Raw genomic sequence first — 72,089 nt, 5'->3', positions numbered from 1 at the left:
TCATTATCATCTTTGCATTCATCATCTGATGCATCTTCATCTGTGTAGGAGCCTGAGAGTTTGTTCATGTTGTTTTCCAAGATTGTCATGAAGCATAGATTTGTTATCTCTTCGTGTTCTGAATGGTCTTCATAACTCCAGCTTCCAAATGTTTTGTTTTTTTTGAATCCTCTAGAAACCTTTCTTTTAAAATCTGGGCATTCAACTTGAACATGCCCATATCTTCCACACTCATAGCATTTTCCGTCATTCTTGTCTTGTTCATTATTGCCTGGTTTGCCTGGGTGTTACCCTACCTCTTCTTGTATTTATGTATCTCCTCATCAAACCATACATGTTCCTTGAAACCATGGCAATCTCTTCTTCAAGAGCTTCAGGGGCGTCATCAATATCATTTTTTGTCCTTTCGGTTGTAGCCTGTTTCGACTGTCCTTTCGAATAGCAATCCATGTTCCTTGCCTGGTTCAACTGTTTTCTTCTTCTCTTCCTGGCTTGTTTTCTTGAGGTGAATTTTCTCGAATGCTATAAGATCTCCTCGAAGCTCATCATAAGAAAGTTTATTTAGATCTTGTGATTCGAGTGCAACTACTTTTATCTGCCATGTGGTAGGTAAACTCCTCAAAATTTTCCGAACTTGATCACCATTTGAGTATGGTTTACCAAAAGCTTTAGATCGCTAATGATTTTGCTGAACCTCGCAAACATTTCTTCAATGGATTCTCCTTCCTTCATCTGAAAAGGTTCGTAGTCATAAACCAACTTGTTGATGTGAGTTTCTTTTACTTTGCGTGTTCCTTCATAAGTAACTTCTAGTTTATCCCACATTTCTTGGGTTGTATCACAACTAGAAATTTTTTTATATTCCTCTCCACTTATAGCATTATAGAGTAGGTTTCTTTCTTTAGCATTGACTTGAACAATTGTCATTTGCTCGTATGTGTATTCATATATATCTTCTGGATTAGCAGGTGGTTGAGCAATTGTTGGTAGTGGATAGTTTTCTTTTTTGATAACTCGCCAAACTTTAACATCATAGGATTTTGCATATATTTACATACGCACTTTCCAATGAGAAAAGTGTTATCCATTGAAATATGGTGGCCTAACTTGCGATGTCCCTTCTTGAAAAAGTGCTCCAATAATAACTTGATTTGCCATGATCTTTTCTCATAAGTTGTTAAGCAAAAAGTGTGAGACTAGCTCTGATACTAATTGAAAGTACAAGAGGAGGGGTGAATTGCTTATTTAAAAAAAGCTTTTATTAGTTGACTAGTTTGCCAATTAGTCGACTAAAAATAAAAATAGAATAATAGTAAATGCAGAAATAAAATGCAGGAAATAAAGATACCAGAATTTTTATACTGGTTCGGATTCAATGTGAATCTTAGTCCAGTCCCCTTAGGTTGCAAGGGTGTTCTCTTTCAGTGATCGATATTTCTTGAGTATAGAATGAATAATGTAGCTTTACAACAACAGCTTTATGTCTCTTTTCTTTTCTTGATATAATATCTCACCAGTGTTTATCTCTTTTTCTTCTCTCACTAATTACACAGCAGATCTAACAGAAACTACAATGCTTGTTTGGAGTAGAACAAAAAGAGTGAAGATGATTCGTTCAAAGTACGTCCTTTTCAGGTTCGGAACATCTGTATATATACTTTCCATGAGGCCTTCGAGAATCTTGAGAGATTGAAAACCCAAGGGAATTGATCCTTGAAAGGCATCATGAATTGATTCTTTCTAAGAATAAGGTCAAATTCCCATTGATCTTCCTTGATTTATGATCTTGACAAGCTTTCCATCCGCTAGACATATCTTTGTGTTACTTGAGGCGTATCCGCTGGATTCCTTGATTTCTGGCTTCATTGGTTTTCAGTGATATCGTTCCCCTTTGATTTTGGGCCTTCCAGTAATAGTTTCCGTCAATCTCTGATTGATTATTCTTGCCGGATCTCCGCTGCTTTTTCCTTTTTCGTTATTGATCATTGATTCTTTTTCTTATTTTCTTTTGGACCCTCCGTTAATAGATTATTTCTTTGATTTATTTCTGATTGGTATTGCTTCTTGAATCCTTATTCCTTGTGATCCTACACCAAATGAAATATATTATTTTCATCATTGAAACTTATAATTAACATCAATGTCCATTTCTTATCAGCAAAACAGCAGAGATAGAAACTTCAGCTGTAGTAATCTATTTGTTTAGTAAATTATTAGCAAAACGATGTTGTTAAGATTTAAGTCACGCACCAATTTTCTTATAATCGAGAAAAGTGAAAGTGAAAGAGAGAACAGAAAAGAAGACATATAATCGTGTAAGCTTCCATCATCGCAAGAAACAATGGGACAGGCGGAATAAATGTTGATGCAATATATATGTCTATAATTCTGTTTCTTCATTTGTTAACACTTGCTCAGTTCTACGTTAATTATTCACAGTTGGTGAAGGTCAAATTGCAAAATTTGACCATAATATTACTTTCATTTTACTTTGTCTTAAGAACCAAAATCTAATTATTTCATAGCGTATCATATTTTTTGATTCAAGAAATCCTGCTTTTCTTTCTTTCGAAATTTAAGAATTTAGTCAAATTTCTTGGCGTAACTGGTAAAGTTGATGTCATGTGATCACGAGGTCACGGGTTCGAGCCGTAGAAACAGCCTCTTATAGAAATGCAGGGTAAAGTTGCGTACAATAAATCCTTGTGGCCTGACCCTTCCCTGGACCCCGCACATAGCGGAAACTTAATACATTGGGCTGCCCTTTTAGTCAAAATATCACCCTCAAAATTGTTTAAATTGATATTTATAGTCAATTTAGAATCGCTAAAGTGGGGTGGACGGAGAAAGACTTTTTCATAGGAGCGACTTATATCATATGTCGAATGAAATTATTAAGCCTGATATCATGAGTACTGTATACGGTCAAAACCGGTTTCGACCTTCATATGATTAGTCAAGGTTGGAATATAATGGACCAAAGGTCATCTTCATAATATCAGGTATGAGATCTGAAGCCAGGTTACCGAGCTATAACTTCTAGGAATGATCAAATACCGAACTCGAAGTCATTACCGAGCTCGAATCCAAAATCAAGCTATGATGCGAAGCGGCGTCTTCGAGCTTGAGAGCCAGAGACCGAGTCAATATCGAGCCCAAGTTAATATTGGGCCCCGAGTCAATATCGAGCCCGAGTCAATATCGCACTCTAAGTCTGGAAACCAACCATTGCCGAGTCCGATCAAGATCGAGCCAAGGGACAAGAGTCGTTACAGTCGCACTAAGGAGAGAGATTCTCGGCGGGTATTAGGGAAAAACTATTTTATCATGGGATCCCCACTATGTATTTTTAATTATATCTAAAGTAGGATTCCTCCACTATAAGAGGGATAACTACTATTTCTGTAAAGGGCAGAACATTAAGGCATACATAAACTCTTATATTGAGATATCACTACTGACAGAGATATACAGTAGAGATTATCTTCTTGTAAGCTTTTTACATTAATTCACCTTGCTAGTTCATAAAATCGCTTTCTAGTTCAATATTGGTTCATATTTCATTCTTTACCGGTCAAAATTCGAATATATTTCTACTTACTTTTCAATTTGTGCCAAGTTATACTACGTATCCTTAGAACTACATATAAATTCAACTCTATCATTTTTTCGGGTAAACAAGTACATTAATAGGTTGGTTCATAATATATCTGTTAAAGGATATATAAATGAAAAGATAAATAAGCTCTTAATGCCATATACTCATGGACTATTGTTTCTTTCTTAAATATATTAAAGACGGTATTATAAAATTAAAGAATTAAGGCCTTTCACTATTTCTTGGAAAACAACAAGCAAAGAATACATATTGGGATCGATGGATTTCAATCATACAACATAGCTATCGGGTATTACCTGAAGTTGGTCGAGGTGTGATATGTCCTTAAGAGAAAGTGACCCCAAGAAAGTGTCCTACTAGCTAGTGTTTTAAAAGGTATTTTCTAGACGAGCCACCGCGTTAGCCACAGGGTGAGGCATACTAAAAATTGTTCAAAGATAGCATGTGCAACTCACGTGTATTAGTTGGTTAGGAAAGTTTATTACAGCTGTTAGGCGGTTAATGACAGATATTAGTGAGTTGTGTTAGTTGGATAAGTTAAGTAGCGTTAGTTAGTGGTTAGTATATATGTACATTGTTAATTACTGAATGAACAAAATGGAACAGTTGTCATTTGCAAATGCTCTGCTTCTCTCTCTCTCTTCTAACTCCATTGACGAGTAGATGAAAGCTCAAATCCTTGTATTTTAGCATGGTATCAGAGCAGAAGTAATTAATTTCACATATCGCATCTTCATTAAGGCTGAAATAGACAGAAGTTCTTTTCAATTTGATCAATTGTTGTTCGATTATTTTGAAAATGGGAGAAACTTCGATCGACCACACACATCCTTTATACCTAGGTCCTTCAGACACTCCAAGCTCAGTTTTAATACCAGTGAAACTCACTAGATCAGACAATTACGAGCTATAGAGTAGGTCGATGAGGATCGCACTTTTGGGGAAAAAGAAGTTAGGGTTCGATACTGGCACATGTAAGAAGGATCTTCATAAAACAGCTGAATTGCAGGAACAATAGGAGACTTATAATGCAGTGGTTTTGTCATGGATCATGAACAATGTGTGCAGAGCTCCTAGGTGGTATCGTCAATGCATCAGATGCACATCTTATTTGGGATACAAGAGAGGTTTGACAAGGTCAATTGAGTGAGGATTTTCAGTTGCATCGTGAAATTGCAATATTATCACAAGGAACTAGCTCAGTCTCGATCTACTTCTCGAAATTGAAAGAGCTCAGGCATGAATATGATGTATTAGCCCCATTCTCTAACTGTGGATGCCCAAAATCAAAGGAGAATGTGGAAATGATGCACCAACAGCTAGTTATGCAATTCCTAAGTGGCTTGAATGATTCGTATGATCAAGCGCGCAGGCAAATCCTGATGAAAACCACTGCATCAAATCTCAATCAAGCATATATTATGATTGTATAAGATGGGAGTCAACAAATAGTTGATGCTAATATTGTGACTGATAAGGTTGATGCTCTAGCTATGCAAGCAGGAATAACTACAGGCTATCGAGGAAGGAATCAATTTAAGCAATGTGAGCATTGTCATATGAGGAACCACGCCAAAGAAAATTGCTACAAACTCATTAGCTACCCATCTGATTTTGATCAAAGGAAGAAAATTGGTGTTGGAACTCAGAGTTATGGTCGAGGAAAATCAGACAACTGAAAAAGGGAGTCACTTGTTGTTGTGAATCATGCAGATGCAGGCTCATTACTTGAACAATATAACCAAATACTCAGCCTTCTCAACAAAGACTCTTGGGAGTATCAAGCAAATACAGCAGCTAAAGTCATTAGTCTAATGTCTAAATTTGATCAGAAGGAAAAAGATCGGATTGTTGACTCAGGGGCAACCTATCATATTGCTTCTAGTTTAGAATTTCTTGAAAATACCAAGGGCACAGATAGGTTCATCAGAGACAAGGTACACTTACCTATAGGGGAGAAAGTTGATATCACTCACATTGGTAATGCTGGACTATTTGACAATGAAGTAATCAAAAATGTACTTTATGTACCTAATTTTAGGTTCAACCTATAATCAGTTTCTAAGCTAACCAAGGAACTATCTTGCAATATCAATTTCTTCTCTGACTTCTGTGTATTTCAAGATCTTTGGAATGGCAAGGCGAAGGGTATTGGTAAAGAAAATTGAGGATTGTATGTGCTCAAAGGTGGTAGATTGACTAACAGAATAAAAGCAATATATGCGGTGAGCAGAGTGGTTGAAGGAGATAGCAGTTTGTAGTATAAGAGGCTAGGCCATCCTTCACTGTCTGTTATGAAGAATATGAGAGCCCTGCATATTAGTACTAGTAGCTTAGCACAGAATACATGTTTTGTATGCCCATTGGCAAAGTAGACAAGATTAAAGTTTCCCCTTAGTGACTCTAGAGCTGATGTTTTATTTCACCTTATACATGTGGACTTATGAGGACCTTAAAAATTCCAACTTTTGATAGAAAACACTATTTTCTTATAATTTTGGATGATCACTCTAGGTATCCATGGATATATCTTCTACAACTGAAATCTGAGGTCATAGTTGTAATGAAATAGTTCCTAAACATGATTCAGAACTAGTTTGGAGCTTCAGTCAAGATGATTATAACAGATAATGGATTGAGTTTTTAATACTCAGTGTGCAGAATTACTAAATATTCTTGGCACAATTCATCAAAGCAGTTGTGCATATACCTCTCAACAAAATGATATAGTTGAGAGGAAACATAGGTATATTTTGGACACTGCTAGAGCATTAAAGTTTCAAGGATCAATGCTTATCAAGTATTGGGGTATTTATGTGAAAAATGCAGTATACTTGATCAACAGAATGCCTTCTAGTGTTCTAGGGGTCAAGACACCTTTTGAGCTATTGAGAGTACTGAGATATTTGTGCTTTGCAACAGTCTTGCCCATGGGAGACAAGTTTGCAGAAAGGGCAAGAGTGTATGTTTTCATGGGGTATTGAGATACACAAAAGGGGTATATATTCTTGGACTTGAAAACCAAACAATTATTCACATGCAGAGATGTCATATTCAGAGAGTCAATGTTTCCTTTTGCTTATGGAAATAATGGTACTTGGGCACAGGTTGGGGATACTCATCAGGAGTTGAACTTTCAGATGTGTTCTCCCTTACACATTGAGACTGTGGAGATAAGAACCATATATGAATCTCAAAATATGTAAACTGAATGGAAGACTCAATCCATCATGAAGAAGTAGTTCAAACTGATCTGTAGGCTCATGAGTTGCAAGACACAGCAGTGAATGAGGAAGAAACACAAGCTAGACTTGAAACTGAAGTTCCACCTACAGCTCAAGAAGGTAAAGAAGATCAAGAAAGTCCATAGCAAACTACAAGTGTAAAAAAAGGTTCTGGAAAATGATAATGCAAATGGAGAACCACAATGTGGTAGAAAGTCCATTAGACAGTCCAAGGAGCCTATTTGGATGAAAGATTATGTCATCAATAAGAAGTCCAATACCTGCAGTTATGTACTCTCCAACTATTTGACCTATGACAAGACTACTCCAAGCTATCAATACTATCTATCAAAGTTCTCTCAACTAGTGAAGCCACAAACATTCAAGGAAGCAGTACATGATAATAGATGTACGGAAGCAATGAAACAGGAGGTCAAACCTTTGGAAGATAATAAAACATATAGCATAGTTGACTTACCAAAAGGAAAGAATACAGTGTGCTAAAAATGGTTGTATAAAATTAAGTACAAATCAAATGGTGAAGTTGAGAGATTCAAGGCTAGGTTAGTTGCTAAATGATATAGCCAAAGAGAGGGGTTGGACTACCTTGACACCTTCTCACCAGTGGCCAAAATTATCGCTGTAAGATCTGTGATAGAATTAGCAGCTTCAAGGGGCTGGAATTTATTTCAAATGGACGTATACAATGCCTTTCTACAAGGTGACTTATTTGAGGAAGTATACATGGAGTTACCAGAAGGTTTCAGGCAGCATGGTGAGAGAAAATTTTAAAATTTGTTAAAGTCTTTATATGGACTAAAACATGCCTCAAGGTAGTGGAATATCAAACTAACTAAGGCATTACTGAGTGCAGGCTTTGTTCAGAGCCATCATGATTATTCATTATTATTATTAAGGAAGCAGGATAAGCTTGTGATTGTATTAGTATATGTAAATGATCTTCTAATTGTAGGAAATAGTGCAGAGTTAGTTGAACATGCCAAAGCTATTCTGCATCAACAATTCAGAGTCAAGGACTTAGGGGGACTTAAATATTTCTTAGGCATTGAAGTGTTGAGATCCAAGGCTAGAATTCTACTAAATCAAAGAAAGTACATACTGGAGTAATCTCAGAGTTGGGGCTAAGTGGAGCTAAGCCATCCTCTACACCTCTTGAGGAAAATGTCAAACTAACAACGACTGAATATGACCAAGCAAATGGTGTTAGAGGTGATAAGTTACTAGAAGACATTAGCTCATATCAGAGATCAGTGGGCAAGCTTTTATATGTCACTATTACTAGGCCTGATATCAACTATGCAGTGCAAATATTAAGCCAATTTATGCAAAGGACTAAGAAGTCTCACTGGGAATCAGTAATGAGAATTGTAAGATACATGAAAGGTGCACCTAGGCAAGGAATTTTGATGAGCTATGGAAATGCAAAAGACTCACATGTTGGTGTGATTCAGATTGGGCTGCATGTCCCAATACCAGGAGGTCTATCACTAGCTATATTGTAAAGTTTGGAGACAGCATGGTGTCATAGAAATCAAAGAAGCAACAAACTGTGCCAAGAAGTTCAGTTGAGGCTGAGTATAAGACTATGGTTGTAGCAGTATCAGATATAACATGGCTATTGGGGTTGTTTAAGGAGTTGGGAGTTCAGGTTAAATGACAGTAAATCAGCCATACAGATTGCAGAGAATCTAATCCTACATGAGAGAACAAAGCAATCGAGATTGATTGCCACTTCATTCGAGACAAAATTAAGGAATGAGTTATCAAGGCAGTTCATGTGAACACAAAAGATCAATAAGCAGACTTACTAACAAAGGGGCTAGGAACTGCACAACGCATGCATCTACTTGGCAAGTTCTTGCATCCTCCAGCTTGAGGGGGCATTTTAAAATAGAGCATGTGTAGCTCACGTGTATTAGTTGGTTAGGAAAGTTAGTTACAGCTGTTAGGTAGTTAATGACAGCTATTAGTGAGTTGTGTTAGTTGGATAAGTTAATTAGCGTTAGTTAGTGGTTAGTATATATGTAAAGTGTTAATTACTGAATGAACAAAATGGAACAGTTATCATTTGCAAATGCTCTGCTTCTCTCTCTCTCTCTCTCTCTCTCTCTCTCTCTCTCTCTCTCTCTCTCTCTCTCTCTCTCTCTCTCTCTCTCTTCTAACTCCATTGACGAGCAAGGTGAAAGCTTCAATGCATCGAGATGTACTAATGGGCATAAGCTTCAATGTTCCGGGCATTTGTCTACGTGTAAGTCCCAACGTTTTGGGCATTCATTGGGGGCATAAGCCCCGATACTTTTGCAAATTTGAGACAAAATTTGTTAATAAATTATTTTTAACTTAAATATCTAAAAGTTAGCACATGTTTTTTTTAGTCAACAAATGAAGCTTATATTATATTAAATATGAGTACTAGTACAAGAAGTATGTTGCCTAATTGGTATTTGGTCACAAAAAGAAGTAGCAACGAGGCCATTTGGATGGCACCTATGAAAAAACTATGCTATTACATCCATTAGTATGGTCACCAAGACAAAAAGAAGTTGGAGCTAATGTTTCAAGCACTTTTTTTTTCCGTAAGTAGACAGTGCATGTTTGGTCTGCAATCAGATCATTTGACAAAAAGTTGGTGGTTGGAGGAGAATATGTAATGACCCAGCCGGTCGCTTCGAGAGTTGTAGCCCCGTTTTCTCATTTTCTGCTCCTTTTGTGTCCTACAGCTTTTATATGACTTACCGAGTTAGTTGGTTCGGGTCCGAAGAGATTTCAGGGTGAATTGAGACACATAGTCTCTTAATTGAAAGCTTAAGTTGGAAAAGTTGACTAGCTGTCGACTTATGTGCAAACGACCCCGGATTTGAAACTTGATGGTTCTGTTTGCTCCGATAGGTGATTTTGGACTCAGGAGTGCGCCCGGATTGTGATTTGGAGGGCCGTAGTAGAATTAGGCTAGAAATGGTGAAAGTTGGAATTTTGAAAAGTTTGACCGGGAGTGAACTTTTTGATATCGGGGTCGGATCGAATTTTTGGAAGTAGTAGTAGGTTTGTGGTGTCATTTATGACTTGTGTGCAAATTTTGAGGTCAATCGGACGCGATTTGATAGGTTTCGACGTTGTTTGTAGAATTTAAAATTTTTAAAGTTTATTAGGCTTGAATCCATGTGGAATTTGTATTTTTGATGTTGTTTGAGGTAATTTTAGGGTCCGACTAAGTTCGTATTGGGTTATAAGACTTATTGATATTTTTGGTTGAGGTCCCGGGGGGACTCGGGTTGAATTCGGGTGGTTAACAGACTTAGAAGTAAGTTGAAAAAGCAGTTGAAGCTTTGCTGATGCTGGTGTAATCGCACTTGCGAAGTGGAAAATGCAGGTGCGAACCCGCAGAATCAGGGAGGGAGCCACAAAAGCAGCCAGGAAGGATTTGGGCAGGGGCCGCAGATGTGGACTTTTGGGCGCAGAAGCGGGAGGACGGGCGCAGGTGCGGGCAGGCGCGCAGGTGCGATAGAATTTGCCGCACCTGCAAAGGTACAGATGCGGTCCAAGGCTCGCAGAAGCGGAGGCAGTTGGGCTAAGTGACTTCCGCAGATGCGGAGTTTTCACCGCATATGTGGAAATATGGCCGCAGGTGCAAAAGGGTCTCGGCAAAATAATTTTAAAATGAGAGTTTCGCAATTTTGGCTTCATTTCAACATTTTGAGCTCAGATTTTGGAGATTTTGAGAGGGCATTTCAAGGGAATTCTTGAGGTAACATTCTTGTGTCCATTTTTCTTCAATGATTACATTTCCCCACTGAATTTACACCTTGTTGGCGAGTTTTTGAGGTGAAATTTGGGGATTTCATGCTAGGGATTTGGAGAGTTAATTTTGGGGAATTAAATGGCCATTTGATGTCGGATTTTGATAAATTTGGTATGGTTATACTCATGAGTGAATGGGCTTTCGGTGTGACTTTTGTCAGATTTTGAGAAGCGGGCCTGGGGGCGGGTTTGAGCCAATTTCGGATTTTGGCTTATAGTTCGTATTTTTCTTATGAAATTAATTCCTTTAGCCCGTATTGATTGTATTGTATTGCCTGCGGCTATTTGAAGGCCGATTCGCGAGGCAATGGCATTTTGAAGTAGAATTTTGCTCGGATTGATTTAAGTAACAGTTTTAAATCTGGTCTTGAGGGTATAAAACACCGGATTTTATTGTTATATGATTGTTTTATAGGTGATGCACATGCTAGGTGAAGGGCGTGTGGGCGTGCACCGTAGGAATTGTGACTTGGTCCATTACGTGGAACTTCAAAGTTGAATAGCTTGTTGTTAGCTATATGCTCTCCCTGTATTATAAAAATTTGACTGCAAATCATGTTAGGAATTATGCTTAGGCTATGTGATTACACTGTTGGGACCCGCAGAGGTCGTGTACTTATTGAATTATTTACTAATTATTGTTTTGTATTCAGTCACGGTTTACTTGCGTATCATATCTCAGTCTCTTCTTGTTTCATGTTGATAAATTATATTATCCTTGTTTAGGCTGATTATTTTGATTTTGGAGAGCCCGAGAGACTAGAGAGGTTGGTGACTAAGTTAGGGCCTGAGGGTTGTATGTTTATGGATCGGGTTGCACGCCGTAACGAGCCTTAGGGCTGTATATATATATGGATTGGGTTGCATACCGCAATGAGCCTTATGGCTATTTATATGGGATCGGGCTGCATGTCGCAGCGATATAGCGCTTGGGCTGAAGGAGTCCCTCCGGAGTCTGTACACCCCCAGTGAGCGCAGGTACCTATTGAGTGTGAGTGTTAAGGGCTGAGAGTTGAGTGATGAGCTATTGAGAAAGACTGAGTGATTGTTGCCCTGAGAGGCTGTATTTGCTTTCATTGTTGTTGCACATAGCTGCTATATGTCATTGTTTTGAAACTTTTGAGAGATACTATATCCGGATTTTACTTGAACTTGACATGTGTACACTGATTTGACTTAAATTGCCGGATTTGGAAGCATGTCTACTTTCTTGTTGAGATCACTGGAAATGAACTATAATTGTGTAACTCGTCACTCTTTCAGTTCCTTATTTATTATTGTTACTTACTGAATTGGTTGTACTTACTCTACACCATGCACTTCGTGTGCGTATCTAGGTGTTCACGATCATAGCGGGTGTTAATATTTGAGCAGCTGATTCGGGAGACTATCGAGGTAGCTGCATAGCGTTCTCAGGCCTTGGCTCACCTTCATTATCTTTATTGTATTCTAGTTCTTATTCCTTAGACATTGTAGTAAACTGTTCCCAGTATAGATGCTCATGTACTCGATGACACCCCAATTTTGGGATAGATTGTATTGTGTTGCGGGTTTATTTCTATTTCAAAAAGGTTTTTTCTCTTAAATATTAATTGATTCCGTCTATAATTTCAAAGCTTTTACTGTGTTAAAATAGTTGAGTAGTGGCTAGCCTAGTTCCACGATAGGCACCATCACGACAGTTGGTTTTGGGTCGTAACAAGTTGGTATAAAAGCCTAGGTTACATAGGTCTCACGATTCATGAGAAGGTTTAGTAGAGTTTTGCAGATCGATATGGAGATGTCTGTACTTATCTTCGAGAGGTTGTCGAACCCTTAGGAAACTTCACATTCTTGAATTCTTGTCGTGCGAATCTGTTGATTCTGGTAACTAAACTTCTGTTGTTCTATTCTCTCACATATGGTAAGGACACGTACTACTGGGCAGGGTAGACATCCACCACTACCACCAGTCAGGGCCGCGAGCTGAGGTCACGGTAGAGGCCGCGGTAGAGGCAGAGGTGCAGCTGGCACCGCAGCTAGGGCAGCACCTGCAGATACACCAGTTGCCCCAGTTCAGGAGCAAGCTCCAGTTGTGGATGAGTCTGTGGGACCAGCTCAGGCACCACCTGTTCCCATTGTGATTACAGGCCTTCAGGAGGCTTTAACACAGATATTGACAGTTTGCACTGGTCTTGCTCAGGTGGTTTCGGCTCAGGTTGCGCCTGCCACTTCTCAGGTCGGGGGAGGTACTCATACCCCTATTTTCTGTACTCCAGATCAGGTAGTACAGGGACTTCAGATACCGGGGGCACTACCAGCCCAGCCGGTTGTAGCTGCTCAAGCCCATATAGTTCCTCTTATGTCTGATGATGAGCAGCAGCGATTGGAGAGGTATGGGAGACTTCAACCTCCATCTTTCAGTAGTACAGAGGCGGTGGATTCCCAGGGTTCCTTGGACAAGTGTCAAAGGATTCTCCATATATCAGGTATTCTGGAGACTAGTGGGGTTTAGTTCACTACTTTTTAGTTCTCTGGGGCTGCCTTCAGTTGGTGGGAGGCATATGAGAGGCGTAGGACGGTCGACGTAGCACCCCTTACATGGCAGGAGTTCTCCGTTCTCCTCTTGGAGAAGTTTGTGCCTCAGTCCCGCAGAGAGGAGCTGCACAGGCAGTTCAAGCAACTTCGTCAGCGTGATATATCTGTGATGCAGTACGAGATGAGGTTTTCTGAGTTGGTCTGTCATGAAATCTGGTTGGTTCCCACATATAGGGAGAGGATCAGGAGGTTCATTGATGGTCTCACATTTCAGCTGCTGTTGCTTATGACTAGAGAGAGTATGCCTGGTGCTACTTTTGATGAGGATGTCGACATTGCCCGTCAGATAGATATGGTCCGTAGTCAGGAGCGGGTTGAGAGGGAGGCCAAGAGGCCTCGTGGACAGGATGGATTCGGCGGTGTTCCTTCTGGGGGTTAGTTTTACCACGGCAGGGGTCGTCCTTATAGGCATGCTCAGATGGTTCACCCAGTCCACCGTGGTGCATCATCTGACATAGTTCACACAGTTATCACTAGGGTCACTCATCTCTCAGTGCCCTTCCATCTCAGAGTTCCTCCCGTGCTCCATCGGTTCAGGGCTCATCTATGCTTGGTCCTTCTACCAGTTATCCCGGTGCTCGGGGCTTCCTCCGGTCCCCCACCACCAGCACCGGGGAGTTGCTATGAGTGTGGAGAGTTTGGCTATATCAAGAGATATTGTCCCCGCCTTACGGGAGGTCCGACTCAACAGAGGAGTCAGACTTCGGTTTTAACACCAGTTACTTCACCACCCGCTCAACCAACTCGGGGTGGGGCCCAGTCAGTTAGAGGTTGTCCTAGAGGGAGAGGCCGATCAGGTGGCAGTCAGGCCCGATTCTATGCTCTTCCTGCCCGACCAGATGCTATTGCTTTAGATGCAGTGATCACAGGTATTGTCTCGGTTTGCCACAGGGATGCCTCTGTATTATTTGACCCTGGTTCCACTTATTCATATATGTCATCGTACTTTGCTCATTATCTGGATATGCCCTGTGAGTCTCTAGTTTCATCTATTCATGTATCTACGCCGGTGGGTGATACTATCATTGTGGATCTTGCATATCGGTCGTGTGTGGTGACTTTTGAGAGATTGGAAACTAGATTGGTTCTTTTGTTGCTTAGTATGGTGGACTTTGACGTGATTTTGGTTATGGATTGGTTATCTCTATGTCATGTTGTTCTAGATTGTCACGCTAAGACCGTGACGTTGGCGATGTTAGGGCTGCCAAGGATTAAGTGGAGACGTTCTTTAGACTATGTTCCCAGCAGAGTGATTTCATATTTGAAGGCCCGGCGGATGGTTGGGAAGGGTTGTTTATCTTATTTGGCCTTTGTGAGGGATGTTAGTGCTGATGCTCCCACTATTGATTCTGTTTCGGTGGTGTGAGAGTTTCCGAATGTGTTTCCTACAGACCTGTTGGGCATGCTGCCCGTTAGGGGTATTGATTTCGGTATTGACTTGGTGTCGGGCACTCAGCCCATTTCTATTCCTCTATACCATATGGAACCGGCTAAGTTGAATGAGTTAAAGGAGCAGCTTCAGGAACTCCTTGATAAGGGGTTTATTAGGCCTAGTGTGTCACCTTGGGGTGCACCTATTCTATTTATGAAGAAGAATGATGGTACTATGAGAATATGCATTGATTATAGGCAGTTGAACAAGGTCACAATCAAGAACAAGTATCCTTTGTCGTGCATTGATGACCTATTTGACCAGCTTCAGGGAGCGAGGGTGATCTCCAAGATTGATTTGAGGTCTAGGTATCACCAGTTGAAGATTTGGGACTCAGATATTCTTAAAACAGCTTTCAGGGCCCGTTATGGTCATTATGAGTTCCTTGTAATGTCTTTTGGGCTGACCAACATCCCAGCAGCGTTTATTCATCTGATGAACAGTGTATTACAGCCTTATCTTGACTCAGTTTTTATAGTATTCATTGATGATATCCTAGTGTACTCTCGTAGCCAGGAGGAGCATGCCCAGCATTTGAGGGTTGTATTGCAGCGGTTGAGGGAGGAGAAGCTTTATGACAAGTTCTCTAAGTGTGAGTTTTGGCTTAGTTCAGTGGCATTCTTGGGGCACGTGTTGTCCAGTGAAGGTATTCAGGTGGATCCGAAGAAGATAGAGGTGATTCAGAGTTGGCCCAGACCATCCTCAGCTACGGAGATTCGGAGCTTTCTTGGCTTTGATGGTTATTACTATCGCTTCGTGCAGGGATTTTTGTCTATTACATCGCCCTTGACAAAATTGACCCAAAAGGGTGCTCCTTTCAGGTGGTCGAGGGAGTGCGAGGAGAGCTTTCAGAAACTCAAGACTGTTTTGACCACAACTCCAGTTCTAGTTCTACCATCAGCTTCTGGTTCTTATACAATGTATTGCGATGCTTCTCGGATCGGTATTGAATGTGTTTTGATGCAGGAGGGTAGAGTGATTACTTATGATTCGCGCCAGTTGAAGCCTCATGAGAAGAACTACCATGTTCATGATTTAGAGTTGGTTGCTATTATTCATGTGCTGAAGATTTGGAGGCACTATCTCTATGGTGTGTCTTGTGAGATATTTACAAATCATCGGTGCCTCCAGCACTTGTTCAAACAAAAGGATATCAATTTGAGGTAGCGGAGATGGTTGGATCCACTAAAGGACTATGATATCACTATTCTGTATCATCTAGGGAAGGCCAATGTGGCCGCCGATGCCTTGAGTAGGAAGGTGGTGAGTATGGGTAGTCTTGTTTTTCTTATCGTTGGAGAGAGACCTCTTGTAGTTGATGTTCAAGCTTTGGCCAACTGGTTCGTGCAATTGGATATTTTAGAGCCCAGTCGGGTTCTTGCTTATGTGGTTTCTCGGTCTTCCTTATTCGATCGCATCATAGAGCGCCAGTATGACGATCCTCATTTGCTTGTCCTTAAGGACATGGTTTAGCATAGTGATGTCAGGGATGCGACTATTGGGGATGATGGGGTATTGAGGATGTAGGGCCGAATTTGTGTGCCCAATGTGGATGGGCTACGTAAGTTAATTCTTGAGGAGGCCCACAGTTCGCTGTAATCCATTCATCCGGGTGCCGCAAAGATGTATTAGGACTTGAGAAAGCACTATTAGTGGAGGAGGATGAAGAAGGACATAGTGGGGTTTGTAGCTCGGTGCCTTAACTGTCAGCAGGTGAAGTATGAGCATCAGATATCAGGTGGCTTGCTTCAGAGGATAGAGATTCCAGAGTGGAAGTGGGAGCGGATCACTATGGATTTTGTAGTTGGGCTCCCACTGACTTCGAGGAAGTTCGATGCTATTTGGGTGATTGTGGATTGGCTGACCAAGTCCGTGCACTTCATTCCAGTCGATACTACTTATTCTTCAGAGCGGTTGGCTGAGATTTACATTCGAGAGATTGTGCGCCTTCACGGTGTGTCAGGTTCTATCATTTCAGATAGAGTCACATAGTTTACATCGCAGTTTTGGAGGGCCGTACAGTGAGAGTTGGGCACTCAGGTAGAGTTGAGCACAGCATTTCACCCTCAGACGGACGGACAGTCCGAGCGCACTATTTAGATATTGGAGGACATGCTACACGTTTGTGCCATTGTCTTTTGGGGCTCTTGGGATCAGTTTTTACCACTCGTAGAGTTTGCCTACAACAACAGTTATCAGTCGAGCATCCAGATAGCCCCATATGAGGCTTTGTATGGGAGGCGGTGTATATCTCTGGTGGGTTAGTTTGAGCCCGGTGAGGCTAGATTGTTGGGTACAGACTTGGTTCAAGATGCATTGGACAAGGTTAAATTGATTCAGGAGCGGCTTCGCACGGCGCAGTCTAGGCAGAAGAGCTATACTGACAGGAAGGTCCGTGATGTGTCTTACATGGTTGGGGAGAAGGTTTTGCTTAAGGTTTCACCCATGAAGGGTGTTATGCGGTTCGGGAATAAGGGCAAGTTGAGTCGTCGGTTCATTGGGTCGTTTGAGATACTTCAGAGGATTGGGGAGGTGGCTTACAAGCTTGCCTTACCACCTAGCTTGTCGAGTGTGCATCCAGTATTTCATGTTTCTCTGCTCTGAAAGTATGTTGGCAACCCGTCTCATGTTTTGAATTTTAGTACGGTTCAGTTCGATGGTGATTTGACTTATGATGGGGAGTAGGTGGCTATTCTGGGTCGACAGGTTCGGAAGTTAAGGTCAAAGGATATAGCTTAAGTAAAGGTGCAATGGAGAGGTCAGTCGGTTGAGGAGGCTACTTGGGAGACCGAGCGGGAGATACGGAGCAGATATTCACACCTATTCGTGACTCCAAGTATGTTTCTAGGCACGTTTGAGAACGAACGTTTGTTTAAAAGGGGAAGGATGTAACGACCCAACCGGTCGTTTCGAGAGTTGTAGCCTTGTTCCGCCATTTCCTGCTCCTTTGGTGTCCTATAGATATTATATGACTTACCAGGTTAGTTGGTTCGGATCCGGGGAGATTTCAGAGTGAATTGAGACACTTAGTCTCTTAATTGAAAGCTTAAGTTTGAAAAGTTATCCAGATATCGACTTATGTGTAAACGACCTCGGATTTGAATTTTGATGGTTCTGTTAGCTTCGTTAGGTGATTTTGGACTCAGGAGCACGTCCGGATTATGATTTGGAGAGCCGTAGAAGAATTAGGCTTGAAATGGTAAAAGTTAGAATTTTGGAAAGTTTGACCGGGAGTGGACTTTTTGATATCGGGGTCGGATTGGATTTCTGGAAGTGGAAGTAGGTTCGTGGTGTCATTTATGACTTGTGTGCAAAATTTGAGGTCAATCGGACGTGATTTGATAGGTTTCGACTTTGTTTGTAGAATTTGAGAATTTTAAAGTTCATTAGGCTTGAATCCGTGTGGAATTCGTGTTTTTTTATGTTGTTTGAGGTAATTTAAGGGTCCGACTAAGTTCGTATTGGGTTATAATACTTGTTGGTATGTTTGGTTGAGGTCCCAAGGGGGCTCGGGTTGAATTCGAGTGGTTAACGGACTTGGAAGTAAGTTGAGAAAGAAGCTGAAACTTTGTTGCCGCTAGTGTAATCACATTTGCAGAGTGGGAACCGCAGGTGCGAGCCCGCATAAACGGGGAGGGAGCTGTAGAAGCGGCTAGGAAGGATTTGGGCAGGGGGCATCGATGCGGACTTGTGGGCGCAGAAGAGCTTGCGCAGAAGCGGGAGGACGGGCGTAGGTACGGGCAGGCGCGCAGGTGCGATGGAATTTTCCGCACCTGCGAAGGCGCAGATGCGGTCCAAGGCTCGCAGAAGCGTAGGCAGCTAGGCTAAGTGACTTCTGCAGATGCGAAGTTTTCACCGCAGATGCGGAAATATGGCCGCAGGTGCAAAAGGGAATGGGCAGAATGTTTTAAAATCGAGAGTTTTGCGATTTTGGCTTCATTTCAACATTTTGAGCTTGGATTTTGGAGATTTTGAGAGGGCCTTTCAAGGGAATTCTTGAGGTAAGATCCTTGTGTCCATTTTTCTTCAATGATTACATTTTTCCATTGATTTTACACCTAGTTAGCGAGTTTTTGAGCTGAAATTTGGGGGTTTGAGACTAAGGATTTGGAGAGTTAATTTTGGGGAATTGAATGGCCATTTGATGTCGGATTTTGATAAATTTGGTATGGTTAGACTCATGAGTGAATGAGGATTTTGTGACTTTTGTCGGATTTCGAAACGCGGGTCCGGGGGCTGGGTTTGAGCCAATTTCGGATTTTGGCTTATAATTCATATTTTTCTTATTGAATTCATTCCTTTAGCCCATATTGATTGTATTGTATTGCTTGTGGATAGATTTAGGACATTTGAAGGCCGATTAGCGAGGCAAGGGCATTTTGGAGTAGAATTTTGCTCGAATTGAGGTAAGTAATAGTTTCAAATCTGGTCGTCAGGGTATGAAACCGCGGATTTTGTTGTTATATGATTGTTTTGGAGGTGACGCACATGCTAGGTGAAGGACATGTGGACGTGCACCGTAGGAATTGTGACTTGGTCCATTCCGTAGAATTGCAAAGTTGAATAACATATTGTTAACTATATGCTCTCCCTATATTATAGAAATTTGGCTGCAAATCATGTTAGGACTCATGCTTAGACTATGTGATTACACTATTAGGACCCGCAGAGGTCGTGCACTTGTTGAATTATTTGCTAATTGTTGTTTTGTACACAGTCACAGTTTACTTGCGTATCATATCTCAGTCTCTTCTTGTTTCTTGTTGATACATTATATTATTCTTGTTTGGGCTGATTTTTATGATTTCGGAGAGCCCGAGAGACTAGAGAGGTTGGTGACTGAGTTAGGGCCTGAGTGCCAAGTTGTGAGCTATATGTATATATATATATATATATATATATATATATATATATATATATATATATATCGGGTTGCACGCCGCAACGGACCTGAGGGCTGTATGTTTATGGATCGGGCTGCACGCCGCAACGATATAGTGTTTGGGCTGAAGGAGCCCCTCCTGAGTCTGTATACCCCTAGTGAGCGCAGGTACCTATTGAGTGTGAGTGTTGAGGGCTGAGAGCCGAGTGATGAGCTATTGAGAAAGACTGAGTGATTGTTGCCCTGAGAGGCAGTATTTTCTTTCATTGTTGTTGCACACAGTTGCTATATGTCATTGTTTTGAAACTTTTGAGAGATACTATATCCAGATTTTACTTGAACTTGACATGTATAAACTGATTTGACTTAAATTGCCGGATTTGGAAGAAGGTCTACTTTCTTGTTGAGATCACTATAAATGAACTATAACTGTGTAGATCGTCACTATTTCAGTTCTTTATTTATTATTGTTACTTATTGGGTTGGTTGTACTCACGCTACACCTTACACTTCGTGTGCAGATCCAGGTGTTCACAGTCATAGCGGGTGTTGATATTTGAGCAGCTGATTCCGGAGACTATCGAGGTAGCTGCATAGCGTTCCCAGACCTTGGCTCTCCTTCATTATCTTTATTGCATTTCAGTTTCTTATTCCTTAGACATTGTAGTAGACTGTTCGTGGTATAGATGCTCATGTACTCGATGACACTCCGGTTTTGGGATAGATTGTATTGTGTTGCGGGTTTATTTCTGTTTCAAAAAGGTTTTTTCCTTAAATAGTAATTGCTTCCATCTATAATTTCAAAGCTTTTACTGTGTTAAGATAGTTGAGTAGTGAATGGCCTAGTTCCACGATAGACGCCATCATGACGGTTGGTTTTGGGTCGTGACAGAATAGTGGCTATCTCGCTCATTTCCAGTGTTGCTCAATATTGTCCCAGCTTATCTGCAACTCTATTTTGCTCCCTGTATACATGCACGATACATGGGCTACCGAGTTGACGAAGTACGTACCTACATTCAAAGAGTATAGGTGAGTAGTGCATGTTATGGTTGTGCATCATAGATATTATCTCTGTCGAATCCACATTGATTTCTAGTGGTGTTAAATGATATCGCCAAGCGATTTGCAGTCCTTCTAGTATAGCACATAGTTCCATATAGGTGGAGTCTCTTGTTGGTCGATTGCCAGTGTATTAGAGTATTCAGCTACCTGAGTCAAATTATTAAGCCAAAACTCAGAGCCAAATAATTGAAAACCATTGTTGAATTCTCTATAGAAGAAAAAGGAAAGGAGATGAGAAAAGAGAAGCAGAAAAGATGAAGAAAAATATGAGAGAGAGAGATGTGTGTATCAGGCGTGAGGTAAGGTTTCCAATTAAAGCCCTAATATTAAGGAATCCCTCCTTGGAGACACAATGTCATCCCTTAGGAATTTGTCCGACCATCATACGTGTCTGGTGATTGTATATATCACTTAACTTGTAACGGTGGAGACCTAATTGCCTCACGTTGTATTCCTCTTAGTTGCTTTAACCCAAAAGGCGTCTCTCCAGTTATATTTCTGAATTCACCCTTTTCTGGCCCACTTTATCATCACGTACGCGTTTTATGTGAGATTTGGTAATACGGGATTCATAGCGTGCGCACCCCTTAATTTCAAGTTCAATTTTCGGTGATCCTTGGGATATTACATGTAATTGCCATGTGTTTTTTAGTAAGTTCATAATTTTTATTTCACCGAAAAAATATAGGAATCTTCTAGTATTAGAAAATCCCTACGAGAAATTATCTAGTATTGGAATAAAAACTGTCCAAGTTAAATGGAGGGAATATCTATTGGAAGAAAAAATTAAGCTAACTAATTTGAGAATGAGTCATTGCTATTGTTGTCGTAGTTACCATATCTTATGTCATTGGTAGATATTTCTGAACATCGGACATCTAAGGCAACTTGGTGAATTCGTTAATGCAATGTAAAGTTAATGGGAGTAAATTTTGGCTGCACAAGATGAAAAGCTACCACACAGCATATGGCCTTAGACTGATAGATGACAACCAAATGTAGTAAAGTGTATCATGAGGTTTCCCCTACCCTTACCATAAACGAATTGAGTAATGGGTGATGGTGAATAGGACATCACATGGGAGTCTTGTTCCTAGGCGTCACAACTTCAAGAGACGCGAAAAAATAAATTCTAATAATTCAAGAGAGAGAAGTACTTTTGGATATCGAGAGACAGTTTTTTTTTTAATTTATCCATTTGATACTTGAAATTCACTAAATCAGAAGAAACATTTTAAGAGAGGTAAAACACTATCTACCAAAAAGTTTTTTATTTCTGAAATTTAAATTCAAAATTTCTGGTTAATAGTGAAGAGTTTCTAACCTATTTCGCACTCCTTGGTGATAGGCCAAAGAAGTATTAGGAAAACCGCACTCCTTGGTGATAGACCAATGAAATATTGGGGAGAGGTGATTAGGCCAGATATGTTATTACTTCAGCTTACTGAGTACATGACCCACGATAGGAAGATGTGGGGGTCGAAGATTAGGGCCGAAGGTCGAGACGCAGCTGTGAGTTTCTCCTAGACTTACCAGTAGTGCTAGTACTATTCTTGATTCTTTATTATTACATGTTATGTCATTACTTCCGTAGACTATTACATTTTTGTTACTATTGTTTGTTGTTTTGTTTTTATTGTTCCTTGAGCCGAGTATATTGGAAAGATAGGGATAAGGCTTGTGTGCACACTACCCTCCCCAAACTCCACTTATAGAACTATATTGGGTTTGTTGTTGTTCCTCTTTTTCTTCCTTTAATCATCTAAAAATTCAGGGAGGAGGTGTGAACTGGAGCTGTGAATATTTTCTTAAACAAAGAGGAGGTCAGAATTCAATAGAAAGAAATCTTGAACAGGCTACAGCTGAAATTTTAAAAAAAAAATTACATAAAGGGTTTACTAGTTTCTTTTTTTTCTCTACTCTATTTAAATTGTGGGTTGACTGCACTTACAACAAACTATTCAATCCCATTAATTGTCACTTTTCAAAAGAGCCTCTTACTGTCTCTCACTCCCTTTTTCCCATACTTTGAGAAAATGGATGGTTGATATGGAGTTCAATCAAAGTGTACACCTAAAATTTTACATCCTCTTTTGTTACTTTCCTTCAATACCACTTACCTACACCACATCAAAAAAATTATTTGTAGTTTAGTGTAGACATACACGCAAAAAGTAGTATTGCGGTTGGACGGTCCAATTTTTTCCTATCTATAACTACCCTTCTGCTTGTGCAACTCACTTCCATTTTCTGCAAGCTCTCATGTTCAAAGCTATACAAAATAGAATTTTCTGCAAGAAATTCTAGGTAGACTTTCTTTATTTCTTTACCTTATCCTTGCTATATTTCCTGATCAAAACATCATAATAAAAGTATCAAGAAGTAACTACAAACATACGCAAGTCTAAGAAAAATTGTTGTTTTGCTTGTTTTGGATGCACACAAAATATATTTATCTTAGACGACACTTTTAATTTCCCCGATTGAGGAAATTATCAGCTAACGAGATCGTGATATTGGTTTTGCTTTTTTCAGCTTTAGAAGGGAAGATGGTGTTTCCTAATGAAGAATTTGAGTCATCTAATTCTCAGAGGAAATCAGGAAGAGGAAAGATCGAAATCAAGAGGATTGAAAATACTACAAATCGACAAGTTACTTTTTGTAAGCGTAGAAATGGCCTCCTTAAAAAAGCCTATGAGCTTTCTGTACTTTGTGATGCTGAAGTTGCCCTTATTGTCTTCTCCAGCCGTGGTCGCCTATATGAATATGCCAATAACAGGTTCAATATTTATGACCAATTTTTTGCCAAGATCTGCTTTTAACCTAAAAAATTTCAGCTAAACTGTTTTTCCAAATATTTTTCTTTCTCTGTTTGTGTGTGTCAATTTATGTTTTTTTTTCTATTGTTAAGAACAAATAGATGCAGATTGATTGCCTTATGTCAGTCAAGATTTTGTGTGTGGATTTCTTGACATAAGAAAGTAAATATGGTGTTCAGTTAAAAGATTGAGTTTCTTCGTCACAAAGATTTGCTTATCTAATTGTTTGCTTTATGTTTTTGTTTCTTTTCCTTTATGAGCTTTAGAACACCAACCTTTCTTTTGTTGCTTCTTCTCAGTTGCTTCTTTGATTTTAAAGATAGATCTGTTTAAAACAGATATAGAGAAATATGTTGTACAAATAAACTTACAAGTAAGGTTAAGAGATATGAGAAAGTACAACGAAAATCTTAGCTTTCCCTTCTCTATCTCCATTTTCTTGGCATCTTTGCCATTTCTTCTAGTGCATTTTTCTCTCTCTCTAAGCTGTCATGTTGTGATTTGCTCTTTACTCCTCCAATTGACGTTTCCTTAATAACATGTCATTTTAGAAATCACAGAGGCCATAGCCTATCAACTTACAGATTAGGGTTTCAGATCAAGTTCCCTCTTTAATCCAGTCAAAAGTTGAATTAGGGTTATTTAAGAAAGGCAATTAGATTCTGCCCTTCTCTTTACCATTCTATCCCTCTACAGTCCCAAATAAAACTACTCTATTATTTCTATTTCTAGGGTTTCCATAATCTTGAAAGGGCCTGATATAGAACTCATTAAACTTCCAATTTCAGGATAGTCAAAACTTAAGTTTGAGTGATCTTAGCAAATGGGTTTGTTACCTTCAGTAATTTCTTGAAATGAAACATTGAAATATGGGGCTAGGGTTTGATGTGATTAATTAGGACCATAGATATCATATCATACGGGAGTTAAACACGAATATTTGGTCACGTCAGACACGAATTTTCAGTTCTGAGCTAAACAACAAGAAGGTTTTGTCATATATTCCTTTTCTCGGTTGGTTTCTTTTATCACTACTCACTTCATTCAAAAAAAAGAACTTTTTATCTCAAAGGGTAAATTTTTACTCTTTATGTATTACGGTATTTCTTTCTACACTTAGATCTTTCTTGCGTTTTATCTTCAACACTTTGATTTGAATTTTAAGCTTAAACAGCTAACCTGGTGGAAAATTCCTTAAACAGGGCCATAAGCAATTCCATATACTCTTGATATCTTTCCTTTTTATTCGGTTAAGAAAATTATATCTTTCTATAATTGAAAATTTAATATTTATTTTAAACATCTAATTTTACATGTTCTTATAAAAAGGGTTTAGAAGTATGGCCTTTAAGAATACTTTTGATATTCTTTCTTAAACTAATGTCCATTAAAATGAATAAGAAAACGGAGAGTATATGTATGAAGACCTAGTCAAACTATTAGAGGGTCACAATTTCATCAGATTTTGGTCTTATTTTTCACCATTTGTTGGGGGAGAGAGGGGTACGGAAAGAAAGAGAAAGAGAGTCACTGCACTTTTTATGTGATGTCTTTCGTGCATAGGAAGAGCGTGCAACCATAGAATGGCTGCTCTTTGAACTGACTGCTTCTCATCTGCTGCACTCAAAACACTTTACACAAGAGAAAGACTTCACTAAAAGCCTCTCTCTCTCACACACACACACACTAAAAAACACAAGGAGAGTATAAAATAATGGAGGAAACTGCAAAGGAAAGATAAAGTTTTGGATGTTTGGGAATGGGTAAAAGGGTAAACTTGAGGGTATTATTCCTTGGGTAAAAAGGAGAGAGATAGAGACATGAATTCAAGCCAATATGTTGTGGGATCTTGCGCCAGCGTGGCAGGGGACAACCAATCACTGCCTCGACGAAATTAAGGTTACAGAACTTCTCCCCTCACTGTAAGTTGCAGGTCTTCCCCATAGAAGCTAAGTTCATCCTTAACCCAGTGGATAATACTTGGAAACCCAAAAGAAGACTCAATTTCCAAAACCAATTTCCTTTTTTCTAAGGAAAAAGTTTGGTTTTATTTTGACCTCTTGACCTACTATTCTCGGAGCATATGGCAGAAAGCTATTTAATCACTCCCTCGGTTTTAATTTATATGATTCGAAATAAATTGAGACATTTAAAATTTGTACTCTTCAATATTATATTATGATATTTGTGTGGAACATGTTTTTAAAAGTAAAATTAAAAGTTTAAATTACAAATTTTTCAAATTTAAAGAGATTATACTTTTTGTAACAGACTAAAAAAAAAAAGGTTAACATAAATTAGAAGAGAATGAATTAGCTTTAAAAAAAATCCAGTTGAACCTCTTGACCTACTAATCTCGAGGCATATGGTAGAAAGCTACTTACTCACTCCCTCGGTTTTAATTTATATGAACCGGAAGAAATTGAGACTTTAAAATTTGTACTCTTCAACATGCCAATATTTGTGCGGCAGTAATAACTTGTTAAAAGTAAAATGAAAGTTTAAATTACATTTACTTTATATTTAAAAATGCTATTAATTCCTTTTGTAACATACTAAAAAAAGAAACAGAATAAAATACTCTATTCGGTTCACTTTAAATAATTTTTTGATTGTTTTCACATCTATTAAGGAATCTAACTTTTAGCATTAATTAATAATTAAATTGACCATATTAACTTTAATTTGTTCATTAAAAATATAACAAATACTCCTAAGATCTTTACTCCAACGGCAACTTTGAAAAAAAGAAATTAATTCCTTCATGATATCTGAAAAAATCAGATATTATAGACAACAACAAAAAAGCCAAAAAAATAATTAAAGTGGAGGAAGTAAATTAGAACAGAATGAGTTAGCTTTAAAAAATCTTGTTGAACTATCTGTTTTTTCTTCTTTTAAAGTTCTAAAATGGTAACATTGGTTTTACTAAAATAAAGAGTTCATTATATAAGGCAACCGAAACAAAAATTCTAACTTGACAATGCAAAAGAATTTGAGAAACTCCACAGTTGATCTAAAAATGTATAGGTGATGTGTGCACACATCAATCCTTATTATGTTCTTTCTTTTCTCATTGTCGCTCAATACTAGAGATTTTGTGCCAGATTATGTCCTGTAAGTTGGGCAATTTATTTTGCAATTTTGAAATTTTGAAATTTAATTTTTGGTTCCTCTGGTCTGGTTGCAGTCAATGATTTTTCAAAAGTATTTTCAAAAGGATAAGGCAAAAATTGTTTAGATGATTTTGAGAGATATTATGAACATTTTACATTGTTACTTCATAAGGAGCCAACATAAGATTAAGCAACTAGCCTCAATTTTAGGATGAGGTACCAATAGAAAGAAAGAATAGTTTTCGGAATACACAAATCATAAGGTACAAAGATGTCCTTATTCTAGGCAAATAGTAACTCTTCTTTGACAATTTTGTATCATAATCTTTCTTTTTTAAAAATAAAAGACAATCCTATGATTAACATTTTTTACTATACAAATTTACAACTCTCAAAATTTCAATTAGCTTAATGAATTAAATTTTAAAGTTTGATGTGATTACTCTCTCAAATTAATGATTTAATCATATTTAATAGTTTCTTCTATTGTCACTAATATAATACATTAACCAAATTAACAATTTCTAGTTAAACAGCTTCCTATAAGATGGGATAGTAGTAGTTGACAACATATAGTAATTGACAAATTGAGGACAAAATAAGCACCTTATTGCATTTGTCTCGAAAACTTTTTAATTAGTACTTCTATGATAAGCTAAGCATCTCTTTGTACTCGATCCACTTTGTAACCACGTCAAAGATCACCTTCAAGCTATTAAAATTTTGAAAGGTTTATACTTCAAAATTTTGATAGGCCGTATGTTGCTTCTTAACCACATATAGAAAGATAATTATATCATTTTTCACAAGAAAGCTATTGTAAACAGCATCTCTATCTCTATAAGGTAGAGGTAAAGTTTGCGTATATATTACCTTTCCCAGACCTCATTATGTGAAATTATACTGGGTATGTTGTTGTTGTTGTCACGGCAAAATAGATTCATATATTATATACTACTTCTTTTATAAATAAAAATGCATTGCCTCCATGATTTTTTAGATGATGAATGAGCATTCACATTCTAATACAGCCATTTCCTAACTTAGCATACAAAGAAAATATCACTTCATCGAGAGTTAAGAAGTCTAACTCCAAGAGAGTGCCTTTGTATTTTGTCTAGTTGTAGAAGGCCTCTAATAATGTGTGGAAGATCTTACTATCAAAATCTTTTTGGCGATTGAGAAGGCCTCTAATAGCGTGTGCAGTGCTTATGCATAATAGTCTTGAGGAGAAAAACAAACCGTTTGAAGTATAAGATTAGAGAAACCTTCCTTCTGTTAGTTTGCCCTGATTTTTTATCATAATTAAAATTGTTTTTTTTCGGTTAAAAAGAAAAAGATTTTTTTGGTGGAAAAGAACTCTTCCACATTTATATTTTTCTCACAGTGTATACAACCCATAGGTTTTGAGAGTTTTATTTATAGGAAGAGAATTTTCTCTCAATAATCTCAGGCTCTTTTTTATATTTTAGTGAATCATTCATATGTAAGTTAATTGACCAAATTAATTACCTCCTTCAGACATAAACACAGAAAATTCAGTTTTTTGTGATTCTATGCAAGTAATTTTTTTTTTTGTTATTGTTTTTGTAAGCAAGACTGTAACCTGTAATTTTGCTACTAGTAAGGTAGATATAGGTCTCCATTTTTATTTTTTTTTGGCAGCTGAGGTAAGGATGTGTACATCCACCTCTCTTTTATTGTTGGTTTGACTTCCCTAATGAATACAACCCAGTACAACAACAACAACTACAACCCAATATAATCACACTAGTGGGGTCTGGGGAGGGTAGTGTGTACGCATACCTTACTCCTATTCTGGGGTAGAGAGGCTGTTTCCGATAGACCCTCGTCTCCCTCCCTCCAAGAACTCACCACCTTGCTCCCAGTCATGGGAACAATTGATTTTAAAAATAAAATTGACCAAATCTTGTTAAACTATAGTACAGTGGGAGCCAAAGGTCTATCGGAAACAACCTTTCTACCCCAGGGTAGGGGTAAGGTCTGCGTGCACACTACCTTTCCCAGACCCCACTAGTGAAATTATACTGGGTTGTTGTTGTAGTAGTAGTACTGGGTTGCATTCATTAGGGAAGTCAAACCAACAATAAACCAAATCTTATTAAACTATAGTACAGTCTTTTAGTATTTTTTTTTTTCTCTCTGTGACACCTTATTATGTAGATGCCTACCCATTACTTAGTAGATATACTAACAAGAGAGAGTGTGATATTTTACTTCCTCGTGTTGCATAAGTGGATGACTTTACCCTTTGTATTACTTGAGTTATCAGCTAAATTATGCTTGTACATGCGCTTGTGCTATTCTAGGTGTGTAAATCTAAAGGAATGATAAGACGTTTTGTTCAGTTTTAGAAGCCATCTTATTGTGGAAGGAAATATCATTAGAATTGACTATAAAATGAAAGAATATATATTTTGCGCATATGTGCGCAGCATCTAAAATATTTGTTTCCCTAAAGCAATGTTGGGGTCTAGCTCTTGTGTATCATCATCAATTCCTGAATCTTTATTTCCTATTGAATGTGCCATTGAATGCGATATTCTTTCTTGAATTGTAAATATTCCGCGGGTTAATCTGTTTTTTGGCTCTTTACAAACTTGTTTTTAGTTTTATGACCCTACCTCTTATTTTACACATGGGATAGTTACTTTTACACGTAAGAGATCTGTCTTTTACACATAAGAGATCTAAAAAGGTCATTTTCTTAAATTCAAAATTGTAGAAGGGCATGATGTACAAATAACACATTTTATTCCTCTAGTCTGCAAAAAAGAACATAATATAAAGAGTGCATATATTGCTTAGGGCTGTTTCTTCTGCCCAATGGAATAGTGAGAGTTTTCATCATTTTCCCTTTGGCGTCCCTTAGTACTTAGGTTCCAATCATGAAGAACAATGCCAAACATGCAATAATCTAAAAATAAAAGATTAAACCATGTGATAGACTTCTACTCTATCAATATATTTTACATATTCTAACAGGTAACTTACCATCAAGTTACCATTCTGCTTATATAAAAAATTTAAATGTTTGATTGTGTTAAAATTCTACTTACACTGCTACTGCACAACTGACAAATAGCCTCCCAAAAAAAGTTCTTATTACCTAATTTAGTTTCTTTTGGTAAGAGAGGTGGAAAACAATTGAGGAAATGGGCCTCCATGGCCATTTTCAATGTTAAAATTAAGAAAGTATCATTTTTAGATCTTTTTAAGTGTAAAAATAAATCTCTCATATATATAAAAAAAAAAAAAAAAGAGATATATCATAAAACTAAAAATAAGTTTGTAAAGACCCAAAAAATCATTTGACCCACCCCGCCCAAATATATAAATGCTAATAATTTAATGAAATTGGACAAAATAACTACTTAAGCTGGTGTGACTTGGTTGTTCATAACTATTTAAGCTGAGAATGCTGGTTTTATATTGATTTCTTTGAAAATCTCTTTTAATTTTCCACCAAGGGCTTGGTGGCTGTGAGACTTTTCTTGTGATGCAATTTGACAAAAAGTCTAATATTCTCAAACTATATAGAGAGTAAATTTTTGAACATTTATGAAAAATGTAGGTTGTAAAAAGTCTCCAGGGTTTTTGGTACATTTGACACAGTAATGTTAGGAGATGCTGGCCTATAATTATCCCATAGATTTCTTCTAAATTGGTTAGAATGCAAGCTTTTAATTAATTCGGGCTTTAGTTATTTTGAGGGAAATGAAGAGAAAATAATTATGCGGTTTAATTTAGAGTACTGTTAAAGCCTTAATTTGTTTATCAATTCTAATTGGGTATGTGCAGTGTAAGGGCGACCATTGATAGGTACAAGAAACACCATGCTGATTCCACCAGTCAAGGGTCTGTTTCTGAAGCTAACACTCAGGTATACTTGTTATTCTTCGATCTTGAGTCATCATCAACAGTAAAAATAAGTATATTTGATGTATTCGCATAGCGTTTTCTATTTTTACTTCTTTGATATTGCAGCGCATCTTTGTTTGGTAGTTTGGTAGGATGTATTAGGTAAAATAATAGTATATGTATTAGCTTTGGTGTTATTAATTCCTTATTTGGTTGTGTTTTTAACCTACGTATAATTAGTACCTGTATTAGTTATACACATTATTCGGTACTTTTTATACATAGCAAACCATTACATTAGCAATATCATGATTTTTAACATATGGATAAAATGTATAAAGATAAAATTGACCTTTCAAAAGCTTTTTTAAATCTATAGAGAGTATTTTCATAAACAAACAATTTTTAGAAAGAAAAAAAAATATGCAATGCGTGTTATTTCTAATATATCAAACGAAATAGTCAATAAGAAATAATTTCAGCATAACTAATTCCAACATTATTAATACACCAAACTCAGTACTATTCTTATACGCCCTACCAAACGACCTCTTATTTTTAAATAAATAAAAATGTCTTTAGTAGCACATCATGTCCAAGTCCGTCTTAGTCTAATATTATATTATAAATATATAGTTTCTCTAACACTTCAAGTTTGGACATTATCTACCGGCATATAAGTCTTTGACAAAACAAAAGACTTATCGTACTAAGTAAACGTAGGAACATAACTAAAGTAATTGGTATCCATCACAGAAAAATGGCATATAAGTCTTTGACAAAACAAAAGACTTATCGTACTAAGTAAACATAGGAACATAACTAAAGTAATTGGTATCCATCACAGAAAAATACAAATGGGAAATGGTATGTTAAAAGAAATGTTTGTGGCGTGCATTTGCATTTGATCCTCCTATTCAAGTAAATATCATAATAGAGTTGATTAAATGGACGCAACTTTATTTTTCTCAGTATTACCAGCAAGAAGCAGCCAAACTGCGACGACAAATACGAGATATACAGACTTATAACAGGTCAGTACAAAGAGATCTTCTCTAATATGAATTAGCACAGTTCACTAGATTTACGATTATGCTTTTTGTTTAGGCAAATAGTTGGAGAGGCCCTGAGCAGTTTAAGCCCTAGGGACCTAAAGAATTTGGAAGGGAAACTTGAGAAGGCCATTGGTAGAGTCCGTTCCAAAAAGGTAAATTCCACTTATTGTTAGCTTATTCCACTAGTTTTCCGATTATCCTGATTGACACGTTCTTATGATTTTCCAGAATGAATTGCTCTTCTCAGAAATTGAGCTCATGCAAAAGAGGGTAAAACCACTCATTCCTGTGCTTTACATACTAAAACTTTTTTTGTTAAACCCTGCACGCAGTGTATTCCCACAAGGACGCCGCATTACTCTTATCCTGAAAAGGAATAGAGATTGTTTATGATAGACCTTCGTTAAAACCTTTTTTGCTAAACCCTGCATATTGATGACAAAGAGGGTAGTGGTTATATATATGTTCTATTTTCATCTTTAAAGAAAGCCAAATAACTTGTTGCAGGAGATTGATCTGCAGAATGCCAACATGTATCTACGAGCAAAGGTAATATGCTTTTCTTAATAATGCATTTGTATATCTCCTTGCGTCCATATATTTATATGATACTATTATTATAAAAATAACATTACTTCAACTTCAAAATTAATCTTTCAAAGATGTTGCAGATAGCGGAGGTAGAGAGAGCACAACAGCAAATGAACTTGATGCCAGGAGGATCTGAATACAATCAGCAGCAGCAGCCAATGACTACTTCTCAGAATTATAACGATGCTCGCAACTTCCTGCCTGTAAATCTGCTGGAACCTAATCCCCATTACTCTCGCCACGACGACCAAACTGCTCTCCAGCTTGTGTAAGTTTCTCTTTCCCCCACCAACTTTTTATTTATTTATTTAATCCCACCCTTTAGATATTGGGTGTGCTTTCATTCCAACGCGAAAGATAACAGAAGGAGGGGGACTAGGCCTGATGTCTGTTACATCAAAGATTGAATGGGTTCAACCTTTCAAAATATTGGACTAAGAAGTTAAAATTTAGTCTTCCAGTCCATATCAACGAACAATTAACTAACATAGAAATTTTCCTTCAGGCATATTGCCTTAGGTGTGGGGGTTAGACAAGACCCCTACCATGTCTATTCATAAGCAAAAAAGTAAAGATAGAAGAGGGTCCTACAATAAAGACTGATTGAATCAATCTTCCAATTTGTTATGAAAGGAAGCAGCCTATTCAATCCTTTCATCATACTCTAAAAGATCAACTAACAAAGAAATTACATTTTTCGTATCTTCGTCTAATAGTAGGGAGTTGCCATCTATCTAGTTGAATTAACCCATTAACCTTTCTAGGAAGTTGTTGAAGAGAGTAGTAAAATATCTCATTCTGATTCAATCTTTGATATCTGCCTTAACTTATTTTATTACACAAAAAAATAACCCGTCAGCACCAATAGGTATATATAACTTAAACCCGCCTTAAGACATGATATGTGAAAATGTATGTTGCTCGGACTCTCAGAGAAGATTGCCGGTTGCGTGTCGGATCTTCCTAGTGTATTTTTGGAGGATCCGATACTGGTGTGATTGCACTGAAAATAATAAGTGGAATCTGAAAACTTAACTCCACTATACCACTATCTTCTAGGCAGAATGAGTATTACCCATTTCATTATAATTATGAATCAACTGTGTCCGGTTGAGTTACCTAGGAGTCTCACAAGAATTGCAGAAGGAATTTCCAATAAATTTATAAGTTTTGAACTATTGAACCCATGATCTTAAGGTTTTAAGTAGGATGTTCAGATTCTTTCAACAAGATATCAAAGCTAACCATGTGTGTAAGTTCATTCTCACACTAGTTTAAATTCGCATTGAGGTTTATGTATGAACTTTGAAATCGGGTTACACATGTTGGCTGGTATTGAGTTTATCTCTTCAAAGGTAAAATTATTAATATTGATGCAACATATTACGTATAAGAACATTTCTAGTGAAATTTGTCCCTAAGAAGTCGGAAATAAAGGTATTGAGTTAGATAGTAGTCAGATTGTGTAATGACTTCCAAATGAGTTTATAATAAAAAGTCATAGACTACTCCATCCATTTCCTTAGTTGTTTTGGGTTGACTGGTCAAATACTTTCATACTATGTATCCTCCTCTATGCTGTACATAAAAAATAAAAATAAAAATAAAAAGGCAGCTAAGGGTAAGTGCACATATAACCATTCTCATGGATGCTTTTTAGAGATTCGCCGATATTTATTTTGTTCTAAAATTTTAAACTAAAATTCAGGACATTATTGTCCTGAAAAAGTGAAATTCATGACGCATTGGCTCATTCTTAAATAACAGCCCTTAGAGTGGCTGCCTGGTGTCATTTCTACCTGGTACACAAGGCATCTCGCGTTCATAGTGGATCCAGGGAAAGGCCGCACCCCATCTTGATCTATGCTGTACATAGTTGGTCAAAATCTTAATGAAGGACCAGATGCTTTGTCTAATCTAAGAAGGACCTAAGGCTATAGTGGGAAGTTTTCTGAAGTTGGCAAAATTTTGAGAAGCTTGTATGTCTCATATACAGCTAGCCAACAATATGCCATCCTCTTAGCTTACTTGAAATAATGTTGAAGCTGAGCTCTTGTATGCAAGATTATTGTATATTTTTCTATATCTTAATGGACATATTTAAAAGTAATGCTACAATAATCTCTAACTGATTATTTCCCCTTTTTTTCCTGCCTGATGTTATTTCTGCAGCTGATATATTGGAGGGCTCTACTATCAAGTTTTCTGAATTTGGGTGAGGGGTCTTCCTTCATCTTCAGAAACGTCACTCCAATTTTAACCTATAGTTGTAAATCATCAGAACTATCACCACTGAGATTTTAACTGTTTATTTTCAAGCATTCAGTCATCTGTTAATTAAGGAATGAAATCTTGTTTGATGTTGCCTTTTACTCTTACAGGCTTTCTATAAATGCTATAAACTGTTGTATGGCAACCTAGTGATAATTTTTAAAACTAGCTATTAATCTCTTCATATTTATCGTAGAGGGTGGACTTCCCTCCGTTGGCTCATGTATTTAAACTGGTTGTCATTACATGAAAGTACATGATATTTTATACAAGGAAAGGCTTAGTCATTTTACTGAAGAAATCTTATGGTTAACTTAAAGTTATTTGGATTTCTATTATGTGTTTAGAAAAGTAACATGGTCAGTTATAGCCATTTCACCTCAGTTGATAGTTTATCTAAAATACACGTTTTTGTTCTTCATTTCAGATTGTTTTTCAAAATTAGTAAAAGTGGACATCTGATTCTTTATTTCTCTTAATGTTTGTACATCTGATAGTGCCCTTACTAGCATTAAAATAGTCATCCAAGCTTCGTGGAAGGTCGAAACTAAGCTACATATGACTTCAATATATAGAAAGATGAAGAGTTTTCAAGGAGTAGAATAATTAAGATATTATTATAGGTACGGAAACGTGGAAAAAAGACTTTACAATAGCTTTATATCTATCAACCTAATACACGAAAGTTGTCAAACATCTAGGCTGTGTAGTGTATGGCACGCTAGCTTAGTCTATACAGTGACTACAGTGGTGTGATCGGAGACTGAAGGCTGTACCTTCTTCCCTCCAACTCAGAATATATCTTAAGAATAAATTACGACATATTTCACGTTGAGAGTAAGACTGTGTCCCCTTCCATTCACCCCATGATTCCACATTTCCTAATGTATTCGTTTGAGAAATTTACATGGCGACTCCATAAGCTTCGTATCTCAGGGCTCCCAATCTCAAGCCATGGCTTGGCTGGTCCACTGAAATGTACAACAGCTACGTTCTCCAGTATAGACTCTGTGACATTCATAACAGATCGATAACCTAAACCAGCAATGTGCCACGAAGGTTCAATCCAATGCACATGACCCTCAAAAGCAATCAGGGAAGGTGGAAGTGCTCCAGGATTCCACAGTTCAAAACCAGAGTTGAGACTCTGCAAAATAGAATTAAGAGGTCAAAGTCATGATATCGTCAAAACACACTGTTAAAGCAGCTTCTTAAAATAAATAAGAATGGACAAGATTGCTAGATTTCCATAAGATTGATCGTTCCTCTTTTATTTATGAACAGAAAGCTAACCCCTTATTGACAAATGTTTTCGATAGCATGAAAAACCTGTCTGAAGAGATATAAGCTAGCAATTGTGTAATTTCACATGATAATCGACACAAAATGCTCTACTTTCAAACATTCTGCAGCAGCAGCTATGCATAATGCACATCCCAAGTATTCGTGAGACCCTTGTAATAGGCATTTAGAACTAATAATAAGGCAAGTTATAATTTTGATTCAACATATTCAGGTTGATCTATACTTACAAGTTTAAGCCAGTGATGGTAAGTCGCAGTGATGTTAGTCTTTCTCCAAGCTTGAAGATCAAAGACATTCATTCCATAAAGCCATCCACAACGATCATAATCCAGGTTAGATGATATAACAGGGCTCGTAAAGTTGAAGTAATCTTTGTACTTTCTTCCAGGGCAACAGCCATCTCCACAGCCCGAGTCAAAAGCTGCACCAACAACTTTCCCGTTGAGATCCAGTTCCCATAGAGATGATAAATCATGCTGTACTACAGTATCATCGTCCAAAAATATAATCTTGTTCAGATCTGGAAAGAGCTGTGAACCCATGAAATTATATGAGAAAATCAATTATTCATTGAATGTCTCTTATTAAAGATCATCATTTTGTTGGTGAAAACAATGTTAAATACTTAAATTAAGCAATTACCTCAGGGATATAGATGCGCAGATGATTCAAAAGGGATGCACAGCTAGGCCGTAGATACTGCAAATCCTTATCATTTTCATACTCGTTTGCCAAAGTTTCCCTCTTCATGCGGTCAAATTTGTGTCTACAGATTAATCGATGGATCTCTATCATCTCCTTAATCCCGATATTCACCTCATGAGACCAATCAAACTGATGCAATCCTCTTACTTCCAGGACAGCTAAATTAACTGAGTTCACGGCAAACCATGCATGCATCGCGGTGTATGTCTTCTTATCAGTAACTATATGAAATACCAATCTTTCTGGGATACTTGAGTTTTTAATGGTTGAGGAAACTACAACAGACGCAGCAAGTACATTGTCTGTTAAAAGAACTACGTGATGGAAGGAAGGGTCAGTGAGGCGTGAAACATATTGAGGGGGAGGCAAGCGAGAACGTGCGGCAGCATTTTCAGCATATTCTTCAGCTAACTTGAGAGATAGGCAATGTATGCCCTTTGGTACACCGTGAGAAGCTAAATGCCAGAAAATAGACTCACGTTGTCTAGCTGATTCTACCAATTTCTCCATCTTCACTATCTAAACAAAGGAAAGAAGCATACAACTTTTTCAAATATTTATAACAATACAACGGTGCTCCATTTAATTTGCTATGACCTACTCTATAATCGAGAAATTTTCAGCGAGTTAAAAAAAGAAGTCATGTCACTTGTAAGGTAGTGAACTGATTGTTAAGTGTCCGGAAAGAACAAGGTCCCAAGTATGTATTTTCAACTAAAAATGCAAGTAGAATGTGGAACCGAAGCTTAGGAAAGGCCAACAATGAGTTTCTAACATCCTAGAATGACTGTGTACGATAAACCCTTGTGGTCCGGCCCTTCCCCGGACCACGCGCATAGAGGGAGTACCCTTTAGAGAAGAATCTAAATGAAAATTCTGGTTTCAGGTTGATAAGAATTTTCTTCTCTTTAATTTCCTCTATTAGTCCTATATATCTGTGAATATCGCTACTTGCAAGGAATCAGAGTAAGGACTCACTCTGTTCGTCAGCATTGACTCTCTTCCTAGTTCAATTTACTTTAGCCATTACCAAAAACTGGCTTAGATAGCTTTGGGTCCAAACTGCCAAAAATCTTCCGTAAGATGCTTATTCCTCCACAGGTAAAGAAAGATTTGGACTACTCAGCATTTTAGACTCGGCTTCAGGATATAGAAGCAGGGTATGGTATGGTTGTTTGGTTCACAACCAGGATATATAATCTCGGGATTAAAACCAGGACTATAACCTTGACAACTATCACACCTTCTATAACTGATAAGTTATATTAACAATTTTTGTATAAAAATAATACAGGATAAATTTAATTCCAAAATCTATACTGGGATAACCCTCTGAATCCCTTGAACCAGGCCTGCATTGATACAATACCTTACTTAGAAAGACAATGCAAAGAAGCTATTAGAACTGCCATCTAAGCTTCTAAAATTAGTAGTTTGATTAGATTCGATACATTCCTGACATGTAGCTGAACCTAGGAAACGATAAGATTTTGAATTTGGCTTTTCTTGGCTAGTGGAGCTAGATGAGGACAAAAATATCTATATCCTGACAATGCAAATGCCCCTTCCACGAAGGTGGAAAACAGTTTCTATGTGAAGTTTCCATTTTTCGGACATTAAGCAGAGCTTTGACAGACCTGAAAATTAAGTAGGAAGATTTTCCGAAATGGCATGATCGATAATATCTACTCCTATAAATTAACTGAAAATTGACATTTTTTAGAAACTCTGGCTCAGACTTTAGTGCCCAGTAATTTAATTGCTTAATGTAGCTGTCTACTAAAGTTGTAACTACAGAACATTTGCAATCATAGGATTGCCTTAGCTCGTATTATTGGTAGGTAAAGAGAATACTTTTACACAGAGGGCCAAGGCCAACAAGTGGATTGGGCCATTACGCATTCCAAAACAAACATGCAGCACTGCTTGAGTGATGGAGCATTGCAGGCAGTCTGATTATTCATGTGACAAAGTGGCCTACTTGTGCATTTTCTATTCAAGATTCTCCAACCAAAGAGGAACGGATAAAAGGATTGGAAAAAAAATATATTATCCAACTACTTAGAAACTAAAATACAACGTTAGGTATACGAGAATTATGGCTGCAGTTCATAAATAAAAAGAAATGACCCGCAAGAAAAGCGAACTAAATGTAAAGTGGAAAGCAGGAAGTAAAAGGTTGCTTGTTACCATAGCTTTAGTTTTGAAAGCGAAAGCTTTGATGTCTTGTCCACTAGAGGTCATGTCCTTCACAAGATCATTGAATGAGGATGGTAATGAAGTTGAACTCTCTATCCCTCCTTTTCCATTCTCACCATCACTTGTTGCCTCCACCAATGCCAGCATCAACTCTTCTCTGAGCTTTTTCACCGTACGGTCAAAAAAGGGAGTAAAAGTAGCATCAGAAATAGAAACGATAAAAGTTGGAGAATCATGTTCATCAAGACTCCAGAGTCAGGAAAATTTTCACTCACTTAGACCAAACCACATTTTTAATGAACTTAAGTGATTAAATCGATACAAAAATATGTATTAGTTAACTATTGCTAAGTAATAATAATGTATATAAAGACAGTTATTACGTATTTATTGGATTAACGTAAAGTTATTCTATCAATGGACAATAGCGATGTGAACATGCAACGACAAGAAAGGCCAACTAATCTCTTAAACAATTAAGTCAAGTGGGCATCCTACTGATTACTGAAAGTGATTTTTCTAAGAGCAATTTTGACTTATACTGAAGCAGTGTCTCCCACTTTTTCTTATTACAATATGCTCTAGCATTAAAGATCAAGTGGGACTAGAAAGTCAAAGAATAAAGATGGAACAACATTACTTAATCCTAGTCAGGATGATAGGTTAAAACATGAATCATGATGTGGCTGTACTAGTGGCCAGATGTACAGAAACCAACAAGTGGATGTCAATTACCGACAATTCCTTTAAATCCGGTTATCCTTGAAACTAAATAGAAAATAATACTTGAGTTGTACTTACGTATAGTAAGATATGGGCAAGGACCTAGTTTGATATTTACTCTTCTGCCTGAAATAATTAAGGCAACTACAAATTGTAGAACTCTATCGGTTTTCCCGGCCAGCTAAAAATTATAACTCTCCGTTTCAATTTATGTGAACTTATTTCCTTTTTAGTCCGTGCCAAAAAAAATGATATCTTTCCTTATTTGGAAACAATTTAACTTTATGCAACGATTTATAGTCACACAAAATATATGTGCCTCATTTTATACCACAAGTTCAAAAATCTTCTCTCTTTTTTTAAACTTCGTGCCCAGTCAAATAGGTTCACATAAATTGAAACGGAGGAGTAGGAATTATAGTAGAGGAGCGAAACCAAGTTCAGTAGAGTCGTGTTACGTTGACACAAATTTTTTTCTACACTTCTCTAGTGTTATCCTCTGCAATATTCAGAGACCTAAATTAAGTAGTAACGAATTGAAACTATAATGAAAAATAATGACAACAATTACTTTATGATTATTTTTTGTCAAAATGGATGAGCAGAAAAATTTATATTCCAAAATATGATACATTTTTTGGCGTGGACGTCCCCTACCAGTGACGGTGCCACCTTATGGTAAGGGGTTGTTGAAAAATTATTATTATTTAGTTAGGTTAAAAATTTATTTTTATGTATACATGTTACATGTTAACTCCCTTATTTTTGACACCATTTAGTAAGATTTATGGCTCCACTACTACTCCTGCACTATCAAACAAGTAGAATTTGGCATTCTGACCGAATAGAGTCAAGAAATCAAAGTACTTTCACTTTGTTGGTGTAAATACGATTCCCCACGTTGTAATCTTCTCCTATTTTTCCATCCTTCCCTCACCCTATGTGTATTTTATTTTATTTTTAAAAAAAGAAACACTTTCTAGCAGGCAAACAACTTTACTCAAAAGAAAAAACAATTTTGATCCAAATTCTGAAGGTGCTCCCACGTGGATAATAGTAAAACTAGCACGTGATACTGAAAAACTCACAAAAAGATGTGGCACCAAAAAAATTGTTGCATCTAATATTTCCAATATTTTAATCACCGCAAGGATAATGACAATGAGTAGATTATATTTTAAATTATCAGAAAGAGGAAAATGATTTACCACAGCCGAGTCGCTCCCGCCGAAAATACTCCATCCCAAACAACCTGTAATACAAAACAATTGAAATAAAAAATTAAAATTATTAACAAAAAACGAAAAACACATTAAGAAGCAAAAGAAAAAATTTTAATACGATCGGAAAATAGTTTACCGATAGAGGAAGAGCAAAAAGCGGCTGATTCGAGCATGATAAAGGTAATTCTGAAAAAGAGCAAGGATAAAAGTAAACCGAGAACCAAAAGAGACGGCAATAATAATGTCCGGTAAGATATCCGGCGAATCCTCGGCGATGATCCCTTCCCTTTCATGACTACCGGCAATCCAAAACCACCTCCGCCGCTCGTGACAGCGGCGGTACTCGAAATAGTCAATTTTTTAATCCCTGTCGCCGATATGTACATCTTCATCATCTAATCACAATACAAAACTTCAGTTTCCGCTTCTTCTTCCATACAAAAAGTATCATCTCTTCTCATCTCCAGCTTCAGATCCGTTTCCTTTATTGCTCCTTCATTACGCACTCATCCTCTGTATCCGCCAATACAAATCGCAAGCACGCACATATACACACACACACACAGAGTTAGAGACAGCGAATATCACGGACACAATCACCGTGATCGAGAAATTTCAAATAATTGTTCAAAACAGTAAAGGATCCAAAAGCCACAAAAACTACGAGCGTCAGTCCAAAAATAGTCAGAATCAATATGTTACAGTCAATCGTTTCTCTTTCGGTGTAATAACCGAAAGAGCATTTGGAAGAGAAACTTTACCTAGCACAGAATCTGGTTGCTCTTTGATCTTCGGCAGCTTAATAATGAAAATAGAAGGTGGTGATCACACTCTTTGGGCAGTGTAAAGAAGACGGAGATGTTTCATAGGGGGGTGGGGACAGAAAGAGTGCCAAAGCCGAAAAGCCAAAACTGATAGCCGCGTTAAATGCTGAGAGAGAAATTAAATGACAGATTTGGACTACAAAGTCCTACATCTACAACAACTTTTCTACGTACACGGGATAGATTATTGTAATTCCTCTTTTACCCTTAAGTTGTTCCCTTTATTTACGACTTTGCCCTTTTACTTCACCGACACATGGCGACGTTATAATTTTTCTCCCTCCTTCGCCATTTGTCGATAAATAACCCTTCGTACGAGCTTTTCTTCCAAGCAACAGTAGTTGAACCAATCATGTTTTGCCACGTGTTCAGATGGATCTCTGAATAAATCTGAGAGGATGAAGATAGTGTAATTAGTAATTTAACTGATTAATGGAGCAGACCTGTCATTAATATTTGCTGAATGAGGGAAAAATACCATCTGAAATTCCAATTCCCTATAGCAAATCGAAATCCGAGAATTTTCAGCTCATGTGCTGTTTTCATCTGACTTCTGTAATCTGCAAAGAAACACAAGTTCGTGATCCTTGTGTAGATTGACCGACCAAAGATATTTTAAGGTTGTATTTTAAGAGTTCGGAACCAGAATATAGTTTTTTTTTACTCAAACGATCGAAATGCGTGAAAAAAAAAAATTAGTGACCAAAATACATACAATGCCCTTTTAAAGGGCGTTATATGTATAACGTCTTTTATAAAGGTGCTATGATACAAGATTGTCAGATATAGCACTTTTATAAACGGCGCTATACATATTTTGTGGGCCCACCAATAAAATAACTCATCTGCACTTAACTGATATAACAATAATTCAAATGGGTATAGCGTCATTTTAAAGGGCGCTATACCTCAAAAAATTCGACCCCCCAGATTGGGCATTGCCTTATTTAAAGGCGTTAAGAATTTTGCAAAAATCAATTCAGAAATATTCTCAACTCTTGTTAAATTTTTCTTCTTGTTAAATTCTCAAGCATTTTTGTTATAATGTCCGAAGAGCGAAAAGTAAGGGTTTCATTATATTGGGGGATGAGGTTGTGATAGCGAATAACTGAGTGAGCTATAGTTTATCTCCACAGTGTCATTTTAAATTGTCGCTTACAATAGAGTACGATAGACTGGTATCGTTGTTGTGTAACAAAATGAGTATGAGTTTTATTGGGGAGGGGGAGTGAGGTTGAGGCCCAGTAGCACCAAGATATCTGGAATTCTTGTACGTGTTAGTTTTATTATTTTACATGTTAGTTTTATAATTTTATATGTTTGTTTGTAAATTAAATAATTAATTTCTATAATTATACAAGATTTAATTATTAAGTATTCACATATGGGTTCCAGGCTCGATATTTGAGACCCAGTAGCATCAAGATATCTGGAATTCTTGTATGTGTTAGTTTTATTATTTTACATGTTAGTTTTATAATTTTATATGTTTGTTTGTAAATTAAATAATTAATTTTTATAATGATACAAGATTTAATTATTAAGTATTCACATATGGGTTCAAGGCTCGATATTTGAGGCCTAGTAGCACCAAGATATCCGGAAAATATTATTATTTTCTTATGTTATTTTCTTACGATCGTTGACTAGAATTGGACAGAGTTTGTGTTTGATCTATCAGCTATTTTGACGTATTTTTGGGTATAAGAGATACACTTAAATGATTAATTTTAATAACTACAGAGATACTATGCTAAAAGGCACTATATTTTACTACGCTAAAATGGCACTATATTACTAGTCTTTAAGCAAATAACTAATCTAAACCAGATAAAAATAACAAATATATTTAATCACAAAACATTCACGAAAATACATATAGAACAGTAAAAAGTAACTTATTAACATTTTTTGGAATAAATAATAATGATTTCTCAATTTTTACATATTTTCTTAGCACACTAATATCTTAATCCGGATAAAAATAACATACCAGTTTAATCGCAAAAAAAAATATAAAACAACATAGAACACATTTAAAACAACTAATATATATTTTTTATACGAGTTTCGACAAAAACTAAATCGGAATACCTCGATTTATGTTTTTTGGAAAGTTGAAGATTTGAATCCGAAACGAGCAACCTACAACGAGAGGAGGCTTAGCTAGGATGTGGGACCAATAATCTTTACTTTTTGTGGGACGGGTGGAGTCCACTCAAATTTTTTTGGGTCGTTAATGGGGGGACCGCTGCTTTGATTTTAAAATGGGGGGTTGGTTTGCTTCTGTAACGGGGAAAGGGAAGGGACGGTATTAAGGGTAAAGCATTGTTTATTAAGGCGTTATACATATAGCGCCTTAATAAACTACGGTATACCCGGACGTCTAATCAAAAATATATATAGCGCCCTTTTAAAGGGCGCTATACCTTAATGGGCAAACGGTCGTTAAGGTATAGCGCCCTTTAAAAGGGTGTTATACGTATTTTGGTCACCATTTTTTTTTTTACGTATTTCGATCGTTTAAGTCAAAAAATATCACATTTTGGTTCCGGACTCTTATTCAACCTTAGAAATGTTCAGTATGAGACAATATGTGTGCTGTGATTCTTTTACCACTTTCAAACACTTTTCAAATTTGTACGGCCATTTGGTTTAGAAACAAATTATGCAGAATTAGGGCCCGTTTGATATAAAAAAAAGTTTCTCTTTTGTTCGAATAATATTTCACCTTTTTTGAAAATAGCGTTCAGCCATGAAATTTTCGATTTTTACTTGAAGATGAATTTCAAAAATTTAAAAAACTCCAAAAAAATTATTTTTTAAAATTTTCAGTTACTCCGGTTTTAAACAAAGTAAAAAGCGACTTCACCAACTTAATTTTTATACTACTAAAAAGCGACTTCACCAACTTAATTAAATTACTCCTGTTTTACACAAAGTACGTGTTAGTTAATGAAGTCAAAAAGTTACAATTAATGTTCTTCAAGATTTTGGACCATAAGGAAAGGATCCTCTACTTGCCTTTTGGCTAGAATGCTAACAAGAGGGACCGCAGAGGATTTGCATTCCCTTAGTAGGGCATTCAAATTGACTCAAAGTTAAGGTAAAAAGTCTTAAATAACGAGTATAATAAATGTAAAAATGTGTCTATACTCACATGGTTTGATGGGGCAACTATATATATATATATATATATATATATATATATATATATATCAATTATTCAAAAAGTAAAAAGGGGAGAAAATGCTACTATTAGAAATAGAGTTGGAGTCAAGTAAATCTTGTAACTGTTTCTTCAATTCTTTCAACAAAGCTGAAGTCATACAGTGTGATGGAATAGATATGGAATAAGTATTTGAAATTAAGTCAATATAAAAATTAATATCCCTACCAGATAGTATGCCCGGTACATCCGCAAGAAACACCTCTGAAAACTAACTCACAACCGGTACTGACCGTCAGTCCATGCAATTTTGTTATCTACAATTATGAAAGTGATGAAATAAAAGCCAACTAATAGAGAAAAGGCATTCCTTATTGAGAAATCAAAAAAATAGCAAAGCAGATGGATGTATAGAGAGTGCAACTCACTTATTCGGAACCCTATGATAGCAACCAATGAATATGATATTTACAATTGAGTCGTAACTCCTGAAATTTCGGTCTCAAGAATATGATTCTTCTTTTTCAGTGTGATTTCCCATCCCAAAATAGCGTTGGCATCGTCGGCTTGGAAATTAATTATGTTGTCTACATCTAAATTAAACGTGCTATGTGCCTATCAAATTAAGAATCTTCTTTAATGACCGAAAATTTCGTTGTATTCCATAAATTTTTCCTTTTCCCATACTTAACAGGAAATAAAAGAAAGGCCAACTGCATTAAGATTCCATCTCGTGACCTTTCCATTCAAATTATGGCTTACTTACAACTTACAAGCTAGTTAATTCGGCAAACCCTGAATTATGGGTGTATGGGTGGATTTTTATATTTTGTTTTGGTGTTAATTATTTTATGTAGTCCAAAAATATATGTGGACTTCAAGTCAGTATTTTCTATCGAAAAAATCATTAAATCTGATTGAATGATCATCAGAGTGCAATAAGAATAGTTTTTTTTTTTAGAGTTTTTTTTTGTGGTAAATAATAACTTTCATTACCAAGTAATAATATTTACAGCACAAGAGAAAAACAAAACTAAGAACCAGAACTGAGTCTAGACATAGTCCCAGACTACAGTTTCCCTATCTCACCATCTACGCCAACAAGCTACTTCTAATTGACATTACATCAGTGCTCTCTCTTGCTTAAGGGTAGAAATTTAGGCTATCTAGTTTCCTTGACAAATGTGGCTTCATGGTCCCTCGTTGAAATATTTCCTGTATTATTTGTCTAATGATGCATCGACTGCCTCGCCTTTTGTTCTGGAATAATATTTGATTCCTCTCCTACCATATGAAATAAACACAACCTGCAAGTGACATTCTGTAGATTTCAGCATCTACATTCTTGCCATTACAGTGGGTGACTGCCCAAACTACCTCATCATGCCATCCTTGTCGTTGTAGCAGAACTTCGTGCCATATCTCCGTAGATATTACACACTCAAAAAATAAATGCAGCACACTTTCATTCTCTACATTGCACAAAGGACAAGTTGAGTTTGTGGTGATACTCCATTGCATCAACCTGTCCCTAGTATATAACCTTTCATGAGCAACTAGCCTTAGAATGAATATCCATTTTGGTGCACCATAATTATTGCACACCAGTTTCTTCCAAGCTACTTTAGGGAAGTCCTCCCTCAGTTTCTTGTAGTAGTCTTTGATGGAGAACTGTTGTATATTGATCAAATCTTGCATGCTCATCCCAGCTTGAATCACATACTTACTAGCTTTCACTATTCTCTATAGCAACCATGACACCTGATTACACCTAGATTCCCAGATTGGAATGTTTGCACCATAGTAAGCATGAACCCAGCGCACCCATAATATGTCCTTCTTCTTGCATAGGTTCCATAATTATTTGCAAATGGCAATTTTGTTCCATATTTCTACAACAACAAAGTTTACTCCCCCCGCTGTCATGGGATAATATAAAGTTTTCCAAGAAAGAAGAGCTTTGTTAGAACTTCCTGTATCTCCGGTCCATAAGAATCTTCGACATGTTGTCACTATCAAGTTGATTATCCTCTTTGGCAAAACAAAAATATGCGATCAATATGTTTGAATACCAAACAAGACACTCTTAATTAGCATTACTCTTCCATCATATGAGAGAAACTTACTGGTCCAGCTTGTGATTTTACCCAACATCTTATCTATAAATGACTGACATTGTGTAATAGATAGCCTCTTAGAGCTTAGGGGCACCCTCAAGTATCTGAATGGAAGATCCCCTTTTGAAAATCCTAGTATAGCTAATATCTGTTGTTGAAACACTGGATTAACTCTCCCAAAGTATACCTAGCTCTTTGTAAGATTGGCAGTAAGTCCAGATGCCTGTGAAAATTTTCGAAAACAGTTGAATAGTAGTTGCACTGAAATCTTATCACCCTTGCAAAATAGAAGTAGGTCATCAGCAAATCTAAGCTGAGTGATCTTAAGTTAAGTACACTTAGGGTGGAACTTGAATGCTGGATTTTTTATCATATTTTTTAGTAGTCTGCTCAAGTACTCCATCACAAGTACAAATAAATAGGGGAGCATTAGATCCCCCTGTCTAAGTCCCCTCTTTGCTGCAAAAAGGTCTACTTGGTTTGCCATTAATGTTGATTGAGTAGGACACTATTTTCAAACAGGTCATGATCCAACTCACAAAATTTGTTGGAAAGTGCAAACCTTGTAGTACCTGTTCAATAAAGACCCACTCTACAAAGTCATATGCTTTATGCATATCAATTTTGAGCATGCATCTGTGAGATATTCCTTTCCTACCAGATCAATTTTGAGCATGCAATAAGACTAGTTGAGTGACTTTCTTGTTACAAATGAAAGAAAAGTGACGTTACTCAATAATTTCACATAGTTAAGTGACTGTCTGAGTAATAGACTCTCATAAGCAGTGGCAGAGCTAGAAGACCGTATGCGGATTCAGCCAAATCCAATAATTTTTGCTCAAATAATATATTTGTATTAAAAATTTTATTAAATAGGTATAAATATTAAATTTAGAATCTAATCATTAGCACTTGAAGTCGTCATTTTAAAATTCAGAATTCATAAAGTTGAATTCTTGACTCCGCCTCTGATCATAAGTCGAGGAGTTTATTGTGCTAAACACAAAACATATTACAATGCATAAACTTCAAAAATTTCCATAACTTGTCATTCATAAGTTGTCTAAATTGATCAATGTTTTAAAGATAAAAGTTGGAACTTGTTCTGGAGGAGAGAAATTAAATTCCAAATGTCATAAGGCAAACATGGAATTAACTTTCATGTTACTAATTGTCTGTTTGGTCAGGCTGAAAAAATCAGCTTATTTTGAGAAGTGATTTTTTCAAAAGTGCTTTTAAAAAAGTATTTTTGGAGAGAAGCATACAAAAGCAGTTTGTGTTTGGCTAATCACTCTGAAAAGCACTTTTGAGCAATAATTTGTGTTTGGCCAAACTTTTCAGAAAATGCTTTTAAGTATCAAATTACGAATAAGGACATGAATAAATTTACTTAATAGTTAATATTATAAGTAAATAAATAATGTTAAAAATTTGTTATTACATGCAATAATTAAATCTTTTTATTTTATTTAAGTAAAATATGAAAATAAAATTTAAAAGTACTTAATTATTTTAATATAAGTTAAATATATTAAAAATCATTCAACAAATATAAAAGCACTCACCCCTAAAGTCACTATATATTAGAAAGCTATCCTAAAAATAAATATTTATAAATTAATATCCTAAGTATTAGGTTTAACGGTTATTTTGGTATATATACTATATTTTGTTAAGGGTAGAAAGGTCAAAACGGCTTCTGTTTCTGCTTTTGGGAAGAAGCTACTTTTTTCTTCTTCTTCCCAAAAACACTTTTTTTTCTCAAAAGACTTGGCCAAACACCTCAAATTAGGGAGAAAAAATACATTTGAGAAAAAAAATATTTTTGGCCTTTTGAGAAGCTTAACGCTTTCAATAGGCGGTACATTTATCTCGTGCGTGCTTTACGCTTTGCATCGTTTTTCTGTATATGTTTTCCACATTTCAAATTTTGAAAATTTTACTAGTGAAAATAAAATTTTCGTGGAGCTTACTTTCCATGTCTTGGATAACACCCCTCCATGAGTACAAATAAACATTAGTCCTGGAACGCTACCTTTTAAAACGATGGTATTTATAACTATAAAAAGTTAAAGTTCTAAATAGAAAGAAAATAAAATCAAATATATTTTTGACATATAAGAATAATGCCTTATATATACCTAGTAAAGAGAGAAATTGTATTTTGTCTCACATACTAAGTCATTAGGGAAAAGATGAAAGAACGACTGAAATATGGGTACGTCATAGTCAATCCACCAACAACAGCATACCTAATGTATTTCTACTATATGAGATTTAAAGAGTATAATATGTATGCAGATCTTATCTTCATCTTGTAGAAGTAGAGAGATTGTTTATGCAAGACCCTCGACTTAAGAAAAATATTTTCCCAACAGCTTTGAAAAAAAAAACAGTACTAAAGAAGCTATGTTGAGACTGCTGGAAAAAAATAACAAAGCACTAACACACCTATTGGGAGTAGGGCGTGTCAATTAATTAAACAAGGGTTGTCTTGCATAAATAGGTTTCCTTTCTCTGTTTTAATTGATTGTTTTTCTCAAAAGAAACAGGAAAAACTCTCTCCATAATTCCTTAATCCTTTGTGAAAAATTATTGAGAAAAACGAGATCTTCTGCGAAAAAGTGGAATACTACTAAAAAATTCGGCAAAAACCGACCAAGGTCGATTTTTTTTACGAAACCGATCAACTTTGGTTGGTTTTCTTTGGCGCAAAAAATACGGGAAACTATTTTTGAGTCCCGCAAAATTTATATTTCAAAAAATCGTCCAATTTTGGTCGGTTTTTCAATTAAAATAAATAAAAATTAATATTAAGAAAACCGACCAAAATTGATCGGTTAATTCGGCGGGTCATTTAAAAAAACCGACCAACTTTGATCAGTAATTTTACTTTTTAATAAAACCGACCAACTTTAGTCGGTTATTTTCGTGCGAAAATACAATTAAAAAGTATAAATCAAATAAAAGACAATCTTAAAACAAAATGTACCAATGGTCTAGTGGAAGAATAGTATCCTGCCACAGTACAGACCCCAGTTCGATTCCCAGATGGTGAATCTTTTTATTACATAATTAAAATACCGACCAACTTTGGTCGGTTTTTTTTGCAATATTTTTTTTTTTGAATTTAATTGACCGACCAAAGTTGGTCGGTAATTTCCGACCAACTTTGGTCGGTATTCCTTTCCGACCACAAAAATACCGTCCATACGTAAATGGTCGCGTTTTGGTCGGTTTTTGGCCATTACCGACCAACGTTGGTTGGTATTTTTGGTTGGTTTTTACCGGATTTCTAGTAGTGGAATAACTTTTATAATGCATGTACGATTTTAGACTTTGAATTTATACAACGTAATTCATATTATAGCATATTGTCGATTAGTGAAACAAGTATTGATCTATTTCGGGGAACTGTGTGTTCTTGATTCTCCGTTTTTCCTTCAGTTGGAATATACCAGTGATCATTTACTCGTTTATTTGAAAAGCAAAAGATACAACCACATGCTCATCTCCTCATGATTTAGTTCTTTTTACGAGTCGATCGCTAAAAACAAAAGGGAAAGAAAAAGAAGCAATACTGGAACTAATCTTTTCTCTTGCACAGTGATATAGGAGGAGTGTTTGCACATCCTTGGTTGCTTAACTTAGTGGGTTTTTAATACTAATCTGCATAATTTCAGGCTTTTCTTTTGCTGTCCATTTACTAACCTTTTCTTTTTTTTGACTTTGTCACTCTTTTTTGACTTTGTCACTCTTTTTGGAATTTTAGTTTCCTATACGTCACTATAATTTGGAGTCACTTTTGCCATTTGCATACTTTTTAACCAATATTTAGTGAGACGTTTGTTTGACACTTCTCTCCTGTAAATTTAGCAATAGTGAATCCAATAGTTAGTAGGCCCTCTAAACGGAACGCTACAATTCCGTGAATCCATGGTCAAAACAATGTACAGCCACTAACTCGCAGTCTCGCACAAAATTTTTGTATACAAAATAAATTTATAACCAGCTCTAGTTAGATATGGGTCATTTCCAATTTATTCAGCTAAATTCTGTTTATACTATTTAAGTGTATCATTTCTGATAAATTGACATCTTAATTGTTATTGTAATACATCATTCCAGTTAAGCATAATTTTTATTTTATCTTTTGCAAATACACCCACTGTACAAAATAAATTCCACCCGTCTTAATCCACTTATTTTAAAGTAGTATATCATTAATTTGCAGTGCGGTCAAGTTTCATGTAAGCAACCAGTCTTGATCTATCAGTCCATCATATATGTACTTATTTTTCCACTTTAGTTGGAAATGACAAGTTGATCGCAGAACTAGAAGAGAACTCTTCAAATGGTAAAATCGAAATTGGAAAGTTATGGACGGAAACCTGTGTAGAAAAAGCTTAAAATGCAAGTGGAAGATTTAGTCTGTGTAAAAGCGTGTGTCTGAAAGGATAAAGTAGAATAAACTGTAAACACACACACATAAATGTAATAGATGGGAGATTGCATACCTTTGTTTTCTCGAATTAGGACTATGCCCATAGCTACCTTAGATACAACTAGATAAATGAGGAGACGCTCTCCCGACTCTGATTTTGAAAGCAAGGGCCGCGACGACAAGTATGCCTTTAGTTCCCTCAAATCCTGGACGCACTCCGAAGTCCATTGGAGGCCGTTATTTTTCTTAAGTACGCCAAATATTTTATGGCACCTATCCGACGACCGCGAGATGAACCTTGATAAGGCGGCGATGCGGCCAGTCAACTTTTGGACCTATTTTTTGGTGGTCAAGAGCTTGGGTATCCCCTCAATGGCTTTGATTTGGTAAGGGTTGACCTCGATCCCTCGCTATGATACGAGGAAACCTAGAAACTTACCTGAGGCTACGTTGAACGCACACTTCTCCGGGTTCAGTTTCATTCTGTACCGTCTGAGTATGTCGAAAGTTTCTTCAGATGGTCGATGTGATAGTCTCCCCTTTTGGACTTGACCAGCATGTCATCTATATATACTTCCATTTTCTTACTGAGCTGATCCATGAACATCCTCGTCACCAACATTTGATAAGTTGCCCCTGTGTTCTTTAGTCCGAAGGGCATGACCTTGTAGCAGTACGTTCCTTGGTGGGTGATGAACGTGATTTTTTCCTGATCTTCCTCTTCCATGAGGATCTTATTATAGCCTATGTAAGCGTCCAAGAAACTTAGCAGCTCATGTCCGGCCGTTGCGTCAATGAATTGGTCGATGTGAGGCGTGGGAACGAGTCCTTTGGGCATACTTTGTTCAAGTCTGTGAAGTTTATGCACATCCGCCTTTTTCCATTCTTCTTTTTAACCATTACTACATTGGCGACCCAATTGGGGTACTTGGACTCCCTTATGAAACAATTTTCTAACAGTTTTTCCACCGCCTCGCGCACTGCGTCGTTGATCGCGGACTTGAATTTTCGCCTGACCTGCCTCACCGGGGGGTGGAAGGGGTCAAAATTTAGTTTATGCGTGGTGATTTCCTTTGGGATGCCTGGCATATCTGCATAGCTGAAAGCAAACAAATCCGCATTAGCTTTTAAGAGTTGACTAAATTTACCCAGTTCCTGAAGTTTGCAGCCACTATAGGCCATTTCCTATGGTCATTGGGATCTAATTGAATGGAGTCGAGGTGTTCTATGGTCGATCCTGCAGCTTCAACTACGTCGGGATCTTTGTTACCTTCTCCAACCTCATCATGCCCCGACCTCGACCCTACTGATTGCTATGCCTCTTTTTCTTTGTCCTTCCTTTGTTGGGTGGCTGTGTTGTTTAAAGCAATGCGGTAGCATTCCGGGACGTACACTACTCTCCTCGTATGCTGAATATTTCCCATTGAGTTGGGAATTTGACGACTTAGTATAAGCTAGAGGGGACGGACTTCATGGTGTGTATCCACAGTCGTCCCACTATAGCGTTGTACGCGGTGTCTTGGTCCATGATGTGGAATGTTGTTTCCAAAGTCACACCACCGGCTAAAACAGGGAGTGTAATTTCTCCGGACATCCGTTCAACTGCATTGCTAAAACTAATTAGCGTGATACTATCTTATCCTCGAGTTTTATTTAGGTAAGTACTCGGGGATGGATAATGCACGCGCCGCTCCCGTCATCTATCATAATGCATTTAACATCAGTATCTAAAACTTGTAGAGTAACAACGAGGGCATCATTATGAGGAAAATCTAAACCGTTGGCTTTCGACTTGTCAAAAATGATACTTTCTTCGAGTTTGTCGTACTGTTCGCGAGTGATAGATCGCTTGAGTTTGTGGGTAGTGGTGAACTTCACGATATTGATAGAGGCATCGTCATCGATAATCAAGTTGATGGTACGAGCTAGTGAGGGTGGTTTGGGCGGTCCATGATGTTCGTGTCCTCTGGCAAAGTTGGTTCTTCCCTTATCGCTTAGAAGCTTTTTAAGGTGTCCTTGTCGTAGCATATTCTCGACTTCCTGCCTTAGGACGATGCAGTCTTCCATCTTGTGCCCTCGTTCTTGATAGAACTCACAGAGGGCATCAGATTTTCTGGTGTTAAGGTCCGATCTCATCTTTGGCGGCCATTTCAATTTTGGCCCGAGCTTCTCCAGGTCATAGACTATCTCTGTAGGTGAAACACAAAAATTGTGAGCAGATAATAGGGGCCATACCTCTGTCGTTCCGATAGGTTCCCGTCCTTGATCTGGATGGACCTTCTTCGTAGCGGGGAGAGGGGGTGGCGACCGTTTTGATATATGGTTGGTGTCGTTCCCTATTAGGTCGCGGAATTGGATGATCTCTTCTGGCGTTGTCTCTTCGATCCTTTATTGATTCCGCTTGTACTGAGGTTACCCGGTGGGTTGGCCCGTTGAGGTCGTCCTCATCTATACGGACTTCGGCACAACAAGCATTGTGGATTTCGTCCCAAGTGGTTGGGGGGGGGGTGTACTTCATTAACCGACTTAAAAGTTTCCTCGTTGCTCTTGAACCATCCCTGCTCAGCCCGTTCTAAAATGCTGCGACCGTTATACCTTCGGACATGTTTGGCAAAGTCATCCTTAATCGGTTGAACCGGGCAAGGAAGTCCCCTAGTCCCTCTCCTAGAGATTGTTTAACAACAAATATGTCGTTCACTCTCGCCTCGGCCTTTTTGGCTCCGGCGTGGGCCGCTACGAACTTGTCGGCCATTTATTTAAAGGTTTCAATGGAGCGTGCTGGTAGCTGCGAATACCAGGTTAATGCCCCTCCCGTGAGAGTTTCGCTGAACTTCTTCAGCAAGATGGAAGACACCTATTCTTTGGCGAGGTCGTTGCCTTTTACGGCAGTGACGTAATAAGTCACATGATCTTCAGAGTCGGTTATGCCATCATATATCCTAAGGTAGGGTAGCATTTTAAATGTTTTTGGTATAGTATGCGGGGCTGCATTATCACTATATGACTGTTCGACGAACCGGCAGGCATCCCTCTTCGGCAACAGCTTGGGGGTGCCCCATATTTTATCGACCCTTTCTTGGTGTTCTTTTATTTGATCTCGAAGTGCCTTGTTCTCATTCTCCATTTCTTCCATCCTTTTCAGAATGGCTGCAAGGGTATTGTCACATGCACTATCAATTACATTGTGAGTAATACCTCTCATTGGGGGAAAAGGCTGGTTGCATTGCTGGTCCACTTGTCGTATCGTGCATGTCCTTGCGTTCTCTGTAGTCGTGTCCCGGAGGGATTGTTGAGGACGCTAGTTAGCATGTCAGTTAGCCACGCTTCGAGGAGCTTTTTTACAGCTGGGGGCGTCTCTTCTCCCACAGATGTGGAGGCTCCCTTACCAAGAGATTTTGTGATGCTGCAGTGAGGGGGTGGTGACCCATCTCGTCTAGGGGAGGCGCTGGGCATTGCGTCTTCGTCTGCCTATTTTACAGCTTTCGTTGATGACGTTCATGAGGTTGGTTGGGAAGTCACTTATTATTCTCCTCTTTTCTTCTCGGTTACCTGCCATGTTGGGATTTGTGCACACAAAGAAATGAGATCTTGTTTTTGCTTGTTTTTTTTTACGTTAGTGAACCGTGCTAGTTATAGATCTAGAAGAAACTAAAAGTTTTAACTAAGAAATCTCCATAGACGACGCCAAATTATTTGACCAAAAATATGACTCTCGGTTTCAAATAATTAAATTTATGTGATTATGGGTTAAACTTAATTAACAATAATATTTTTAGATGTAGCTTCCCAAGATGTGATAAAGTGAGATAGATTTGGTCGAATAGCGATAACAATATGCAATAACTATTCCAAAAAGTATAAGCAATAATGTAGCATTTAATGACAATGAATAACAATAAATGATATTTAAGTAAATAGGAGGAATGATTCACCCAATAAAGGATGAACTAAATGGTTGTTCCTCCTGACAATGATGAGTGATAGACAAACTCTTGAATGTTTGAGTTATTCTCGGATCTGATGAAAAAGTATGAAATAATACATACAAGAATCTTAGTAAAAATGTGGTGTTTGTATCTTAGTGAGTGAGAGAGAGAATCTTTTTGTCAAAGTGTCTTCTTACAGCTGAATATCACATGCCTCATATCATTGCCTCTTTTTCTATTTATATGAGACATATTCCTAGTAAACCCTAATAGTACAAGTGCAGAGAATATCCACTAGAATATTCTCTTTAATATCCTATTTCGAAAACTAGCTATTACAGCTTCATCAACGTTGCTCGACCTCGACCATTATTGACATCTCGACCACGGCTCTCGTCGACTCTACGGCTACGAGTCTTGTTGCTTCCTGGTCCACCTCGACTAACGACGGCTCGAGAATTCTTTCTTTAGTGTTATCTTATCTTATATATTTTAGGGCAGATTTTGACTCATACAAAGGTATCATGATATTTTGAACATTTATTTGAGTTTTATTTGTTTTTATCAAAAAAAGTAATTGTTTTTACACAATTAGATCACAAGCTAATTTTACCTATGCGTGTATATTCAAACATATATTGGTAGCTTAGAAATAATATGAAAGTTTTATTAGAATCGATCAGATTAAACTGGAATGTCTAAAATCTACTTCGTTATCATTGGATAAAACTTAAATTTCACTACGTTCCTTTTTCTCTCGTTTTGTCAAAAATTACCTCTCTTTTCCCTTCCTTTCTTTATTATTCGTAAGAGTAGTTTAAACCACATACTAGCACATTTTTATCTCCGCTTTAACATAAACCTGGTAAGTCATCTAAGATTCAACCTCATGTAGAAGGCCTTTCCAAATATTATCACCAGATAATTGTATAAAAAATAATGTTATTAATCAACACAATTAGTAATATGTAGGCTACACTTTAATTAGTAAAATATAATTGTATAATCTTACATTTCTTACCTATCATAGTTGTAAACCATTCATTTTGTCTCCTTTTGGTCTTTCTGCTTGCATCCTCAAAATTCTAATGGCATGGACCTAGCTAGTCGTCAATTACCTCAAATGATTTCATTTAATCCAATCCCATCTAACAAAACCTTATAAGGTTAAGACTAGCTTCCAAAAGTCGGCAGACTTATGTGAATGAGACATTGTTTTCAATTCTACTTGAAAAGTACCAAAAAAACTATTACAGTAATAGAGAAATCATGGATGAAAATGACAACAACAATCTGAAGATAAATTATCCTTCGCCGTTTCTCACCTTCACTATCATCTGGTTTTGTCTTACGCTTGCTTCCCTTTTTTTGGGGAAACAAAGGCAGGCAAACTGGCAAAGTATCAAAACAAGATGGTCCATGACATGCACACAGTAACGCAAGGAGATGGGGCAATAAATCCAAACAACCTTTTTATCCAACGCAGCATTCATCTTTTCCAACGCACCATTCACTCTTTCACATGCCAATGTTTATTTCCAATGTCACCTAATTTCGGTCATCATAACTTTACCCCCTAAGAAGCATTTTACATAAACTCGAGCTATCGGAAAGGCTGGCCAAATGGGCCATCGAGCTAAGCGAGCACGATATCACGTACCGGCCGCGAACGTCGCTAAAGTCACAAGTGCTCGCTGACTTCGTCGCCGACTTCAGCGCAAAAATAATGCCTGAAGTCGAAAGGGAAGCCGTCCAAACTTACCCCCGAACACAAGACCTATGGGTCCTATACACCGATGGTGCATCGAATGCGTCAGGGTCAGAGCTAGGACTCGTACTCGTAGTCCCGATAGGCGAAGTAATTCGACAGTCTATAAGGTGCCCAAATATGACTAACAACAAGGCCGAGTATGAGGCCGTCATTGTAGGTTTGAGACTAGCTCTCAAGTAAGGGGCAAAACGGCTAAAACTACGTTGTGATTCTCAGCTTGTAGTCAACCAAGTCACAGGGACTTTCCAGATAAAGGAACAAAGATTGGAAAAATACTACACCAAAATCTGCAAGGTTCTTCCCGAGTTCGATGAATGCCAGCTCGACCAAATTCCATGGGCACAGAACGCCGAGGCAGATGGCCTCGTGAAACTAGCCGCAGCCACCAAAAGCATTACAATAGGAGATAAAAGCGTGGTCTATCTCCTCAACTCATCGCTAGACCAGGTCAAGGTAAGAACCATTAACTTAACTTGGGACTGGCACAATTGTATTATCATGTACTTGCAGGACGGAACACTCCGAGGCGATAAAAAAGAGGCCAATAAACTGAAAATGTAAGAAGCCATATACATTATCCTCCACAACGACCTGTACAAGAGAACTTACGGCGGACCTTTAGCGAAGTGCCTGGGCCCAAACCAAACTCGGTGCTTCCTTGAAGAAATCCACGAAGGCCATTGCGGGGCTCATTCCGGTAAACGAGCACCAGTCCGATGCCTCATACGGGCAGGATATTACTGGCCCGCCATAAAAAAAGAGGCTGCAAATTTCGTAAAAAGATGCAAGCAATGCCAGAAGTACACCCCAATGATTCACCAGGCAGGCAAACACCTCCACTCGGTCACCTCACCTTGGCCGTTCATCAAATGGGGAAAGGATATCGTAGGCCCCCTCCCGATAGGACGAGGTAATCTACGATTCCTTTTGGTTTTAACTGGCTATTTCTCTAAGTGAGTGAAAGCAGGAGACTTCGCCCAAATACGGGAACAAGAAGTAATCACCTTTATATGGAGAAACATCATATGCCGGTTCGGCCTTTCCAAGGAAATAAACTACGACAACGGACACCAATTCACAGGAAAGAAAACAGTAGAAATTTTCGAGAAATGGCATATCAAAAAAATACTCTCAACCTCGTACCATCCCGCGGGAAATGGGCAAGCAGAATCCTTCAACAAATCGATACTAAACATCATGAAGAAGAAGATTGAAGACGCCAAGGGACTGTGGCTGGAAGTACTACCAGAAGTATTGTGGGCTTACTGAACAACTCTGAAAACGAGCACAGGAGAAACACCCTATTCTTTGGTCTACAAGACCAAGGTGGTAACACCAGTCGAGGTCGGCGAGCCCAATTTAAGGTACTCCCATGAGAGTGACACAAACAACGATGAGAGCCAAAGGAAAGAACGTGACGAACGAAGAGATATGGCCTACATAAGAATGATCGCCCAAAAACAGCAAGCAGAACGCTATTATAACAAGAAAGCAAAGGTCAGGCCACTCAAAGTCGAGGATTACGTACTAAAAGCTAAAACTCAAGCAAGCAAAGATCCCAGGGAAGGCAAGCTGGGAACAAATTGGGATGACCCGTACAAAATCACAGCAAAAGCAGATAAAGGATCATTTCAACTAGAAACAGTGGAAGGAAATCTACTATCAAACAACTGGAATATTAGCCACCTCAAACACTTCAACTTCTAAAAGAAAAAGTGTCCCCCAAGTCATACTCTTTTTTCCCTCACTTGAGTTTTGTCCCAGTTGGGTTTTCTCAAGGAGGTTTTTAACGAGGCAATGAAGGGAACACTACAAGTCGAAGTACACGCAGGCAAGGCCCTGATTACTATTTCATTGCTCGACCTCTCACTATTCTCCAGATCGACCAATGAAGGGACTAGATAGACCGACACTAGGATTAGAACACCAGCAAATACCCAAAAATCTGTAACTTTCTCCAAGTATGTAACAAATGTAACAATGTCAAGGCAATAAACGTTACATTTATCAGCACATTTATCTTAAGTTTAGGTTATGTTCGACCTCGCTCGAACTTACACCTACTAGCCCTCGGCCACAATTAAGTTCAAATTATGTTCGACCTCGCTCGAACTAACACCTATCGGCTCTCGGCCACAATTAAATTCAGGTTATGTTCGACCTCGCTCGAACTTACACCTATCGGCCCTTAGCCATAATTAAATTCAGGTTATTCACAATTAAGTTCAGGTTATGTTCAACCTCACTCAAACTAACACCTATCGGTCCTCGGCCACAACTAAGTTCAGGTTATGTTCGACCTCGCTCGAACTAACACCTACCGGCCCTCGGCCACAACTAAGTTTAGATATGTTCGACTTCGCTCGAACAAGCAACAAAAGTAAAAACACACAAGTACAAAAATAAATCATAGGAAAGGAAACAGATGCAAAAAATAACCTTGGAATTCCATTTCATACTTAAACATTTTTTACAAAGGCTCGTGAAGATGTCGGCAAATACACAAGCTTACAAAAAAAAAAAGAAGAGAAAAACTACTAGTCGCTGCCATCAGGATCTTCTGCACCTCCACCACCCTGACCACCAATGACTGGGCCATCTTGATCCCTTTCTTAATCATCACCTTCACCCTAAGGGTATGCAACATCAAACCAGGCATTCTCTTCAAGCTGGTCCACGCCCCCGTCCCTCTCATCATCACCGACCTCAGGCGTGACGGGATCATATCCACAAGCAACCCGAGCCTCACGGGCCTTAACGCGAACATCATCAAGGGCGATCGCAGAAACGGACCTCGCCTTATACAAATCTCAAAACACGTCCAACTAAGCCTCAGCGTGAATCCATTCTTGTACAGGTCCCGAGGAACGTTTGAAAAATCTGAAGTACGAAAGGAAGATGGCTGCGCAAGCAGTTGAGCCTTTCAGCCTCTAAAGCGGTTACCCGATCATGGAGGAGGGAGTTGTCTTTCTCCAGCTCTCCGATCCTCTCCTCCAGTCTATCCTCTTTTACCTTCATCGTAGATTGATCAATCTCCCGCTCGGCCCGGAGAGTCATATTCGCCAACTCTAACATCTCTAATTTTCTCCGAGCCTCCAAACAGATGACTCCTCCTTCTCAAGCTCGCTCTGCTTCTCGGCGACCTCGCCATGAAGGACCTCCATCTGTAGCTGGCATTATTTTAATTACTTGTGTAGCTCAACCACTTGTGCCTGAAAGTCACCGCACTGGGCCTCTATGACCCTGCTAACCTCAAGCTCCTCCTTTCTACTCCTCACCGTCCCCTCGAGGATGCTGTACTTCTTGATGACTCTCACCAGCTCGTCATCCTCTCCTTCAAATCATCGCGAATAGCCTGCAGATTTCCACCCTCACCAAACCACATGCGAAACTCCCGGTACTTGTCACGATTCTCGAAATATTTATTTTTTAGCCTTGCAAATATTTCCCTACGTTTCTCCTATCTTCGGGCACTTTCAATCTCCAAAATCACAGTTTGCAAACACAAAAAAAAAAAGAGTAAGGCAAACGTGAAAATGCCCCTGCCAATAAAGGCAAAAAAGAAAAGGACAAAACACTAAGCACTCACCTATGACTAAGCAAAATAAACCAAGTACCTATATGCAAAGGAGTCAGGCGCTTACGAGTGCAATTCTAAGCTTTAGGGAAGCTGTCGACATTGGCCACCACGTCTTCATTTCTAACGAAGAAAAAGTTGAGCCAGAACAAGCGGTTATCCTTGTCATCCATCTTCACCACCAGGCACTTGCCTCATCGATGGCGAAGGTTCAGCATCGTCCCCCTATAAAAGCTGCGGGCGAATAGGTGCATCAAGTGTCGAAGTGTGATCTCGACCCCGGCTAACTCCGCGAACTTTGTAAGCATCCTTATGAACTTGTAGACATGCAAAGCGAGCTGAGTCGGGCAAATGCCGTAGAAGCGACAAAATTCCTCCGCCAGCGAAAGGAGAGGAAGAGTGTAGCCGACGTGAAATGGATAGGTGTAGAATGCACAATACCCAGGATGGTGGTCCTACACCGTATCCCACCCGGCAAAGATCAACTCGACGTGATCGGGAAGGCCGTATTTAGCCTTAAGCTCTAACAAATCAGTCTCCTTCATTGCTGACTTAAAGGTTCCGAGTTCGGCTTTAGGCAATTTTGAGAAATCAAAATTGGCATCGGGGTTACGAGGAACTATCTCTTCCATCGCCGGAAAGCTTCCATCCTTAACACTAGTGGGAATGTTCTCCGCATGAGGAGGAAGAAGAATCGCTAGAGGGACCGGGACACTTCCCTCGTTGGACTCAGAAGGTACATTAGACATGTTTTCAATGAAAGAGAGGAAGGTATCAAACATCGGAGGATTAAAAATGATAAGAATCGCTGGAACAAAAGGAAAAGATGTACAACAATGGAAAAGGAAGAAGAAGATATAGGGTTCGATGCAGGAAGTCTGTAAAGTTAGGGATTACACCCTCACATCCCTATTTATAGGAATTTAGGCATCAGAATTGAGAAATTGGCTCATCATTACCTGGCATCGAAATCAAAGCGGCAAGATCAATCAGGAGTCCCATGCAAATTGAAGCGACGCATCGGGAATACGCGTCATGATGACGCACGAGGTCGTGACATCACCTTGATTCATAGATAGCACAACTCCAAAATTTGTGGCTCACGAAGGGCCACGTTGCCAGCTCGCCTCAATCATTACGACTAGCTCGTCCAATCATTTTGACCGCAATGAACAGAATCCGCTCATCTAGCCCACCTGAGGCCGGTCTTAATAGGCGGAGGGACTAATTGTATGGGTAAAAATTTGTCCTTATTTAAGATAACACTAAAGAAAAAATTCTCGAGCCATCATTAGTAGAGGTGGACGAATAACCAATCAAAGATGTCAACCATAACAAAAACCAAATTGAAACTATGAAATCATATTTTAATTATCGAAATTTGGAAAGAAAAAAAATTGTGTAATGACCTGACCGGTCGTTTTGATTATTTGCACTTCGCTTGGTAACTTACGGGCATGAGTAGCTCCGTATGATGCATTATAACGTATGTGAATCATCGATTTTGGAAGAATGAATTTCATGGTTGAAGCTTTAAGTTGGGAGAGTTGACCAAGTTTGACTTTTAGCATTTTACCTCGGATTGAAATTTCCATGGTTCCGTTAGCTCCGTTGGGTGATTTTGGACTCACGAGCATGTCCGGATTATGATTTGGAGGTCCGTGGTTAAATTTGGCTCGAAATGGCGAAAGTTGAAATTTTGAAAAGTTTGACCGGGAGTGAACTTTTGGATATCGGATTTGGATTGTGATTCCGGAAATTGAAATAGCTTCGTTATGTTATTTGGGACTTGTGCACAAAATTTGAAGTCATTCCGGATTGATTTGCTATGTTTCGGCACGATTTATTGAATTTGAAAGTTCAAAGTTCATAGATTTCAATTTGAGGTGCGATTCATTGTTTCGATGTTATTATGCATGATTTGAGGCCTTAAGTAGGTCCGTGGTATGTTATTGGACTTGTTTGTATATTCAGACAGGATCCCGAGTGGCTCGGATGAGTTTTGGACGAGGTTCAGATCATTTTTACTTCATGTGCAAAGCTGGTTCTGGTGTGACCGCACCTGCAGCTAGTTTGCGCAGGTGCGATGGTCGCAGAAGCAACGAAGGGGTCACAGGAGCGGAAATATTGCTGGGAGCAGGGTTCCGCGGAAGCGGAGAATGCTTTGCATTTGCGAAGGCGCAGATGCGGTGAGTTGAGCACAGAAGCAGTGGCAGCGCAGAAGCGATATTTGGGCGCGCACCTGCAAGTGCGCAGATGCGGGTATTTACCGCAGGTGCGAAGGCAGGCCTCTAGTGCTTCTATGCAAAAGCATGGTTTTTGGTCGCAAAAGCGACACCGCAGAAGCGGCTAATGTGTCGCATGTGTGAAAGTGCTGGGCAGAATGATAAATACAAGGGTTCGCGATTTTGGCTTCTTTTTAACATTTTCAAGCTCGGATTGAGGCGAGTTTTCAAGCAAATGTCACCATATAAATTGGGATAAGTGTTCTCTACTCGTTTTTGGTTATATTTTATGAATCTACCTTCGTTTTGGTAATTTGATTGTGAATTTAAAGAGGAAATTGGGAGTTTTTGGCCTAAAGTTTCATAATATGAATTTTTGTGTTTTGAACATCGAATTTGAGTCGTATTTGAGTGAAACTAGTATGGTTGGACTCGTAACTGAATGGGTTGTTGAATTTTTTAAATTTTTTCGGGTTTCGAGGTGTGGGCCCGAGTTGGGCTTTTGGCCGATTTTGGGCTTTTGATTCAAGATTTGATCTTTTTCGATCAGGATTGGTTCCTTTAGCATTGTTTGATGTATTTGAGTTGTTTTTGGTTAGTTTCGAGCCATTGGGAGGTCGGAATACGTGGGATGGCATTTTGGAGCATCGCTTGGCTTGCTCGGTGTTGGAATTGACTTGTTCGAGGTAAGTAACTCTTCTAATCTTGGAGCTGAGGGTATGAAACCCCGAAATACGTGTTATGTGATTAGTGTTGAGGTGACGCACATGCTAGGTGACGGGCGTGTGGGCGTGCACCATGTGAACTGAGACTCTATTGTTCCCATGGCACTGTATAGTGGTCTTACTTTGTTGATATCCGTGTTTTCACCATGTGAAAATGTAATTAAGCTGCCAATCATGCTAGATATCATGTTTAGGCATTATGCCGATACTGTTTGGACCCATAATGGTCGTTTCTTACTGTCATCTCACTGATTTCATTGATATTTCATACTCAGTCATATCCATGCATTCATACCATATATCAGTCTCGGTTATTATTTATTGATACATCATATCTTTGCTGTCGGGTTAGTTATAGCTTCATGATATTGTGAGCCCGTGAGTGAGACTGGAGAGATTGATGACTGAGTGAGGCCGAGGGCCCGAGTGAGAGTGATATTTTAGGATTGGGCTGCACGCCGTAGTAGGTTATATTGATTACATATTTTAGGGTCGGACTGCATGCCGTAGCATGTTATATTAATTACATATTTTGGGATCGGTCTCCACGCCGCAGCATGTTATATTGATTATATTTTATGGGATTGGGCTGCACGATGTAGCGATATAGCGCTTGGGCTGAAGGAGCCCCTCCGGAGTCTACACACCCCCAGTGAGCGCAGTTAACTATATATATGTGGATCGGGTTGCACGCCACAACGGGCCTTCTGGTCATATATGGATCAGACTGTACGCCGCAATGGGTATTGTACAATGCTGAATGATTGAGTATGTTGAGCATAGTGAGAGAGAATGCGAGACAGTGATATTGTGTAATCTGAGAGTGTGAGTACATTAGCTTATCACCGAGATGCATAGCATTTGACATGCGTACTTGAGATACATGCATATAGGTGTATTTCCTTCTACTACCAAGTTTTGGGAACATTTATGATTTTACCTGTATCTTGACATGTAGGAATAGAGAAGTACTTTCCTCATGCTATTTGAAAATGAAACATCTCACTATTTGTTGAAAGGAGTTTTGGGGAAAAATCATAGTTTTCAAACTTACTCGTATTTTGGCTTTTTCGATAAAAGATTTGGGTTTTCACTGAGATACTTGAAAAGAAATGCCTATTTTTCTGAATGTGAACGAACTAAGCCTTTTATTTCTGAGGTACTCCTTTGTTATTGTACTATGCTGTTATGAACTGTTGTGGAATATTGGTGTTGGACACGACCTTTTTGTTAGCTCGTCACTACTTTCAACCTAAGGTTATGTTTGCTACTTATTGAGTACATGGGGTTGGTTGTACTCATACTACACTTCTGCACCTTGCGTGCAGATACTGACTGCTGATGTTGTTGTGTTCGATGGGAGCTAGATTTGAAGATGTACCTACGCCCCGGTGGTAACTGCCTCTTGTTCGTGGTAGCCTTGGATCTATAAAACTCTGTTTATGTACTTTTCAAACAGACGATGTATTTACTTCATTTCAGCTTTGTAAACTCTATTCTTAGAAGCTCATGATTTGTACTACCAGTTCTTGGGGAATGTATCAGATTCAGATAATTTCTTTACTTAATTGCTTTATTGATTGCTATTGGAATTGGTTAGTGGTTAACTGGCTTACCTAACGGGTTGGGTTAGGTGACATCACGACTAGTTGGATTTTGGGTCATGACAAGGTGGTCTCGGAGCTCTAGGTTCATAGGTTCTACAAGTCATGAGCAAGTATCTAGTAGAGTCTTTTGGATCGGTATGATGACGTCCATACCTATCTTCGAGAGGCTACAAGACATTTAGGATATACTTCCCATCTTTCTTTCCTTATCGTGCGGCATTAATTCAGCTTGAAGCGCAATTCTTTGAATTCCTTCCACACATTCATATGCGCATGTGAGCGCTCGGTATCAGCTGTGCGCCGGCGGCTTGTGGTTCCATGGTTGAGGTGCGAGATGTGATTTTGGCATGCTAATGATGGGCTAGTCTGGAGGACTTGAGGCCGGGTTTTGATTGTAGCTTGAGCACGGAGATTTCAATTTTGTGAGCACGTGCTTTTGGGACTCATATGTCCGGTAATGATTTAATGTCCCTGCGTGTGGAATTTGTGGCTCGATGAGCGGTAGAATTACTTTGTGATGAGAATGACGTGACTGCGGGAGGTATTTGTGTTAAGATGATTTGAATGCGACGAGAAGTGTTTCCTTGAGATGTAGCATGGACTATAGGGTGCCTGATTTCTGTCTTGATTTAGCGTATGGTCTCGAGTTATGGGTGTATTGAGGGATCTCTCATGTTGTTTAGTCGTGGGGTGAAGTAGATTCTCATGTCTTGTTGATGAGTTCGGAATCGAGAAAATTAAGTGATTGCTTAGTAGTTGTGGATGTGAAAGGGTATAAAGAGATGTCAGTTTGAGGCTAAGCAGGTGGGTTATAACATGCGAGGTAATCTACGGATGTGTGATTTTTATAATGTTGTGTGGAGGCGTTCTTTTCTACCAGTTGGGTATGTTTGTGCGATTTGAGTTTGGATCGGTTGTAACATTTGACCTGACTATCACGAGGATGAATGCGAGATTTGCAGACGATTTGAGGTATTATGTGGTGTGTTACATGGGCTTACCAAGGATTTAGTTGAATTTCAGTGCGGGATTCTGGCAGTAATAAAGTATGGGTATCGTGATGTTATCGACTATTTTATTCTATGGTTTTGAGCCAAGTGGGGGAGTCTTCTATTGACGAGTTGTTTGCACGGTTATGTGTCATATTGGTTTCGGTTCGGGGTATACTGGTGAATCAGTTATGACTTATAGAGGTCGAGATTGAGGATGACTTGGGTAAAGAAATTTCTGGATACAGGTTGTATTACACTCTATGGGTATATAGGAATCATAAAATAATTAAGTGGTTATTCGCGAAGGATGTAGTGTACATATAGTAGGAATTTGCTCGATTGCTTAAGAGTGTGGGCTACTCACTTGGGTGTTGGTGTACTAATGGGGCACATGTCATTCGGTCCATTTGTTAGGTTCAATTGAGATTTGGGTAGAGCGGATGACTCTCGAGAATAGTTCTAATGGATTCAAGATTTATATGTAGCGGTTTGGAATTTTCAGGATTTGTATATGGCTAGAAAACTGAGATTTATATTGGATGGTGTCGAGACTTGTGGCATTTTTATACCATTGTGGATTATGCATTTTTGCGTCAAGAAGGTGAAGGAAACAGTTTTAGGTTTACATAAGGTCTCTTTAGAGTGGGTGTCGCGGTTGTGGCGCTTTGGGGTGCTTAAGAGGGAAGTCAGCATTTTATGGGCCTTAGGGCGTTGTGGTTTTATACTAGGGTCTCTTGTGTGGTGAATTTTGGTTAAGTATCGTGGTGTTCCAGCAAGGAGAAGTATCAATTTGAAGGCAACTTGGAAGGGACTTGGAGAACTAGGACAACGTGGTAGTAGGTTGGATCAGCACAATAATGGATATAATCGGTTCTTTGGGTACTTATGATGCAGCTAGTCTCCACAGGTGTTTCGTGGCAATGCTATTGGGTTTTGGCGACCTGCGTGGCTGGGTGAGCTAGAGAGATTCAGTTCTGATAGCTTGGTTGCGTGCAAATGGGATTTGAAGAGTTCTCAATGGGTTTTACCACGGTTCGAGGAGTATATTTCCTACCAGCGTGAGGAATATGTTGCGTATTGAGATTTTTCTCCGGGATGAGATCCAATGGAAGGTTTCTGACCGATCGGGTATGTATTCTGCTTGTGACTCAGAGTTGATTATGTTGCGGTGTGTTGTGTGGGATTGAGATTTGCATGTGCAAGGTCACGGGTCAGTTTGGAAGAGAAGGGTATAAATTCATAGACAACATGGACGGTTTCAGATGACTAGGTAAATGATATTACTAATCGGTATGGCTTGATGAGAGTATACATTTTAGAATGGGCAATGTGTTTTGATTTATGGATACTTCATTGGTATTGCGGCACTCTCCTGGTTGATCGACTGCTGATATTCAAATTTTGCTATGTGGCACAAAAGAATTTTAGAAGTATTTCTCGTGGGAGGATCGTGTATGAGAGATGTGTTAGACATTCTGGAGGTAGAGTTGGGATCAGATATGGTGATTCGTGTGTTCTACGAATTTGAAAACTGGGAGTTCTCAGGAGCGGATTATTTCATGGTTATGGACTGCGAAGTCATGGTCGAAGCTAGCCAGATGATAGTATGTGTTATGATTCAGTCATTGTGGGTTTTCGGAGGGTTATTTATCTATTTGTGGGTGGCCGGAGTAGATTTGGGGGTCCATTGGTGGGCCCAATTAGGATGTGTATTCTACACCGAGCCGGATTGGTTGGCTCCATACCGCTATTGTTGAGGGATGTACCATTCGATTGTCATAGAGATTATTCGTGTTCTGAAATGATCTGTGAGTTACTCTTCTATGCTACAAGGGGTTGCGATTCATGGGTTATATGCACATCCGGTGTGGTTCTATATGGGCTTTATAGCAAAATTTGAGCGAGATGAGTATTTGAGTATTGCGTGATTATTTGCGCGTTGGCTATATTCTTTCCGGATTGTGGTATTGTGTTATTTGCTCTCTGGGGTTACGGTAATGCACTTTGGGTACTTAATGTCAGATTTCTCATGGTCATTGATTTTGAGCATGGTGGCTGAAGTATTTCATATGGACCAGTGTTTGGGTGGGGTCACGCATTGTAGCGGAGTTATGTTAAGATCTGATCCTTTGTGTTAGACTCGTGTGTCTTGGTTCTACTAGGTATGATGGGTTCGTAGCATTTCGATTGTGGTGGTACTTGTTGAACTTGCAGGATGGTTCTTTCGTCTGAGTCATTTTTTCCCCATGATTTGAGTATATTTGGAATGTTGCTTATTGGTGCATGGATTGCATGGGTTATGGCTTTAGATTGCATTGTTGTGTCATGTCAGTATAGTGGTCATATTGGATGAGATGAGGTCATTGGACCTAGAATAGATACTATCGAAATTGATTACATCATGGTTGGAAGGATAATATCAAAAATCGGCTTAGAAATTTGCTATAGTCCTTGTCGAAGGAGAGGGAGCTCCATGACTGGTGGATCTGATGAATGGTTACGAGTTTCTGCATGTTTCTTTCATCATCGGCAGTGTACGAAGGTTTTAGAATGGAGTCTTGTTTGATATGAGGTTTATTAACGGCATTGGGTTGATTTGAGCAGCTAGTGTGATTAGAAATCATTGCTTCGAGCATTTGAGCTATGTGGTATTTGAGTTTGAGTATTTGATTTATGGTTACAACTTTTGGTACAGCTTGTTCAAACTTATACAGTATGTAGATGCAAAATTCTGATCATATAAGAAATTCCGGATGTTGGAAATTGGATTCGAAGGCTTGTGGGCTAGGTTGAATTGAGAAATTTCAGTTATGTTGTGTTAACGGACCTGTATGGGATAGGGTGACGTGAGATCACCCCCGGGTATATGCATGGTAAGGTTACACGGTGATTTGATGGCTTTTGGAACAACTCTTGGCACGTTCGAGGACGAACGTATATTTAAGTGGGGGAGGATGTAACGACCCGACCGGTCGTTTTGAGCATTTATACTTCGCTCGGTAACTTACGGGCATGAGTAGCTCCGTATGATGCATTATGACTTATGTGAATCGTCGCTCTTGGTTTCAGGTCATTCGAAATCGAATTTGGAATAATGAATTTCATAGTTGAAGCTTTAAATTGGGAGAGTTGACCAAGTTTGACTTTCAACATTTGAACTCAGATTGGAATTTTGATGGTTCTGTTAGCTCCGTTGGGTGATTTTGGACTTAGGAGCGCGTCCAGATTGTAATTTCGGGAACTGGAATAACTTCGTTATGTTATTTGGGACTTGTGCGCAAAATTTAAAGTCATTCTGGATTGATTTGCTATGTTTCGGCACGAGCTATTGAATTTGAAAGTTCAAAGTTCATAGATTTCGATTTGATGTGCGATTGATCGTTTCAATGTTGTTATGCATGATTTGAGGCCTCGAGTAGGTCTGTGTTATGTTATTGGACTTGTTGGTATATTCAGACGGGGTCCCGAGCGGCTCAGATGAGTTTTGGACGAGGTTCGGATCATTTTCACTTCATGTTACTATTGCTGGTTCTGGTGTGACCGCACCTGCGGCTGGTTTGCGCAGGTGCGATGGTTACAGAAGCGACGAAGGGGTCGCAGGAGCGTAAATATTGCTGGGAGCAGGGTTCCGCAGGAGCGGAGATTGCTTCGCATCTGCGAAGGCGCAGATGCGGTGAGTTGAACGCAAAGGCGGTTGGCAGCACCGAAGATATATTAGGGCACGCACCTGCGAGTGCGCAAATGCGGGTATTTACCGCAGGTGCGAAGGCAGGCCTCCAGTGCTTCTACGAAGAAACGTGATTTTTGGTCGCAAAAGCGACGCCGCATAAGCAGCTAATGTATCGCAGGTGCGAAAGTGCTGGGCAGAATGATAAATACAAGGGTTCGCGATTTTGGCTTCATTTTAACATTTCCAAGCTAGGATTGAGGCAACTTTCAAGCAAATGTCACCATATAAATTGGGGTAAGTGTCCTCTACTCGGTTTTGGTTATATTTCATGAATCTACCTTCGTTTTGGTAATTGGATTGTGAATTTAAAGAGAAAACTGGGGGTTGTTGGCCTAAAGTTTCATAATATGAATTTTTGAGTTTTGAACATCGAATTGGAGTCGGATTTGAGTAAAACTAGTATGGTTGGACTCGTAATTGAATGGGTTATTGAATTTTATAAATTTTATCGGGTTCCGAGGTGCGGGCGCGGGTTGGGTTTTTGGCCGATTTTGGATTTTTGATTCAAGATTTGATCTTTTTTGATTGGGATTGGTTCCTTTAGCATTGTTTGATGTATTTAAGTTGTTTTTGGTTAGTTTCGAGCCGTTCGGAAGTCGAAACGCGTGTGATGGCATTTTGGAGCATCGCTTGGCTTGCTCGGTGTTGGAATTGGCTTGTTCGAGGTAGGTAACTCTTTTAATCTTGGAGCTGAGGGTATGAAACACTGAAATACGTGTTATGTGATTTGTGTTGAGGTGACGCACATGCTAGGTGATGGACGTGTGGGCGTGCACCATGTGAACTGAGACTCTGTTGTTCCCATGGCACTGTATAGTGATCCTACTTTGTTGATATCCATGTTTTCACCAAGTGATGAAGTAGTTAAGCTGTCAATCATGCTAGATATCATGTTTAGGCATTATGCCGATACTGTTTGGACCCATAGTGGTCGTTTCTTACTATCATCTCACTGATTTCATTGATATTTCATACTCAGTCATATCCATGCATTCATACCATATCTCAGTCTCAGATATTATTTATTGATACATCATATCATTATTGTTGGCTAGTTTCATGACATTGTGAGCCCGTGAGTGAGACTGGAGAGACTGATGACTGAGTGAGGCCGAGGGCCCGAGTGAGAGTGATATTTTGGGATCAGGCTGCACGTCGCAACAGGTTATATTGATTACATATTTTGGGGTCGGGTTGCATGCCGCAGCAAGTTATATTGATTACATATTTTGGGATCGGGCGGCACGCCGCATCATATTATATTGATTATATTTTATAGGATCAGGCTTCACGCCGCAACGATATAGCACTTGGGCTGAAGGAGCCCCTCCAGAGTCTGCACACCCCCACTGAGCGCAGTCGACTATGTATATGTGGATCGGATTACACGCCGCAACGGGCCTTATGATCATATATAGATCGGGTTGCACGCTACAGGGGGTATTGTACAGCGCTGAGTGATTGAGTGTGCTGAGCATAGTGAGAGAGAATACGAGACAGTGAGATTGAGTACTCTAAGAGTATGAGTACATGAGCTCATCATCGAGATGCATTGCATTTGACATGCGTACTTGAGATACATGCATAGAGGTGCATTTCCTTCTGCTACCTAGTTTTGGGAACATTTATGATTTTACCTGTATCTTGACATGTAAGCATAGAGAAGTACTTTCCTCATGCTATCTGAAAATGAAACATCTTACTATTTGTTGAAAAGGGAAAAAATCACATTTTTCAAACTTACTCGTATTTTGCCTTTTTCGGTAAAAGATTTGGGTTTTCACTGCGATACTTGAAAAGAAATGCCTATTTTTCTGGAACTGTGAACGAAGTGAGCATTTTATTTTTGAGGTACTCCTTTGTTATTGTACTATGCTGTTATGAACTGTTGTGGAATATTGGTGTTGGACCCGACCTTTTTGTAAGCTCGTCACTACTTTTTACCTAAGGTTATGTTTGTCACTTATTGAGTACATGGAGTCGGTTGTACTCATACTACACTTTTGCACCTTGCGTGCAGATATTGACTGCTGATGTTGCTGTGTTCGATGGGAGCTGGATTTAAAGATGTACCTGCGTCCCGATGATAGCTGTCTCTTGTTCGTCGTAACCTTAGATCTATAAAACTCTGTTTATGTACTTTTCAAACAGATGATGTATTTACTTATTCATTTCAGCTTTGTAAACTCTATTCTTAGAAGTTCATGATTTATACTACCAGTTCTTGGGGAATATATCATATTCAGATAATTTTTTTACTTAATTGCTTTATTGATTGTTATTGGAATTGGTTAGTGGTTAACTGGCTTACCTAACGGGTTGCGTTAAGTGCCATCACGACTAATTGGATTTTGGGTCATGACAAATTGTTGGCAATCTTTGATAAGTTGAGTTTGTTTACTAATTTGTCATTTTTAGTGAAAGAGGACTGTAAATTGGTCTTAAAGAATAGGGTACACTGCACTTTTAATTCGG

At 38.4% G+C, this 72,089-nt stretch overlaps 2 protein-coding genes across 5 annotated transcripts; one reads left to right on the top strand and one right to left on the bottom strand.

Moving 5' to 3' along the window:
• Nucleotides 1-22,785: 22,785 nt before the first annotated feature.
• LOC107793246 (agamous-like MADS-box protein MADS1) lies at nucleotides 22,786-34,453 on the top strand. Of its 2 annotated transcripts, XM_016615571.2 has the most exons (9): nucleotides 22,786-22,925; nucleotides 23,154-23,397; nucleotides 30,376-30,457; nucleotides 31,408-31,469; nucleotides 31,543-31,642; nucleotides 31,719-31,760; nucleotides 31,998-32,039; nucleotides 32,162-32,349; nucleotides 34,254-34,453. In XM_016615571.2, the coding sequence occupies exons 2-9, from the start codon at nucleotides 23,168-23,170 to the stop codon at nucleotides 34,255-34,257; spliced, it is 750 nt and encodes a 249-aa protein (XP_016471057.1). In that variant the 5' UTR covers nucleotides 22,786-22,925; nucleotides 23,154-23,167; the 3' UTR covers nucleotides 34,258-34,453. The 2 variants fall into 2 exon arrangements, with proteins under 2 accessions (XP_016471057.1, XP_016471064.1); XM_016615578.2 differs by lacking the exons at nucleotides 22,786-22,925; nucleotides 23,154-23,397 and adding an exon at nucleotides 25,167-25,359.
• A 471-nt stretch (nucleotides 34,454-34,924) lies between these two features.
• LOC107793232 (putative galacturonosyltransferase 15) lies at nucleotides 34,925-41,469 on the bottom strand. 3 transcript variants are annotated; one of them, XM_016615541.2, is made up of 7 exons: nucleotides 41,269-41,469; nucleotides 40,644-41,020; nucleotides 40,493-40,536; nucleotides 38,553-38,723; nucleotides 36,300-36,881; nucleotides 35,885-36,187; nucleotides 34,925-35,499 (listed from the first exon to the last, which is right to left on the bottom strand). In XM_016615541.2, the coding sequence occupies exons 2-7, from the start codon at nucleotides 40,900-40,902 to the stop codon at nucleotides 35,212-35,214; spliced, it is 1,647 nt and encodes a 548-aa protein (XP_016471027.1). In that variant the 5' UTR covers nucleotides 40,903-41,020; nucleotides 41,269-41,469; the 3' UTR covers nucleotides 34,925-35,211. The 3 variants fall into 3 exon arrangements, with proteins under 3 accessions (XP_016471027.1, XP_016471042.1, XP_016471036.1); XM_016615556.2 differs by having other exon boundaries at nucleotides 38,553-38,718; nucleotides 41,269-41,456; XM_016615550.2 differs by lacking the exon at nucleotides 41,269-41,469 and having other exon boundaries at nucleotides 40,644-41,267.
• Between the last annotated feature and the right edge of the window lie 30,620 nt (nucleotides 41,470-72,089).

This window comes from Nicotiana tabacum, chromosome 2 (genome assembly GCF_000715075.1).
Source record: "Nicotiana tabacum cultivar K326 chromosome 2, ASM71507v2, whole genome shotgun sequence".
NCBI classification, from domain to species: Eukaryota; Viridiplantae; Streptophyta; class Magnoliopsida; order Solanales; family Solanaceae; genus Nicotiana; species Nicotiana tabacum.
Note: the sequence above shows the minus strand (reverse complement) of the source record. Positions and strands in the feature narration are given on the sequence as shown.

Coding starts and splice junctions, on each gene's coding strand:
- LOC107793246 (XM_016615571.2), top strand. CDS start 23,168: ATGGTGTTTCCTAATGAAGAATTTGAGTCATCTAATTCTCAGAGGAAA. Junction 31,470..31,542: donor GATATACAGACTTATAACAG/GTCAGTACAAAG, acceptor CTTTTTGTTTAG/GCAAATAGTTGGAGAGGCCC. Junction 31,643..31,718: donor GTAGAGTCCGTTCCAAAAAG/GTAAATTCCACT, acceptor ATGATTTTCCAG/AATGAATTGCTCTTCTCAGA.
- LOC107793232 (XM_016615541.2), bottom strand. CDS start 40,902: ATGATGAAGATGTACATATCGGCGACAGGGATTAAAAAATTGACTATT. Junction 36,882..38,552: donor CTTTCAAAACTAAAGCTATG/GTAACAAGCAAC, acceptor TCCTTTGTTTAG/ATAGTGAAGATGGAGAAATT. Junction 35,500..35,884: donor ACCATCACTGGCTTAAACTT/GTAAGTATAGAT, acceptor TCTATTTTGCAG/AGTCTCAACTCTGGTTTTGA.